At 39.6% G+C, this 72,089-nt stretch overlaps 1 protein-coding gene and 1 non-coding gene across 2 annotated transcripts; one reads left to right on the forward strand and one right to left on the reverse strand.

Annotated features, from left to right (window-relative positions):
* Nucleotides 1-8,762: 8,762 nt before the first annotated feature.
* On the reverse strand, nt 8,763-54,646 carry FRG1 (FSHD region gene 1). Its single transcript, XM_049772404.1, has 9 exons — nt 54,523-54,646; nt 50,545-50,615; nt 34,135-34,260; nt 32,975-33,032; nt 30,962-31,076; nt 29,711-29,815; nt 27,170-27,261; nt 26,403-26,513; nt 8,763-8,941 (listed from the first exon to the last, which is right to left on the reverse strand). The coding sequence occupies exons 1-9, from the start codon at nt 54,582-54,584 to the stop codon at nt 8,905-8,907; spliced, it is 777 nt and encodes a 258-aa protein (XP_049628361.1). The 5' UTR covers nt 54,585-54,646; the 3' UTR covers nt 8,763-8,904.
* Nucleotides 45,200-45,304, forward strand: LOC126008449 (U6 spliceosomal RNA). Its single transcript, XR_007495779.1, has one exon. It is a non-coding gene; the product is annotated as a U6 spliceosomal RNA (small nuclear RNA).
* Nucleotides 54,647-72,089: the final 17,443 nt, after the last annotated feature.

Consider the following 72,089-nt stretch of genomic DNA (forward strand, 5'->3'; position numbering starts at 1 on the left):
AAGCTGATGATTCTAATTATAGGTTTTTTTTTGGTGTGTGTGTGTGTATGTGTGTGTGTGTGTGAAAGTTGGGCCACAGCCAGGTGTGTGTGTGTGTGTGTGTGTGTGCGTGTGTGTGAAAGTTGGGCCACAGCCAGTGGTGCTCAGGGTTCATTGCTGTCTCTGTGCTCAGGATCATTCTTGTGTGCTTCCTGTAATATCACTCCATTCCTACTACTTCTGATGGTGTTCAGGGGACTATATGTGATGCCAGGAATTGAAACTGGATTAATTGCATGCAACACAAATACTATTGTACTATTCCTCTGGACCCCAGCAGAAGTATTTTTAAATAAAAAAAAATGAGACCATTAGTAATTTCTTATTTGTTATTTGTTAAGTCCAGATACTTTAGTCCATTTTTCTTTGTGGGAAGAGCACACTGATGTGGGCATGAAGAAAAACTAGTACTTGGGAGAAGTGGAAAAGGGTAAAGAGGTGGTGATAAAGTGTGTGTGTGTGTGTGTGTGTGTGTGTGTGTGTGTGTAAACAAGTGCCCATTAAACATGATAATTTGTTAAGAAAAAGTTTGGGATTTTTTTTAAAATAAAAATGGTGTTTTTGGTTATTTTGGGCTATGACTTTGCAGCACTCAGAACTTATTCCTGAAAAAAAAAAAAAAAAAGGTCTTTTAGGAAGGAGTTCTGGACTCAACTGAAGAACAAGAGAACATATCAGAGACTCTTTTTATCAGGTGATGCTCAGGGGTTATACCTGGCTCTATACTCAGGAATTACTCCTGGGGGCTCAAACACATGGAATGTCAGGGATCAAACCAAGGTTTTCTGTGTGAGAGAGACTCTTTCTGAAGGCAAATGAGAAAATAATTTTCCTAAACAAGTTATTTTTGTTTTTGTGATTTAAAATAGATACATATATATAGGATTTATGAGCTGTAGAAATCAGATTTATGAGCTGTTTTGCCTGAGTTTCATTAGCCATTTGCAAACAATGAAGGGTCATCATTTTTTAGAAAGTTATTTTTACAGGTCTGAACATGAAGCATTAGATTATAAGAAAGCTGGTGATCTGATAATTACTCTCTTAATTTTAAATTCTCCTGAACTCTGGGTCTTTTCTAGTACAAGTTAAAAAAAAGCCTTGGGAGAATATATTTAGTAATACAATAAGAAAATTGGATGGACTTCTACAAGCATTATAGCAAAGTAAGATGAAAAGGACATTAGAAGTATAAAAAGTGTCACAAAATTTTCTAATTAGGGGCTGAGTGATAGCACAGCAGTAGGGTGTTTGCCTTGCACGTGGGTGACCTAGGATGAACCTCGGTTTGGTCCCTAGTAGCCCCATATAATCCCCCAAAGCCGGGGTGATTTCTGAGCACATAGCCAAGATTAATCCCTGAGTGTCCCTGGGTGTGGCTCAAAAAACAAAAACAAAAAAATTATTAAAAACTTTTCTATTTAACTAACAATTTCCATACAACTAAATTTTGTCAGGTGGCAATCAGGGAACAGAGGTTAGTTATGACTTGAAACCTTACCTTGGAGTACTGCTGCGTTTAAGTATTTATCTTTCTAAAGACATGAAAGGGATCTGCTCTGTTCTCTGCTCTTCTCTGCCTTACAGTTCTACTTGGTATCTATGGACTAGAGTTAGGAATTTGTATAATGGAAAAATAAACACGACCAAGGAGTGTTACACCCTTTTTACTCTATGAGTAGCACTCCTAATAGGCTTACAAAACCTCATTAGATTTGCAAAACAAAAAAATAAACACCTGAAGATTTAATTTCTAAATCTCCACTTCACACTCCAAAACAAACCTATTTTTTCTAAAATGCAGAGACAGTGTTGGAATAGAAGGCTCAATGGAGAGAAGGCATTTTATTTCTCTATAACAGAAAATAAACCACATCACACTTAAAGAAAAATAGCCACTGCAGACAGTAAGATGGGTAGGACACTTGTTTTGCATGCAATTGACTTGGGTTTAATTCCTAGCATTCCATATGGTCTTCAGAGCTCCACCAGAGGTGATTCCTAAGTACAGAACCAGCAGTAAGTTCTGAGCACTACTGAGTATAACTCCCAAAGAAAAACAAAAAAAAAGAACATATCAAATAGTGTCAAAAGAGATTTTTCTGAATACAGTAGACAAGAAGCAATCATGACTGAACAGAACATTTTCTGGCACCCTAAAGAAAGATCTTGGGGTTTGACAATGAATAGTTAAGTTTGACAATGTTAAGTTTGGGGTTTGACAATGAATAGCTGATAGGTAAGTGGGTTGAGGACATCCTTTGCATGTAGGAAGCCCCCTGATATAATTCTTCTCGAAAGGTCAGGAGTAGTTTCTGGGCACTGTTAAGTGTGGCCCTAAACACCGCTCCCAATAGTCCCTCAAATAACCCAAACTAAAAGCTAAACCTGCATTAAGATAAAGTTTTCTTTATAAAATATTCTTTAAATGGAAGTGTAAACTTAAAAAATATGCTTTACATATTTGAACCCTGGCTTCAATTCCTGACACCACTCAGTCCTCCAGCACTACCAGGAGTAAACCTGATTAATGAGCAGTACAAGCATTGCTGGATTTACTCTCCTAAACAAAAAGGTATAAACTAATAGGTGTGTCAAAGAAAGGTCTGGGATGATTCCTTATCTCATTTTATTTTTACTCTTTTTATTAAGTATATTTCAAAATGCTGAGAAAACTATAACAGAGCCTATTGCACTAAGTTCCTCTAAATCAGATTGATGAAAAGAATACCACAAAAGAGCATCATGAAAGCCATTTGTTATGTTTTTTTAATCTAAATTATGAAAACTATCTTGCTAGAATAATTTGGTAATCAAGCTTGATAATCAAAGGTTGACAATCAAAGTATAAAGCTAGCATTTTTTAATATGCTCATTTAAAATGTCCCAAGAGCTTAGAATAACAAAGTAAATACAGTTCCTATGACTGGATAAACCATGGGTTGGCTACTGTCTACATTAGGACTAGATATGCTAGCAACTTTAGCATACCTGGGTGACGCTGAGTCATCTAGTTTGATGAGTCAATTTTAGGAATTCAGGCCTATTTGAAGATGTGTGGAGATTTTCTTTTCCTTTTTGTTTTGTGGACTCACCTAGTAGTGCTCAGGGATCACTCCTGGCAGGGCTTGGGACTGCTCCTTTTTTGGGGGGGGCACACCCGATGATGCTCAGGGGTTACTCTTGGCTATGTGCTCAGAAATTACTCCTGGCTTGGGGGACCATATGGGACGCCAAGGGATCAAATTGCGGTCCATCCTAGGTTAGCATGTGCAAGGCAAATGCCTTACCATTTGTGCCGCTGCTCCAACATTAAGGGTTAGAGTTGTACTAGTCACCTTTAACATGTTTTCTTGTTTGCTTTTGGTCCATACCCAATGTCTCTCGGGTGACTCCTGGCTCTGTGCTCAGAAATCACTCCTGGCAGGCTTGGAGGACATATTCCCATATGCCAAACATTGAGCCCTGGTCCACCATATGCAAGGCAAATGCTCTTCCCGCTGTGCTATTGCTTTGGCCCTGCTAAATGCTTTCTGTATAATGTAAGTTTTATATCTGTGTCTTGGAAAGCTTTGATAAGACTGTAGTTTAGGAAGGAGAGAATAAGAAATCAAGAAGTATATGAGTGGTCACTGTGGAGTAGTTTGTGATAGACCAAAGATTCTTAAACTAATTTCGCCTATTGCTCCATTTTCAGGGAAAGAAAAAAGAACTACAATCCCTGAAAAATTCTTTTTTTAAATTAAAAAAAATATTTTTATTTGTTTTTTGGGGCCACATCCAGTGATCCTTAGGGGTTACTTCTGGCTCTGCTTTCACTCCTGGTGGGCTCAGGGGATCATATGGGATGCCGATAATTAAATCTGGGTTGGCCTCAGGCAAGGCAAACACCCTACCTGCTGCATCCTACCTCCAGTTTTTATTGGGATTGTCGTCGTAGTTGTTTTGGGGGGCACGACTGTGGTGTTCATCATTTACTCTGGGCTCAGTTTTCAGGGATCATGCCTGCAGTGCACTTGGTGCTTGCAAAGCAAGTGTATTTCCAGTTGGACCATCTCTCTTGACCCTGAAAATCTCCCTTCACTAAGAAAAGAGAAAGTGCCACTCACAAGGCTCCTACTCCACACTCCTATGGATGGTAACTACACTTCGGGAAATACTGTAAGACAAATCCAGATACATTCCAAAGTTAAACTCTGAATAGGTATTAAAAAGTATGTATAGGTAATAGTGAGCGACCAAAAGAATGTCAAAACTTGTATGACAATAACTCCAAAAAGGACAAAATTGTATTTTTAACTTCTTTGTATCTTAGGGCAGGCACAGGTAATGTCACTAAAGGTAATTTATATATGTATGTATGTATATACTTTTTAGTTTATGGGCCACACCCAGCAGCACACAGGCATTACTCCTGGCCCTGCACTCAGAAATTGCTCCTGGCAGGCACAGGGGACCAAATAGGATCTGGCATTGAACACAGGTCTGTCCCGGGTCGGCTGTGTGCAAGGCAAACACCCTACCATTGTGCTATCACTCAGGCCACAGTAATTTATATTTTTATTAAGCTTCAAATATTCTTATTGGTTGTGGATCAAGACCAAAGTTCAGAGTGAACAAAGCAGCTGAAGACAGAAGGAAATCCTGAAATGTTATCATGTAGATTAATCACACCACCCAAAGCTCTGATCCTTGAAATATGCATACTTGGAGCAAACTTTTAGCAGCCAGTTAAAAGAAATTAAAAAAAAATTAAAAAGGGGGCCAGAGAGATAGCACAGCAGCATTTGCCTTGCAAGCAGCCAATCCAGAACCTAAGGTGGTTGGTTCGAAGCCCGGTGTCCCATATGGTCCCCCATGCCTACCAGGAGCTATTTCTGAGCAGATAGCCAGGAGTAACCCGTGAGGACAGCCGGATGTGGCCCAAAAAACCAAAAATAAATAAATAAATAAATAAAATAAAAATAAAAACAAAAATAAACCCTGAAGATTCCAGCCTTTACCCACTGAAGGGGAGATACATTATGTAGCATAACATCAACCTTGCCTATTAAGCAATAACAAAATTCTTCCTAGGGACAAGACAGAATCTTGTTGCTATAAGATATTATTCATAATGTCCAGAAACCTATTCAAAAGAAAAAGCTATCAGTGGAGAACAACCTCAAGAGAATCCAAATGTTGGAATTAATAGACAAGGATTTTTTTTGGAGGGGGTCACATCTAGCAGAGATCTAAGGTATTACTCCTGGCTCTGCACTCAGGAATCAGTCCTGGTGGGTTTGGGGATCATAAGGTATACCCAAATTGAACCTGGGTTGGTTGCATGCAAGACAAATGCCCTACCCACTGTACTATCGCTCCTGCCCCAAACAAGGATTTTTTTTAAAGGTGTCTAGTACAACTCTAACCTTCAATACAAAAAGCACCAAAGACTAAATAGACAGGAAATTTCAGGAGGGGGAAAATTACAACAAAATAATTCGAAATGGAAATACTTCTAGGTGGCTTTAATAACAGTTGAAGAGGGTGAGTGTTAGTGAGCTTGATGATAGAAGCACTGGAGTTCTCTATTTTGAAAATTATGAATGGCCAGATTTTGGTATACAGAGGTTTTTGTTTACTTAATTCTTTTGCTGTATATGACTTTTTTTATTTGTCAAATCAGAGGAATGGTTAGGCAGTATCTCTCTTGATTCTGATAGATAGGCTTTTTACTTATTACTTATGGCTATACCCAGTGGTGCTCAAGACCCTACTTCTAGTTCTGGCACTCAAGGATTACTCCCTGGGCTTGGGGGATCAAATGGGGTGTCAAGGATAGAACCTAGGTTGGCCACTTGCTGTACTATCACTCCTACCCCTCTGATATAACCTAAACAACTATTCTCATACTATCACATGTATAAGATAAAAACGTATAAATTAAATAACAATATTTAGATGTAGTTATTTCTCCTCTGCCATTTCCTAGGCTGATTTGTGCTCTAATGCAGCCTTGAGAAACAGCAACTAAACAGGGAAGTAGCACTTACCTCTTACCTGCACTCTTTTATTTGTTGTGTTTCTTCACTAGCACATGAACTCTGAGAGCAGCAATGTAGTAATGTAGTTTGAGTCTTTCTTCCTGAGAACTGGACTCAGTTCTGTTCACTACAATGGGGTAGGGGTACAGGAAAGCGGTGCCTAAGCATGGTGGTCAGGAATCTTGTATTTTCATATATTCAAGCAGATAAAATGTTTGTTTCATGGAATTAGCCAGTTGGCGGTGGTTTCAAGCATAAAACTAGTATCAAAGGAAAACTTCAGTCTCTTGAGGATTGTCTCTCTAATGGTGGCTGATGTGACTCATTCAGAACGATTTGCAATGCTTGCTATAAGGTCAATTTTGAAGCAGAGAGATAGTTCAACAGGTAAAGTGATTGCCTCATATGCAGCTAACCAGGGTTAGATCCCTAGCACTGCCTATGGCCTGAGTCCTGAGCACAGAGCCAAGAGAAAGCTCTGCACACCAGTGGATGTGAATCAGAAACAATACAAAGAGGTCAATTTTGGGTTCCACTCCTAGATTCCTAACTCTATGTTTCTAAAGAGTAATCTTGAAAGTCTTAAGTGATTTGTTAGCATATAAATATAAAATAGCTTATTTTTAGGAGTTGTGGAGCTGGCAAAAGAAAGGAATAAATTAAGTCCTATAGTAGTTTTCTCAACCTTAGAACAATTGGCATTTGGGCTAAATAACTCTTCATCTCTGAATAACATTTACCTTTCACCTTAAATTTAGCAGTTTTTTTTTTTTTATCAAATTATCTCCTTTTTTCTGGGTGGGGTTGGGGGCTTCCTAAGCAATGCTTAGGGGCTTAGATTCTCAGCCTGGCTATGGGGGCCTGAAGGTTCAATCTTGACTCAGTGTTGTGGTGCTATAGTGGTGCTATGGGCCACCAGGTCTACATCCAGCAGTGTTTGGGGAATCTTGTGGTGCTGAGAATCCAACCTGTCATCTATATCTAAGGTAGGCTATTACATTCTTGTTATTTTTTTTTTGGGGGGGGGGATAAATAACTGTGCTTACTCTAGGCTTACTCCTGTTCTGTACTGTGCTCAGAGATCACTCTTGGTGATACTCAGAAAAAATACACAATGACTGGGATTGAAATTGGATTGTCTGCATGGTTTAGCACAAATCTACTGTAGTTAAACTTTTGCTTTTCTTTTTTTCTTTTTTCTTCCTTTTTATTTTTTGTGTCATACCCAGCGGCACTCAGAGGTTACTCCTGACTCTGTGCTCAGAAATCACTGTGGCAGGCTTGGGGGACTTTATGGGATGCTTGGGATTGAACTTGGGTTGGCTGCATACAAGCAAAGCCTCACTGTGCTATCTCTCCATATGTGGCTAACTTTCTTTAGCAATTTTTTTCCAATTTTATTCTCTTCTCTGTTCTGAGCCTACTTGCTCCTATGTAATCCTTCCTGTCCTCAACCTGTTCCTAATGTTTATTTTCTATTTCTCAGCCTTGTCTGATTATTCTAATATTTGCATTTTGTGGGGTTTGTTTGCAGTGCTCTCAGTCAATGCTAGAACTCATGTATGCTAGGCATGTATGAGGCTGCAAAACTATATCCCTTGCATTGATATTTGCTTGGATTGCCATGAGGTGGAAAATGCAAAACATGCAAAAATATTTAAAAATCAAAGCCTTGTTGAATTCAGTTGGAAGTTTTTAGCTTTTAAGCATGCTGATTAAGCAAGCAACTCTAACAAGTAAAATAACAGTGCAAGACAAAAGATAATACAAGCTATAAAAACAGTTTTCTAGAATATTGCCTCAATCTTCGAAATCCAGGGGGAAAAATATTCTCTGGTACTTGAAGTGTGAAATGTTTTACTTGCAGTTGAAATATTACAGCCTACTAAAAAGTACACCGTGGGTACATTCTCTATCTTGGGAGATTTGTCCACATATCAAACTGAGATATATCTTCTTTTTTTTTTTTTGGTTTTTTGGTTTTTTGGGCCACACCCGGCGGTGCTCAGGGGTTACTCCTGGCTGTCTGCTCAGAAATAGCTCATGGCAGGCACGGGGGACCATATGGGACACCGGGTTTCGAACCAACCACCTTTGGTCCTGGATCGGCTGCTTGCAAGGCAAACGCCGCTGTGCTATCTCCCCGGGCCCGAGATATATCTTCTTGAGAAGCAGCCCATATTTTCTTCTCTGGAGAAGTATGTATTCTCACCTGAACACTCTTCTCTATTCAAATTTCTCTAAATGAAACTTTTATCTCACTAAAAATAAAAACAATACTCAAGATGCCAGTTCTTAACTTCAGAATTTAAGAATGTCAGAGAAGGAAAGAAATCAAGGTGGGAAGGAAAATGATGAGAAAGTAAAGTAATGAGGGAACAGAGGTTAGGGCTTCCATTATACTGGTGATGTGGGAGAGTGGTATAACTATAAACCCAAAGCACAGACTCAACAGCACTGAAAACATAAGACCTAAGCTGAAATTGCTGAACTTTATAATATACTGTTAAGGTGGTTGGCAGGGGGTGGTATGGGTGGGGGGAATGGCATATTAAGGGAACTGACACTGGTGGTGAAACTGGTGTTGAAATATATGCTTATAATACAACAGTCAGTAACAAAGTAAGGTGCCAATAGAGTACGTGCAGTGTGGTCCAACCCCTCTCTTGCACCAAAAGAAAAAATGTACAACATGGATAATTTAGATTAATTTGATTTATCTGTATTAAGTAGGTTATTTCAGCAGGAATTCCTTAACAACCAGAAACTCTTTAAAGACACGTATTTCATTGATTACTTTATTCAGAAAATAAAACAAAGAGAAAAACAAAAATCGTGGTTATTTGCAGTATCTATCAGCTTTCAATTTCGCTCTCCTGTTTAAATAAAGACAGATAATATAATTAATCGATGTGAAACATATCATATAAAGTCAACTGCTACTAAATATATACTCTATATACTCTATGGAAACTAAATTATCAATTCTTGGTTATTATAATGGCACTCATACTAAACATTTTTTTTTTTTTTTGATTTTCTGGGCCACACCTGGTGACACTCAGGGGTTACTTCTGGCCATACGCTCAGAAATCACTCCTGCCTTGGGAGACCATATGAGATGCCGGGGGATCAAACTGATGTCCCTCCTAGGCTAACGCTGGCAAGTCAGACACTTTATTACTCTGTACCACTGCTCTGGCCCCTCATACTAAAATATTTTAACTAAAATTTTACTTTTCAATTTTATGCTTCACATTTAGACTCTATTCATATAAAAGCATTTTTCTACTATTTAACAAATGTGTCTAAGGGTTCTTTCAATTCATAACAGCAAGTTTAACTATATTTGGTAAGCATACCCTAAACTTTCTATTCAATTGGAAAGCAATGTGATATTTTCATGGGAACTCAAAGTTATGGGCAGAACATCTTATTTATTTGAGTTCACCTCTGAATTATATTTTATATCGCATTTAACATTTATTATAATTAATATGCTCTGCTGAAAAAACTTGCATTATTTATTTACATTTATTTAGGCTTAATTTACAACCCTATCAAATAATTTATTTGTTTGCATTTATTTATTTAGGCTTAATTTACAGCTCTATCAAATAATTAATATATAAATAATATAGGGGCCGGCGAGGTGGCGGTAAGGTGTCTGCCTTGCAAGCGCTAGCCAAGGAAGGACCGCAGTTCGATCCCCCAGCGTCCCATATGGTCCCCCAAGCCAGGGGCAATTTCGGAGTCCTTAACCAGGAGTAACCCCTGAGCATCAAACGGCTGTTGCCTGAAAAACCAAAAAAAAAAAAAAACAAAAAAAACAAAAAAAAACAACCCTATATATATATATATATAAATAATATAAAACATGTCTAAGTTAATATAAACATGACTAAGTATTGCCTTTATTAAGTAATGTATATACATGCAAATTTCAAGCTATAAAACAATAGAGACATAGTTGTATTGGACCAAAAAGCATTCAAACTGAAGGCAGTAATAAGAGATAGGGATGGATATTACATACGAGTTAAGGGAATAATATGTCAAGAGGACTTAAATAACAATTACACACAATGAAAGGGGAGGCAAAGTTCAGAAAGCAATTACTTATAGATATGAGGAAATCTACCAGAGCAAAACAAAAGTAGTGGGAGGGAAACTTTACCTTCCATGTGAATAAAGGTTTTAACATTAATTTTGCAACATAGAATTTGAATGAATGGCAATTCTCTTTCAATATGCATTTACAAAAGATTACAGTTAGCAAGCTCACAACTAAACTTCTCTAACTCATTTTTTAAAATGTTATAATTCTAGGATCATAATCACCTAGTTTTTATAAAATGTAATTTACATAACGACCTAGTTTTGTAAAATGTAAAATACTAAGATGACATTCTGTTCACTTCTGAATCCACCTTAAAAAGTGTTTTAATTAGAGCCCCAGGGACCCCCGACCTGACTCCAGGCAGGGTGAGTGCGCCCGCCACCCGGCCACCTCCCCACATGGGCGCCCGACCCCCGCGTTCCACAGCAGCCCCGTGCCAGACCCCAGGAACCCCCGACTCAACTCCAGGCAGGGTGAGTGAGCCTGCCACCCGGCCACCTCCCCACGTGGGCACCAGAACCCCGCGCTCTGCAGCAGCCCTGCACCTGAATTCAGGGACCCCCAACCCGACTGCAGACAGGGCGAGTGTGCCACCCGGCCACCTCCCCACATGGGCACCCAGAGAACCCTGCGCCTGACCCACTCTGTGCCGCTAGGGAAGGGCTAGACTAGAGCTTATAGACCGGGTGAGCTTTAGTCTACTCCCCGGACCTTGGGGTATTCTAGAGCAGCCTGCCCTGAGCCCCGGAGTGGACCTGGGACCCCCAGGGGCAAAGAGAGAATGCCAGGTGGGTTTGACTGAGTAAATTTCCTCAGCTGAGGCTCTGAGGGGGTGGAGCTCCGCTGACTCCCAGGGAAAGAAGGGAGGACAGGGAGCTAGGCTCAACAGCGCCCTCCAACATTGTGGCCAGGAGTGGAAATGCACTAGCTGCCAACAAAAGGAAAAAACAAATCAGGCCCTCTACTAGAGAGCATAGGAGGAGCCAAATCTCAGCGAGCTCACCCAACAGACCCCTCTAGAACCACGCTCAGGGAGGGGACCCACCCCCATGCCACGGAGGCAAAAACAGGCTGAACTCGAAAGGCACTGCACTCCAAGCCACACCAATAAATGCAAAGAAATATGGGTAAATTAAAGAGAACACTAACATCTGGAGATATGGAAAGAAACCCTAGCAAGTTTCCAAGTCCACCAAAATGCACAGATCCATTGGAAGGAGACTTAAAAGCAGCCATGAAGAACAAAATGGAAGCCTTGATTAACGAAATGAAGGAAACGCTAGCCACAGAATATAAGAAATCCATGGAGGAACAAATCAGCCAAATTAAAGAAGAACTGTCAAAGAATATGAGAGACTCCATACAAAGGACATAAAGGAGTTAAAAAATGACATAACAAGCCATTTAAGCAGGATCACACAGTTGGAGAAGCACATTGAAGAACTCAAAGGAAAACTGCAAACAAAAAATGACCAAGAAACCAGCAAGGAAATAAAAGGCAAAGCACTGGAGGGAAAAGTCCAGTATCTAATGAACAAGGACAAAAAAAATAACCTAAGAACTGTGGGTATACCAGAAGGAAAGGAAATAGGAAAAGGGGAAGAACAAGTAGTCAGGGAAATATTAACAGAAAACTTTTCCACCCTCTGAAAAAAAGATTCAGTGCAAATCCAGGAAGTGAAGAGAGTCCCTAATAAAATAGACCCTAATAAACCAACACCAAGACATATAGTAATCCAAATGGCAAAAAAAAACAAAAAGAAAGATGATCTCCTTAAAGCAATAAGGGAGAAAAAAACCCTCAAATACAAAGGAAGGGACATAAAAATCAAACCAGATCTCCCATTTGAAATAATTCAAGCAAGAAGACAGTGGAATGACATATTTAAATGCCTGAATGAAAGAAACTTCCAACCTAGGGTCCAATATCCAGCGAAACTCTCATTCATATGGGAGGGCAGAATAAAAATATTCTCAAACAAAAACGAGCTTGCATTATTTGTGCAAACAAAACCACTCCTAAACGACCTACTCAGAGATGAATTACACAATCCAAACCCCCGATTATAACAACAACCACCCTACACAACTGCACAACAGTCCTCTCAGTCAATAATTTCCCTAAATGTTAACAGACTAAACTCTCTCATTAAGAGACACATAGTAGAGAACTGGATTAGAAAACATAAACCAGACTTCTGCTGCCTGCAAGAAACACACCTACACCTGCGTCCCGCCACCGCCACTGCGCGCAACGCGCGCACCGCACTCTCTCCAGGGTGGCCCTGCGCCCACATACCGCACCGGTTTGTGGGTCCCACCAGAGGCAGCCTGCCTCTGACATGCTTTCTACAGCCTGTTACTGACTGGCGGAAGCTGCAATCGTATTCACTCCTTTTCAGAGGCTGCATTGTGAGTGTGGCTAAGTGGACTTGGTTTGCAGTTGGCCCAGTGCTGCCTGGGTGGGTCTCCAGAACGTGAAAACCGGCGGGCTTTCGCAGAAGCCAGCTGCCCTGTTTGGGACATCAGGCAGGGAAAAGCCACGAATCTGCGCCCGCCCAGTGGAGCCCAACTGTGAGTGCTCCTTGTAAATGTTTCTCTACTGTCCTCTTGTGTGAAACTCTTGGGAGTGGGGCAAAAGAGGCTCCAGAAATCTGCTCTCCCAGACGCCATTTCCAGGGCGGGTCTCCAGAACGTGAAAACCGGCGGGCTTTCGCAGAAGCCAGCTACCCTGTTTGGGACATCAGGCAGGGAAAAGCCACGAATCTGCGCCCGCCCAGTGGAGCCCAACTGTGAGTGCTCCTTGTAAATGTTTCTCTACTGTCCTCTTGCGTGAAACTCTTGGGAGTGGGGCAAAAGAGGCTCCAGAAATCTGCTCTCCCAGACGCCATTTCCAGGGCGGGTCTCCAGAACGTGAAAACCGGCGGGCTTTCGCAGAAGCCAGCTGCCCTGTTTGGGACATCAGGCAGGGAAAAGCCACGAATCTGCGCCCGCCCAGTGGAGCCCAACTGTGAGTGCTCCTTGTAAATGTTTCTCTACTGTCCGCTTGCGTGAAACTCTTGGGAGTGGGGCAAAAGAGGCTCCAGCAGAGCACGGCCGCTCCGCTTCGCTACGCAGCGGTGCGCTCTTTCTAAGAAAAGAACACCATCATAACAAGAAGAAAAAATCACACTAAGAACTGAGCTATAACACAGAAGCAAGGATTCCTCCTCGGACTTTCTTCTCCGTTGAATGCTTGGGCCTAAGATTTGATCCAGTGTGAGGCTTCACCCACGGAGGACTCCCCTCCCCTAGAGACAAGTCAGCCCATCCAGAAAGGGCGGAGCCAGAGAAGTGTGCTGCCTACACCATATAGCCAATGAATACCACCACAACACGTAGAAAAACCCAAAATACAAGTGTGACAATGGGGAAACAACGCAGGCCAGCATCAGACATAGAGAATGAAGAGGACAATTCTGATGACCAGATAATGGCCAACCAACTAATCAACCTCTCAGATAAGGACTTTAGACTAGCAATATGGAATATGTTCAAAGAACTCAAAGAAACCATGAATCGAGTTGAACAGAACACTAATAAGAACCAAGAAAATATGAAGACAGAAATCACAAAACTCCAAACTGAAATAACATGTCAACTAACAGGACTGAAAAAGTCAGTAAACGAAGTAAATGAAAAAATGGATAAGCTCTGGGACAGGGTATCAGAAGCTGAGAATAGACTTGGTGCTGTGGAAGATGAGATACATAACAATTCCATACAGCAGGAGAGATTGGACAAAAAACTTAAAGCAAATGAGCAGACAATGGAAAAATTAGTCAAAGAATGGGAACAGATGAAAATAGAAGTCTATGATAAGATCAACAGAAACAACTTAAGAATCATTGGAGTCCCAGAGACCCAGGAAGAAAATTCCCAGGAAGAATCAATGGTCAAGAACATCATTAAAGAGAAACTTCCAGAGCTAAAGAATATAGGTGAGGGCCCGGAGAGATAGCCCAGCGGCGTTTGCCTTGCAAGCAGCCGATCCAGGACCAAAGGTGGTTGGTTCGAATCCCGGTGTCCCATATGGTCCCCCGTGCCTGCCAGGAGCTATTTCTGAGCAGACAGCCAGGAGTATCCACAGAGCACCGCCGGGTGTGGCTCAAAAACCAAAAAAAAAAAAAAAAAAAAGAATATAGGTGATCAAATCCTACATGCTCGAAGAGTACCAACCAAAAGAGACCCCAGAAAAAACACCCCAAGACACATCCTAGTCACAATGACAAATCCCACAGATAGAGACAGAATTCTGAAAACAGCAAGATCAAAAGGGGAAATTACATTCAAGCAAGCTTCCCTGAGATTTACAGCAGACCTGGCACCAGAAACACTCAATGCCAGAAAGCAGTGGTGGGATATTGTGACAAGACTGAATGAAATGAATGCTTCACCCAGAATACTATACCCAGCAAAACTCACTTTCCGGTTTGACGGAAGAATACATGGTTTCACAGACAAAAAACAGCTCAGAAACTTCACAGACACAAAACCAGTCTTAAGAGAAAAACTGAAAGACCCAATCTAAGACAAGACTACCCAAAAGACACATCAAATTTTGAAATAAAGATGGCGTTAAATCCCAGGACAATTCTTTCTCTCAACGTCAATGGACTAAATGCACCAGTTAAGAGACACAGAGTGGCAAATGGATCAAAAAACTCAATCCAACCTTCTGCTGCCTACAAGAAACGCACCTGAATAGTCAGAACAAACATAGACTCAAAATAAAAGGCTGGAGAAAAATTATCCAAGCAAACAACACCCATAAAAAAGCTGCAGTGGCCATACTAATATCAGATAATGCAAACTTTATACTCAGGAAGGTTGTAAGGGACAAAGATGGACATTTTATATTAATCAAGGGGTATGTAGAGCAGGAAGAAATAACTCTCCTAAACATATATGCACCGAATGAGGGGCCAGCAAAATATTTAATACAACTGTTGACAAATCTGAAAATTAATATCAATAACAACACAATAATTGTGGGGGACCTTAACACGGCTTTGTCAACACTGGATAGGTCAACCAGACTGAAACCCAACAAGAATATACTAGACCTGAGGAGAGAAATGGAAGAAAGAGGCTTAGTGGATATATATAGGACACTCCACCCCCAGAAACCTGGATACACATTCTTCTCCAATGTACATGGGACATTCTCCAGGATAGACTACATGATGGCACATAAAACATACCTCCATAAGATCAAGAGGATAGAAATTTTGCAGACTGCCTTTGCTGACCACAAGGCTCTGAAATTATTTGTGAATTCCAAAGGGACTCAGAAGAAAAACCTTAACACCTGGAAGTTAAAAAGCCACATACTCAATAACCAGTGGGTCCGAGATGAAATCAAGGAGGAAATCAAAAGGTTCCTGGAAACAAATGACAATAAAGACACAAACTATCAGAACTTATGGGACACAGCAAAAGCAGTACTGAGAGGAAAATTTATAGCTTTGCAAGCACACATCAGGAAGGAAGAAGGAGCTTACCTGAGTAGCCTAATGACACAGCTAATAGAACTAGAAAATGCTCAACAAAAGGACCCAAAAATAGGAAGACAGAAGGAAATAACAAAGCTGAGAGCAGAAATCAATGAAGTGGAAACCCAAAAAACAATCCGAAAGATCAACGAAAGCAGAAGTTGGTTCTTTGAAAAAATAAACAAGATTGATAGACCACTGGCAAACCTAACAAAGAAAGAGAGAGAGAGAAACTTGATAACTCGTATTAGGAATGAAAAAGGAGAGATCACTACTGACATGAGAGAGATTCAAAGGGTAATCAGAAACTACTTTGAGAAACTCTACGCCACTAAAAATGAGAACCTGGAAGAAATGGATAAATTCTTGGACTCTTATAATCTTCCACGGTTGAAGGAAGAGGATGTAGCATATCTAAACACCCCCATCACCATTGATGAAATTAGAATGGTAATCAAAGGTCTGCCGAAAAACAAAAGCTCAGGCCCAGATGGATTCACTAATGAATTCTTTCAAACTTTCCAAGAGGAACTACTACCAATCCTGGCAAGACTCTTTCATGAAATTGAACAAACAGAAACACTTCCAAATAGCTTTTATGAAGCCATCACCTTGATACCTAAACCAGACAGAGATGCTACAAAAAAAGAAAATTACAGACCAATATCGCTGATGAATGCAGATGCAAAGATCCTCAACAAAATCCTGGCAAATAGGATTCAATGCCTCATTAAGAAGATCATCGACTATGATCAAGTAGGTTTCATCCCAGGAATGCAAGGCTGGTTTAACATCCGTAAATCTATCAACATCATACACAACATCAATAACAAGAAAAATAAAAACCACATGATCATATCAATAGATGCAGAGAAAGCATTTGATAAGTTCCAACACCCATTCTTGATCAAAACTCTCAGCAAGATGGGAATGGAAGGAACCTTTCTCAATCTAGTTGAAGCCATCTACCACAAGCCAACGGCAAATATTATCCTCAACGGAGAAAAACTAAAAGCCTTCCCTCTAAATTCTGGTACAAGACAAGGCTGTCCTCTCTCACCACTCCTATTCAACATGCACTGGAAGTACTGGCTATAGCGATTAGGCAAGAAAACGATATCAAGGGAATCCAGATAGGAAAGGAAGAAGTCAAGCTCTCACTGTTTGCACATGACATGATACTCTACTTAGAAAACCCTAAAGACTCTACCAAAAAGCTTCTAGAAACAATAGACTCATATAGCAAGGTGGCAGGCTACAAAATTAACACATAAAAATCAATGGCCTTTCTATACACCAACAGTAATAAGGAAGAAATGGACATTAAGAAAACAACCCCATTCACAATAGTGCCACACAAACTCAAATATCTTGGAATCAACTTGACTAAAAATGTGAAGGACCTATACAGAGAAAACTATAAAACTCTGCTCCAAGAAATAAGAGAGGACACGCGGAAATGGAAATGCATACCCTGCTCGTGGATTGGCAGGATTAACATCATCAAAATGGCAATACTCCCCAAGGCATTATACAGATTTAATTCTATCCCTCTAAAGATACCCATGACATTCTTCAAAGAAGTGGATCAGACACTTTTGAAATTCATTTGGAACAATAAACACCCTAGAATAGCCAAAGCAATCATTGGGAAAAAGAATATGGGAGGAATTACTTTCCCCAACTTTAAACTGTACTACAAAGCAATAGTTATCAAAACAGCATGGTATTGGAATAAGGACAGGCCCTCCGATCAGTGGAATAGGCTTGAATACTCAGAAAATGTTCCCCGGACATACAATCACCTAATTTTTGATAAAGGAGCAAGAAATCCTAAATGGAGCAAAGAAAGCCTCTTCAACAAGTGGTGTCGGCACAATTGGATAGCTGCTTGCAAAAAATTGAACTTAGACCCCCAGCTATCATCATGTACGAAGGTAAAATCCAAATGGATTAAAGACCTCGATATCAGCCCCAAAACCATAAGATATATAGAACAGCACATAGGCAAGACACTACAGGACATTACAGGCATCTTCAAGGAGGAAACTGCACTCTCCAAGCAAGTGAAAGCAGAGATTAACAGATGGGAATATATTAAGCTGAGAAGCTTCTGCACCTCAAAGGAAATAGTGCCCAGGATACAAGAGACACCCACTGAGTGGGAGAAACTATTCACCCAATACCCATCAGATAAGGGGCTAATCTCCAAAATATACAAGGCACTGACAGAACTTTACAAGAAAAAAACATCTAATCCCATCAAAAAATGGGGAGAAGAAATGAACAGACACTTTGACAAAAAAGAAATACAAATGGCCAAAAGACACATGAAAAAGTGCTCCACATCACTAATCATCAGGGAGATGCAAATCAAAACAACGATGAGATACCACCTCACACCACAGAGAATGGCACACATCACAAAGAATGAGAATAAACAGTGTTGGCGGGGATGTGGAGAGAAAGGAACTCTTATCCACTGCTGGTGGGAATGCTGTCTAGTTCAACCTTTATGGAAAGCGATATGGAGATTCCTCCAAAAACTTGAAATCGAGCTCCCATATGATCCAGCTATACCACTCCTAGGAATATACCCTAAGAACACAAAAATACAGTACAAAAACCCCTTCCTTACACCCATATTCATTGCAGCACTTTTTACCATAGCAAGACTCTGGAAACAACCAAGATGCCCTTCAACAGATGAATGGCTAAAGAAACTGTGGTACATATACACAATGGAATATTATGCAGCTGTCAGGAGAGATGAAGTCATGAAATTTTCCTATACATGGATGTACACGGAATCTATTATGCTGAGTGAAATAAGTCAGAGAGAGAGAGAGAAAAACGCAGAATGGTCTCACTCATCTATGGGTTTTAAGAAAAATGAAAGACATTCTTGCAATAATAATTTTCAGACACAAAAGAGAAAAGAGCTGGAAGTTCCAGCTCACCTCAGGAAGCTCACCACAAAGAGTGATGAGTTTAGTTAGAGAAATAACTACATTCTGAACTTTCCTAATAATGAGAATGTATGAGGGAAATGGAGAGCCTGTTTAGAATACACGCAGGGGTTAGGTGGGGAGGAGGGAGACTTGGGACATTGGTGGTGGGAATGTTGCACTGGTGATGGGTGGCGTTCTTTACGTGACTGAAACCCAAACACAATCATGTATGTAATCAAGGTGTTTAAATAAAAAAAAAAAACACACCTACAACTACAGGACAAGCACAGGCTTAGAATAAAAGGATGGAAATTAATTATTCAGGCTAATAGAAAACAAAAAAGAGCAGGGACAGCCATTCTTATATCAGACCAAATTCCATTCAACCTCAAAAAAGTGATCAGGGACAAAGAGGGACACTACTTACTGATCAGGGGAACACTAGATCAAGAAGAACTAACCCTGGTGAATATTTATGCACCTAATGTAGAGCCAGCAAAATATGTGAGGCAACTGCTTGCAAACCTGGAGAAACACATGAAGGGAAATGTGATAATTGTAGGAGATCTCAATACTCCACTATCACCACTGGACAGATCCACCAAACAGAAAAACAGCAAAGAAATAAGAGCCCTAAATGAAAAAATTAGAAGATCTAGCGCTAATAGACTTTTATAGGATCCTCCATCCCCAGAAAACAGAATACACATTCTTCTCAAGCCCACATGGAACCTTCTCCAGAACAGATCATGTTCTAGGATACAAATCAAACCTATATAAGATCACAAATGTAAGGATCATTAGAAGCACCCTATCAGATCACTATGCAACAGAGGTCAAAATTGACTTCAAGAAGAAGCAATGGAGAAAAACTAATACCTGGAGATTAAATAACATGCTGCTCAACAACAGCTGGATCAAAGAGCAAATCAAGGAAGAAATAAAAAGATTCCTTGAGACAAATGATAATGAAGAGACAATCTGTCAAAATCTGTGGGACACAGCAAAAACAGTAATTAGGGGGGAATCTCATAGCAATACAGTCCTATGCCAAGGAACAGGAAAATAACAAAGCCAACAGTTTAAAAGATCACCTCAAGGAATTGGAACAACAGCAGCAAAGAAATCCAACCACAACCAGAAGGCAAGAAATAATAAAAACCAGAGCAGAAATAAACAACATAGAAACTAAGAAAACAATACAAAAAAAAATCAATGAGACCAGGAGTTGGTTTTTTGAAAAAATAAACAAGATAGACAAACCACTGGCAAAATTCACCAAAAAAAAAAAAAAAAAAAAAAAAAGAGGGAAAACACCCAAAACAGTAGGATCACAAATGAAAGGGGAGAGATTACAACAGAACCCCAAGAAATACAACATATCATGAGATCATATTATGAACAACTATACTCATAGGCTAAAGAACTCAGTAGAAATTGACAGATTCCTGGAAAAATACCATCTTCCGAGACTGGATATGGAAGACCGAGAAAGCTTAAACAGACCAATCACTTCATAGGAAATTGAAGAGGTAATTAAGAAACTCCCTAAGAACAAAAGTCCAGGTCCAGATGGATTTACAGGCGAATTCTATCGAACATTTCGAGAAGACTTACTACCACTTTCCACAGGCTCTTCCAAACCATCGAAGAAACAGGAATCCTCCCCAACTCCTTTTATGAGGCTAATATCATGCTCATTCCCAAAGATGGCAAAGACACCACCAAGAAAGAAAACTACAGACCTATCTCACTAATGAACATAGATGCAAAGATCCAAAACAAAATTTTAGCAAACTGAATCCAGCACTTTATCAAAAAGATCATACATCATGACCAAGTGGGTTTCATCCCAGGAATGCAAGGTTGGTTCAACATACGTAAATCAATCAACATCATACATCACATCAACAACAAGAAGGACAAAAACCACATGATCATATCAGTCGATGCAGAGAAGGCATTTGACAAAATCCAACACCCTTTTATGTTGAAAACACTCAGCAAAATAGGGTTAGAGGGAACCTTCATAAAGATAGTTACAGCTATCTATGAAAAGCCCACAGCCAACATTATCCTTAATGGTGAAAAACTAGAAGCTTTTCCACTAAACTCAGGAACTAGGCAAGGCTGTCCACTCTCTCCACTCTTATTCAATATAATTTTAGAAGTCCTAGCAATAGCAATCCGACAAGAGACGGGAATCAAAGGAATCCAAATTGGGAAAGAGGAACTCAAACTATCTCTTTTTGCAGATGATATGATGATATACATAGAAAACCCTAAAGAGTCCACAGTAAAACTCCTAGAAACAATTAACCAATACAGCAAAGTGTCTGGCTACAAAGTCAATACACAAAAGACAGTAGCATTTCTCTACACAAATAATGAAGTTGAGGATTGAGAGATCAAAAATACAACTCCATTTAAAATAGTATAAAAAAATATAAGGTACCTATGAATCAACCTTACAAGGGAAGTGAAGGACCTATACCAGAGAAACTTCAAAACACTCCAGAAAGAAATTGAAGAGGATCTAAGGAAATGGAAGAACATCCCATGCTCATGGGTAGGTAGAATCAACATAGTCAAAATGACTATCCTACCAAAACTACTATTATAGATTCAATGCAATCCCAATCCAAATTCAGACATCATTCTTTAAAGAATTAGAACAATAAATCAGGCCCGGAGAGATAGCACAGCGGTGTTTGCCCTGCAAGCAGCCAATCCAGGACCAAAGGTGGTTGGTTCAAATCCCCGGTGTCCCATATGGTCCCCCGTGCCTGCCAGGAGCTATTTCTGAGCAGACAGCCAGGAGTAACCCCTGAGCAACACCAGGTGTGGCCCAAAAAACCAAAAAACAAACAAACAAACAAAAAAATAAATCATAAAATTCATCTGGAACCACAAAAAACTCAGGATAGCCAAACGTATACTAAAAAACAAGTAGCTGGGTGGCATCTCACTACCTAACCTGAAGCTATACTAAAAAGCCATAGTGATCAAAACAGCATGGTATTGGTACAAGGGCAGAGCCTCAGACCAGTGGATTAGAACAGACTTTCCAGACATAAACCCCCAGATATACAGTCAACTAATATTTGACAAAAGAGCCAAGAACTTGAAATGGAACAAAGAAAGTCTTTTCAACAAATGGTGTTGGTACAATTGGAAAACCACATGTAAGAAATTCAAAATTGACCCATACCTCACTCCTTATACAAAAATCAACTCAAAATGGATCAAAGCTCTCGAAATTAGACCGAATCTATAAAATTTATAGAGAATAAAATAGGTAGAACACTCGAAGACCTATATATATCAAAAAGGTCTTCAAGGATGGAGCACCAATGGCAAGAACTTTAGCATCAAACATAAACAAATGGGACTACATCAAACTAAAAAGCTTCTGCATGGCAAAAGAAACCCTACATAACACAAGAAGACAATTAACTGACTGGGAAAAAAATCTTTTCAACCAACATATCAGATAAAGGGCTTATATCCAGAATATACAAACCACTCAGAAAGCTGAGCCCCCCAAAACCAAATAAAACCATAAAAAAATGGGAAGACGAAATGAATAGACATTTCTTGGAGGAAGACCGAAAGATAGCCAAGAAATACATGAAAACATGATCACTTCACTTATCATCAGGGAAATCCAAATCAAAACAACAATGAGGTACCACCTTACACCAGTGAGAATGGCTCACATAAAAAGTAATGGGAACAGCCTCTGCTGGTGGGGATGTGGTATGAAAGGTACTCTCATCCACTGCTGGTGGGAATGCCCCCTAGTCCAACCCATATGGAGAACAGTCTGGAGAGTGCTCAAGGAACTCAGAATTGAGCTACCATTTGACCCAGCAATTGCTCTCCTAGGTATCTACCCCCAAGTCGGAAGGACATTCATCTCAAAGTATGTGTGCACCCCACTATTTATCGCAGCACTCAGTATAATAGCCAAGTCTTGAAACCAACCTCAATGACCAACAACAGACGAGTGGATCATTAAGATGTGGTATCTATACACAATGGAATACTACATGGCAGTCAGAAATGATACAATCATGGACTTTGCAGCAACGTGGATGGACCTAGAATATATTATGTTAAACGAAGTAAGCCAGGAGACAAAAGATAAACACAAAATGATAGCACTATTCTGAAGCACTTAGAACATACACCCTATATACAACTAATACTCAATAATCAAATAACAGGGTTTAACAGGGTAGAAACTCCAAACACTGTAACAGTCAACACACACCAGGGAGCAGTGCCCAAAACACATGAAAGAAGAACAACACAAACTCTTGACTACACATTACACCACAAAGAAACCAGCAACAGCAGAAGCAACAGCACAGAGAGAACAGGCATTTAATCAGCCTTCTACTACAAAGGCCCATAATAATCCCTTAGGGATCTTATACAGGATTACAGGTAAAGAATACCATGGGAAATCACTGACTCCAAGGGGAACATCCCATAACACTATATTTTAATGCCTTAATCTTACTATATTTAAAATAACCTCTCAGCTTTTCTATCCATAGGCATTCTTGGATACAAAGGGTGGACAAACTAAGATGGCATCTCGGGGCCCAGTCACACGAGATACCATACCCAGCTTGCACAACAAGAATGTCCCGAGAAAACTCTTTAACATACACTTTATCTCTAGGTTATACCTTCTTTTAGGACTTGAAGCACGGGACCAGCCAGAACACCGAAGCAGCAACTGTGACCTACAGACTTATTTTACAGGCCCTACTCATCGAACATATTCAAGCAAACTAGCATTCCCTTGCCTTTTTCTCCTTTCTTCTTGCTACTTTATTTTTTCTTTTCTTTTTCTTCTTTCTCTTCTTCGCTTTTTTTAAATGTATTTTCTCTTCTCTTCTTTCCTGTCCCTTCCATATACTTTCCCCTTTCCCCCCTTTGGAAATCCGACTATCCCTTCACCCCTCAATCCCATCCAGATTTCCCACTTTATTAAAACTCTTCACCCTCAGTTCTTAATCTATTAGGCATCAAAACTGACCTCCTACCCCAACAAACCAGTACCCAGAACCCAAGTGAAGGGGCACCAAGTTAAATCCACACCTCGTCCCCGGCAAGAAAAGGCAACCAACTCCCCTGCTGACTCATGCTGCGTGGCCCTCCTTACCAACTCTTCCTAATGTGAACTGTTACTTGAAACCATACTTAGCTCTAAAATTATCCCCAAAGCAAGAACTCTTCCCAAGACCTCCCTGCCGCAAAGCTTTTGCCAATCTCAAGAAGGTCAGGGTGTGTGATGTAAAGGCACCCGGGAACCACATACCACCAGAAAATCTCAAAAGACAATGGGGAAACCTATAGTTCCATCATAAGTATAAGACCTGTATTGCACTACCTCTTTACCTGATATTCCCCAAATGTAAGATAGTCTCTTGCACCATTTTGTTCCTTTAATTACTTTGTTATTTCATTTTTTAAAATCTTTGTTCCTTTTATGTGTGTGTGTGTGTGTGTGTGTGTGTGTGTGTGAGAGAGCACATATATTTTTTCCTATTTTTATCTTTTTTGGGTGTGTGACCTGTTTCCGTTTTCTTCTTTTTCCACCCCCAAATGCATCGGCAATATAATGTAGCACCATTCCCCCCTGCAAAGACACACTAATAAAAGGGGAAATCTTATATGTAAAAATGAGCTCTTATCTAATAGGGATAAAAACTCATACTTGTTTACAATACAGGGACATCTCCCACCTTGAAAATATGTCATGTGGACCCAACTTAGACCCCAGGTGATTAGACACCATCCGTCCAGCCTTGAACCTTGGATCCCAGACATAGAAACGACACAGTTCTTCATGACAGCTACAGGAAACAAATCCCAACCGGGACATCCTCAATACTGCTTGGACACCAACAAATGCCAGCTCTAATATGATATCCTGACAACGAGAAAAATGGGAACAACCTGACCTAAGAGCAGGTTATCCTACCCCTCCAGTTGACAATAAGACAAAATCAGAAGACTTGTCACCCTTTGGTCAGTCCAAAAGCCAAGAGCGTGATTTACAGATGACTGGCTGATAGAACCATGACCGGACTGTATGTATCCTGTGACCAATAAAAAAGCCCTAGACTAGGGTTTGAGCTAAGACTTGCACAACAACCATGATCTCCAGTTCCAAAGGTCTGTCTGAGACAATTACAACAGAATGGGTCTTCTGGAAACACAACGAAAGAAGCTATCCTAGGCTCCATCCTAAGATCAGCACAAAGACCAAGACCACCAAACACAGAAGATGGATTAAAATGACACTGAGGGAACAGAACTTCTAGAACCACAAAGAAAAGCTTCATCATAAGTTCCACCTCTTGACCTGTGCAGACACCGAGATCTCTAGATACAGAGATCTGATCTTATCACCCAGGACGAAGCAGAAGTCTTCCAAACACCAAGATAGCTCCAAGGGGAGAGTAAATGAACCTGAACGGAGTCTATAGTTAATCCCATGACAATATACTTCAAGGGTGGAGAAACCCCGTATCTCTTAGGCCAAGGGAATTCCTTTTCGAAGGACCCAAATATTTACTGTTCCCCAAGCTGAGGGAAAAGAAAAAATAAAAGCACAATACAATTTTTTTTTTATATCTATCTAGGTTTTGTCGATTTCTTCGTTTTGGTATGGTTACTCAAGTTGTTGTCTCCATTTATATTTATTTATTTATTTATTTATTTATTTATTTTCTTCTTTTCTTTTTCTTTAGGTGCTATGCCATGTTTTTTATCTCAAGACCATGGCTTTTATGTGGTGCTTATCTTTATTGTTGGAGTGCTCACTGGATATTTTATTTGACACTTCTTTTTGTACTGTTGAAGTGTTTCACCTTCTTTTTCCCCTTCGTGTCTCAAACCGATGATGAGAGTCTCTAGAAGGACTCCACCCATTTTCGATGTATTTGAATTTTACCCCAGTTTATCACTTTTCTCTTCTTCAAACAAAACCACATAACTGGAACTATCTAGTACTGCCTCCCAGTTAGAGGAGGAAACAAGAGAGGTACACCAAGACCAAAAACAGGTGTAGGACCACTAAGTAGTAAGCTAGGCTCAGCAGGACCATGTATTCTAGCAGCCCCAGGGGTGAGGGAGGAGGATATGGGAGGTAGGATGGGAACAGAGGTGTAGGGAAGATAATTCGGTGATGGGAATCCCCCTGATATTATGTTAATATGTAACTAAAATATTATTGTCAACAATATGTAAGCCACTATGATCAAATAAAAATTATATTAAAAAAGTGTTTTAATTTAGTGTTATAATTTAAATGGATCATTTTTATCATCTTTTACATAATCTGTACTATTAAGTAATCTGTACCATTTGATTGTAGTAACAGAATTTACTGAGTTAAAGCCTACTAAAACTAACCCTTAGTTTTACTTGTTATAAAAAAAGAAAAAACTTAGTTTATAAATTAGTTTCAGTTAAACCTGAATTTCTTGAAATAAGTTTATAAATAATAGAAACTGAGTTTTATTTTTAAAAATATTACTTCATGGCAATCTTCACAAACTTTGATGTTCTTTAAAAATAATATTGCACAATCACAAATTAGAAATAGTGATATAATTGAAAATATAATACTTAAAATGGGTAGTACTAGTTTTACACATGATACTTTATAGTCTACTTAAAATAGTTGAAATAGTAATGAAATACTGACCTATCCAGAAGCGTTTCATGCAAAAATCCATCTTTCCGGGCCTTTTTAAGAATTTTACTATCTTCTTTACTTATTTTAAGTTTATGGTCTTGGAAACTCTGAAATTTCTTTCTGTTAAAAAAATATATTTGTTAATAAAGATCACAAATTTTGGCTATCCCTGTTTACTGATGACCTTATAAATATATAACATTTTTTAGGTACTTAAAGAATCTATTTGTATTTCCTTAATGACCTACAGTTTTTTTCAACTACAAAGATTAATTTAGTGCTCTACCATCATCAACAAGGTAGGTGTATGAGCTGCTCTCAAAAGTCCTACTTCTGCTAGGAAATGTTGACTGAAGTTGATTTCCCCCCCCCCCCCCCCCCATGAAATAAATAGCATTTGATTGGCATTATGTATTGGCAAGTTAAACCATTTTATTATGGAACAGGGACAATTAGGAAAAAAACAAAAGAGGAGCATTAGCTCAGAGCTTTGTCCTAAAGTCTACCAACAATGTCCAACGAGGGGTTATAGGGTTATTTGTGGGCACTCAGAATTTTCAAAGAGGAAAAAGTGAAAAAAGGAAAAGGCACTACATGACTACTAGGGTGCCAACTGATAGGACAGTGAGATCAGAGGAAGGAGCAAGAAGGAAAGGAAGTGGTTGAAAAACACTGATCTAGATTAGGTTTCCTCTTATTGACCTTCAAGTATTTTATTTTGGTACCATGAGAAGCACTTCAATGGCAGCTCTATATGTAAAGGAAAGGATACATACACATAATTGATTTCACACTGCTTAACATTTCCTTTATCTTCTTCAGGAATATCATCTTTTTTCTTAATTTCTCTTTCAGCACAGGATCTAATCTGCAAGTTGGAAATTAAAAGTTTATTGATTAGGGGCCAGAGAGATAGCATGGAGATAGGGCATTTGCCTCGCATGCAGAAGAAGGTGGTTCGAATCCGGCATCCTACATGGTCCCCCGAGCAAGCAATTTCTGAGTGTAGAGCCAGGAGTGACCCCTGAGCGCTGCTGGGTGTGACCCCAAAACAAAAAACAAAACAAAACAAAAAAAACCCCAAAGTTTATTGATTATACATTTATCTTTTCCCTTCACACTTTTCCATAACAAAATCCTAGGTCATTTCCTGTTTTGAAGGAGGCTGAGGGGGATTTCATAAGCAGTGCTCAGGGTGATCAGGGGCCTCGTCCAGTGATTCTTGGCTGGTCAAGCTGGTGGTTTAGTGTTACAGTCTGAGGATGCCATGCTGCTCTGGCCCAAGGCTGGGAGCTACCCAGACTACCTGGCACTGCTCACACCAGTAGTGTGAACTCCAAGGCTACACTGGTGAAGCTCAAGGAACTCTGGGATACCAGGGACTGAATTTTAGAAGTTCTGCTCTGAGTCTATAAATGTATATAGTAACTAGTATTATACTCATAACAACCTAGTCAGCTTCTCGTAGATGTTTGTGGGAATGTAAGTTTACCCCTACAGTTTCCAATTACAGTTGGTAATTTGGCAGTATCTAACAAAATTACAAATGTATATACTCTTGTATTTCATTTTCAAAATTTATCTTCAGATGTACCTATGTACCTACAAAGTGATATGTATTCAAAGTTATGTGATGAAGTATTTTAGAGCAAAAACTAGAAATAACATAAATTTCCATCTATAAGTAATTAATAAAATAAAGAATGGAGCATCGTTGGGGCCAGACAGAAGGCACAGCGGCAGGGCATTTGCCTTGCATGCAGGAGGAACCTGGTTCGGTTTCTGGCATCCCGTGTGGTCCTCCAGCCTGCCAGAATTGATTTCTGAGTGCAGAGCCAGCATTGGCCCGAGTGCCGCTGGATGTGGCCCAGAAACCAATCAATCAATCAATCAATCAGTAAATAAATAAAGTTAAAAAAAAAAAAAGAATGGTGCATCCTTTTTTTTTTTTGTGGTTTTTGGGTCACACCCGGCAATGCTCAGGGGTTTTTCCTGGCTCCGTGCTCAGAAATCGCTCCTGGCATGCACGGGGGACCATATGGGACACCGGGATTCGAACCGATGACCTTCTGCATGAAAGGTAAATGCCTTACCTCCATGCTATCTCTCCGGCCCCAGAATGGTGCATCCTTAATTTGGAATGCTGGGTAAACTTTTAAGAAAAAGAAAAGTGGGGCCAGAGAGATAGCACAGTGGTAAGGTGTTTGCCTTAGATGCAGAATGACAGTGGTTCAAATCCCCGCGTCCCATATGGTCCCCCGAGACTGCCAGGAGCGATTTCTGAGCATAGAGCCAGGAGTAACCCCTGAGCAGTGCTGGGTGTGACCCAATACCCCTCCCCCCCCCAAAAAAAGGAAAAAAAAGTGAAAATTTTTCTATATACAGATAAGGGAAAATCTTCAAGATATATGTTAGGAGAAAAATCAAAGTTGAAGATTTTATAGGATGCCATTTTGATAAAAGAAAATCACATTCCTATTTTTACAAACTTCAGAAGGCTAAAGAAGAGGCCATACCTGGTGTTGCCAGGGTAGGTTATTCTAGCCCTGTACTCATGAATCATTCCTGGCAGGTTTAGGAAACCATATGTGGGATGCTGGGGATCAAACCTGGGTTGGCAGTGTGCAAAAAACTTGCTGTACTTTCTCAATCTCTGCATATATTTTTTTTAAAAGTTTAAAATATGAACTTATCTATTAAAATTTTCAATGAGGGAAAAGGAAACAAAGACCTAAAAAATGTGAAACTATTCAGAAAAAGACACATATACATGGAAATAACAAGTATCACTTAAAGGCCAACTTGCTGTGCATGCAACCAACCTGGGTTCAATCCCTGGACCCTACCACAAATGATCTCTGAGCTCAAAGTCAGCAGTAATCCCTGAGCACAGCTGGGGGTGGCCCAAAAACCAACTAGAAATTTGTAGCTTTATAGGAATTCTCTGCCATATGGTACAAACTAGTCATTTGTTATGGGGCTTATTTAAAAATAAAGCTTATTTGAAATATAGAATAAAAAACCAGGAAGAAGCTATGCTCAGTTAAGGTGTTTATTTTTTCTGGGGGGTGGGGCACACCCAGCATCACTCAGGGGTTACTTCTGGCTCTGCATTCAGAAATTACTCCTGCAGGCTCGGAGGATCATATGGGATGCCGGGGGATTGAATCCGGGTCCATCCTGGGGCTGCCACAAAACACCCTACCACTGTACTATCACTCTGTCTCCCCCAGTTAATATTTCAATGTGATGTAGTCCGATTATATGACATGTATTAGTGTACAAAAATTATTACTTTTAATTTTAATCACTATTACCTTTATCATTTCTTCTTCTCCTGCGGTTTTACTTTTTGCTTCTATATCTCCTGCTTCATTGCATCTAATAAAGCAGCTATTTGAGGCCAGTAAAGCCATTTTCCCCTAAATAAAATCAAATAAAAAGTTATGAGAATATCTAAAAAGAATTCTTAAATCTTGTGACTACATATATTTTCCATTTGATTCTAAAGGTAATCGAAATAAAGAATTTGAATAAAACCTAGAAAGTAAAGACTTAAGAAAAAAATCCATAGTCTGATTCAAGAAATAACCACCACAATATATAATTTTAATATATTCTATCAGCACTACTTAGCTTAAGTGAAGCTGGACTGATTTTTTTGGCTAAAAGATGTGCTGAATAGAGGCTGGGAAGATAGCACAGTAGCTAGGGAGTGCTGTCAAGGACCACTTACCCTGGTGCATTACAGGGTATACCTGGAGTACCTGAGTATTGCTAGGAAGGTCTTGGTGGTCCCTCGCACCACAGGGCCTGAGCAGTGCCTCATTCTGAGACTATGGCATTGAACTCTCCTGACAAGTATCATTGGTAGTGATACTTAAGCACTTGGGAGTTTAGCAAGTTCACCTGGGGATTTTGGGTGACACCTGATATTGTGTAGGGGTTATTCCTGGCTCTGCACTCAGGAATCAGTCCTGGCAAGCTCACAAGACCATATGGCATTCTGGGATTGAATCCAGGTCAGCTGCAGGCAAGACCAATGCCTATCAACTAAACTATTGCTCCACATCTGCCAACAGGGACTTTTAAGTCTGATTTTCATTAAATTTAAATTTATATAACTTAGTCTCTCAAAAAAGTTAACATTCCTAATGTTCTCTCATCATCCTGGCTTTATGATATATTGACTTTCCTGTTGGCATAATTATTATAAATATTAGGATCATGTAAAAGGGCTTAAGAGATGCACAGAAATGACAGCAGATAAAGCTACTGCTGCTCTAGATATTTTTTTGGGGGGGGGGTTTGGCCACACCCAGTGATGCTCAGGGGTTACTGTGGCTATGTACTCAGAAATCCCTCCTGGCTTGGGAACCATATGGTACATCGGAGATCGAACCGAGGTCCGTCCTGGATTAGTCGTGTGCAAGGCAAACACCCTACCACTGCGTTATCGCTCTAGTCTAGCCCATGTTGCTCTAGATTTTTATGTTTATTAGAACATCTGTTCTCATTGACTGGTAAGAGATTTTTCTCTGACAGTGACAAGAAGCAACAGCACTTACGTCTTGAAAGACTGGTTCCCACTGCTCTCTTGGTCCAATTGCATCTGAACGTCCGACAACTAGTCCATCTGAATTTATACCAAGGTATTTTCCATAGCCAGACTTCAGAGCAATTCTTCAGAAAGAGATATGTTAAACAATAACGTTGAAGAAGAAAGGACATTTGTGTAAACATGTATGTATGTTGTGTGTATAAAGTCAGTCAACTGTTCAAAAACTAGTGGCTAGTGTTTTAAATAGTATAGTTTTCTACACACAACCTTGTACTGTTTTAATTAATTTATTTATTTTGGGGATGTTTACACAAGATGCTGCTAGGGGCTATCCCTGTCTGATTGCTCTGGATTTGCTCCAGACTGTTCAGATAACTAGGTGATGTCTCGTGGGAAACATGCACTCAGTGCTTTAAGCTAACCAGCGATGATTAACTTCAAGCTCCCATTACAAGGTTCCAGCGGAAAAAAATGTATCTATTTATTTTCGCACCCAAATTAAACAAAAATGACACCCCTCAATCAGAACTCTCCTGTCATGCCTTTAAAAATATTTAGAAAACCAAATATAGAAAAATAGAATTTAATTTAATTTTCACTTATTATTGTATATGACATTTATATTCATTTTCTTTTTAGTTTCTTAATTTTTGTCCACATGGGGTCTTTTATTTCTCTAAGTGTTAAAATACTATATAACACAGGAAAGAGAGAACTCACTATTTAGGCTTCTGCAAATATTTTTAGTTGAATATTAATTATGTTTATTTTTTTTATTTCAAAAGTAAACTTTATACTGATTTATTTTCCTCTGCTTTAACTCTTTAAAATTCTCTAATGACACGCAGTAGTGTCTAGAGAAGCTAACACAGTGCACAAAATACTTTGGAGACCTTAACAGTATTTAAATTATCTTAAATTCTCCACAATAATAAATATAGAAAACTCTTTAAACCATACCTATTAGATATTATAAGAAAGAATGGAAATCATCTTCATCTGATTTCTTTTTTTTTTTTTTAATTCTTTAAGTGGTGGTGGTGGGTTCATCTGATTTCTTAAGGAAAAAAAATAGGATTTCTAATTTTTAGTTCACCAATTTCCAGTGATGCCGGAATTGACTTTATACACGTCATTATGTTGATATAAATGACTGCCAGAGTACTAAAATTCAACTTTTGCATTTTCCAACTAAAGTATCAATTTGTACTTTTTCAATGTAAGAGTAAAACAGATCAGCTTATAAAATTGTAAAAGTAGTGAGTAAAGGGTCAGAAAGATTGTATAGATGGCAAGGTACTTGCCTTGCACTTTACCTGGGCACCTGTGTTCTCCCTACCCCTAATGCCAGGAGTAATCCCTGAGCACTGCAGAGTCTATCCCCAAAACAAAACAAAACAAAATATATAAGTGAGTAAAATATATGTTTGATTTCTATAACTCAATAATTACATAATATTCCTGGTTTCAAAAATAATCTTTTTTATTATATTGATCTTGGATCCTAGTCAGTGTGGTTCTGTTATAGCAAATCAGGTCAGTTTTTGTTACATTTTCTTCACGTGATCTGCTAGTCTGTGACATTATTAATCTTCATTTTCTATTTATTTAAATATTCTTTAAAGGTTCGATTATTGTGAATATAATTTAATAGTATCTAAATATCTATAGAATAGACAATGATATAACTATTTAGTGGTGGGTATTCTGGAGTTACTCCTGGTGCTCAGGGGTTAGTCCTGGCTCTATGCTCAAAAATTACTGCTGGCAGGCTCGGGAACCATGTTGGATGCTGGGGATCAAACCTGGTCAGCTGTGTGCAAGGCAAATGACCTATGCTCCATGCTATTGCTCTAACCCTGATAAAATATTTTAAAGATGTCATAAAATTTATTTTTCAAAAGAATTTTATTTTGCTTCTTGAATCATAAGTATTTTGTGAGCTAATTATACAAGGATAATTTTCAGTGAATTAAATTAACTTAAAAACAAAGATTATTTTCACTCAAATCATGCTTACCTGGAATCAGACAATTTGACAGCTGTAAACTGCTCTGGAGGACTTGGACCCTCATCAACTGTGAATAAAAATATTTTAAAATAAATTTGACATATTTTACAAATACATGCATATCTAATATTTGGCTCTGAAATCTTTCCTTCTAAAATTGCATATAAATTCTATAATAATCTGATAAAACTGAGTACAGTGGGGCCAGAGAGACAGCTCAATAGGCTGAGCACCCAGATTGTTGCAATGTAAGAGGCCTAGGATCACACCACAGTCCCACAGTACCACTGGATCAACCCCTGAAAGCCAAGCAGAGAGCAGTCCTGACTTTTTGGCCATGGCCCTAAAAATGAGACAAAATTTTAGCACTGAGGGACTGGAGTGATAGCACTGTGGGTAGGGCATTTGCCTTGCACATGACAGACCCGGATTTGATCCCCAGCATTCCATATGATCTCGAACCTGTCAGGAGTAATTTCTGAACATAGAGCCAGAAATAACCCCGAGAACGGGTGTGGCCTCAAATCAATCCCCCGCCCCCGCAAAAAAAAATTATAGCATAGAGCTGGAAATAGTACAGTGAGTAAGGCACCTGCCTTGAGCTCAAGTGACGAGGGTTTAATCCCCAGCACCACATACAGTTCTCCAAAAGAACAGCCATAAATGAAACCTGATCACAGAGCCAAAAGTAAGCCCTAGGTGGTGTCTACTTTCCCATCCCTCCACCAACAGAAAGCATAGACAAATAAGCAGTTGTTACTACTTTTAAAAGCTAAAAGATTATTTAAAGAGTAGATATCCAGATCAAATGATCTCTTCTAATTATTTTTATACAAGCAGCACTTCCTCTGATAGGCTCAAAGGGAGTAAGAAAACTTCCAATCATTATATTTATATTTCAATTAGTTAAGGGGCTGAACAATACTTCAAATCTATGACAATTAGATTTTCTTTGTCTTTCCACTTTCTGTTTCTTGACTCTCTGGAACTAAAGAGAAATTTTTCAAATACTTATAGTGGAAAGGCAATATGCTAAGTGGTGAGGAAAAGAAAAATAGAATTGTTGAACTTTTTTGGCATATACTTGAGTCTAGCTAGAAATTAGCAAAGTGTTATAAAATACATACTCTAAGTAGTTTCCCCTTCCACTTCTTCTACCGGATACAAACCTTCTTTATGTGGAGCTCCCAGTGTAAAAAGTCCATTGTCAAGTGCATGTATGTAGGTTCCTTTATCCATTTCAATTGCTATTGTTCCTGAAATTTCACCGAAGTTTGTTACTGTCCACCAGGTTCCTAAAAATGAAATAATTATTTTACACAAGGTTGTTATGTTGATGTTTTTGTTAAACTTTTAAAATTTGCAGCCAGGGAGATGGTTCAAAAGGCTGCATTTGGGAGTCCCAGGTTCTATTCCCAGTATCATATGGCTCCCCCAGAACACCAGAGGAAGTGGTCCAATAACCAAAACAACTTACAAACAAAAATATGAGTAATTAAAAAAACCTTCTTAATTTTATAATTCTAAGCAGTAACACAGCAAGATCTCATATCCCTTTACTCAATTTTCTTCATTTGTATATATAACCAGAGTTATACAAATATCAAAACCAGGAAATTGACATTGATACAATACATAAACCTCAGTTGGATTTCATTAAAGATGCACTCATTTGTATACTGCTATGTGTGCATACAAGTATAGATTAAGATAATGAAAGAAATGATAGAAGACCAGAGGGAAGTTATAAGAGGTGGGGGGCTGGAGGGCGGGATGATAATACAGCAGGTAAGGAGCTTGCATATGGTCAACTTTTGTTCAATCCCCAGCATCCCATATGGTCTCCTGAGCACTGCCAGGAATAATTCCTGAGTGTAGAGCCAGGAGTAACCACTGAGTATCTTTAGGTGTGGCTCAAAATCAAAAACAAAAGTGAGATGGGGAGGGGAATAAGGGTGTTAAAGAGATGCCAGGCGAAAAACCGGCAAAGCTTTGCAAAAGCTGGCTCCCTGTGTGTGACACCAGGCGGGGAAAATCCGCGAAAGTTCACCGGCCCAGTGGGGCCCAACTGTGAAAAACTGTGAGTGTGACCTGTCTATGTCTGTCTACTGTCCTCTTGCGTGAAACTCTTGCGAGTGGGGCAAAAAGAGGCTCCAGTGGAGCACGACCGCTCCGCTTTGCTACGCGGCCGTGCACTCTTTCTAAGGAAAAAACTCCATTGCAACAAGAAGGAAAAATCACACTAAGAACGGCGCTATATCACAGAAGCAAACATTTCTCTCCGGACTGTCTTCTCTGTTGCATGCTCGGGCCTAAGATTTGACTCAGTGTGAGGCTTCATCCACGGAGGACTCCCCTCCCTTAGAGGCAAGTCAGCCCATCCAGAAAGGGAGGAGCCAGAGGCGTGTGCTGCCTGCATCATATAGACAATGAATACCACCACAACACGTAGAAAAACCCACAATACAAGTGTGACAATGGGGAAACAACGCAGGCCAGCATCAGACATAGAGAATGAAGATGACAATTCTGAGGACCAGATAATGACCAACCAACTAATCAACCTCTCAGATAAGGACTTTAGACTAGCAATATGGAAGATGCTCAACGGACTCCAAAAAACCATGGATCGAGTTGAACAGAACACTAATAAGAACCAAGAAAATATGAAGACAGAAATCACAAAACTCCAAACTGAAATAACATGTCAACTAACAGGACTGAAAAAGTCAGTAAACGAAGTGAATGACAAAATGGATAAGCTCTGGGACAGGGTATCAGAAGCTGAGAATAGACTTGGTGCTGTGGAAGATGAGATACATAACAATTCCATACAGCAGGAGAGATTGGACAAAAAACTTAAAGCAAATGAGCAGACAATGGAAAAATTAGTCAAAGAATGGGAACAGATGAAAATAGAAGTCTATGATAAGATCAACAGAAACAACTTAAGAATCATTGGAGTCCCAGAGACCCAGGAAGAAAATTTCCAGGAAGAATCAACGGTCAAGAACATCATTAAAGAGAAACTTCCAGAGCTAAAGAATATATGTGATCAAATCCTGCATGCCCGAAGAGTACCAACCAAAAGAGACCCCAGAAAAACCACCCCAAGACACATCCTAGTCACAATGACAAATCCCACAGATAGAGACAGAATTCTGAAAACAGCAAGATCAAAAGGGGAAATCACGTTCAAGCAAGCTTCCCTGAGATTTACAGAAGACCTGGCACCAGAAACACTCAATGCCAGAAAGCAGTGGTGGGATATTGTGACAAGACTGAATGAAATGAATGCTTCACCCAGAATACTATACCCAGCAAAACTCACTTTCTGGTTTGACGGAAGAATACATGGTTTCACAGACAAAAAACAGCTCAGAAACTTCACAGACACAAAACCAGTCTTAAGAGAAAAACTGAAAGACCCAATCTAAGACAAGACTACCCAAAAGACACACCAAATTTTGAAATAAAGATGGCGTTAAATCCCAGGACAATTCTTTCTCTCAACGTCAACGGACTAAATGCACCAGTTAAGAGACACAGAGTGGCTAAATGGATCAAAAAACTCAATCCAACCTTCTGCTGCCTACAAGAAACGCACCTGAATAGTCAGAACAAACATAGACTCAAAATAAAAGGCTGGAGAAAAATTATCCAAGCAAACAACACCCATAAAAAAGCTGGAGTGGCCATACTAATATCAGATAATGCAAACTTTATACTCAGGAAGGTTGTAAGGGACAAAGATGGACATTTTATATTAATCAAGGGGTACGTAGAGCAGGAAGAATTCACTCTCCTAAAAATATATGCACCGAATGAGGGGCCAGCAAAATATTTAATGCAACTGTTGACATATCTGAAAAATAATATCAACAACAACACAATAATTGTGGGGGACCTTAACACGGCTTTGTCAACACTGGATAGGTCAACCAGACTGAAACCCAACAAGAATATACTAGACCTGAGGAGAGAAATGGAAGAAAGAGGCCTAGTGGATATATATAGGACACTCCATCCCCAGAAACCTGGATACACATTCTTCTCCAATGTACATGGGACATTCTCCAGGATAGACTACATGATGGCACATAAAACATACCTCCATAAGATCAAGAGGATAGAAATTTTGCAGACTACCTTCGCTGACCACAAGGCTCTGAAATTATTTGTGAACTCCAAAGGGACTCAGAAGAAATACTATAACACCTGGAAGTTAAACAGCCTCATGCTCAATAACCAGTGGGTCCGAGATGAAATCAAGGAGGAAATCAAAAGGTTCCTGGAAACAAATGACAATAAAGACACAAACTATCAGAACTTATGGGACACAGCAAAAGCAGTACTGAGAGGAAAATTTATAGCTTTGCAAGCACACATCAGGAAGGAAGAAGGAGCTTACCTGAGTAGCTTAATGACACAGATAATAGAACTAGAAAATGCTCAACAAAAAGACCCAAGAATAGGAAGACAGAAGGAAATAACAAAGCTGAGAGCAGAAATCAACGAAGTGTAAACTCAAAAAACAATCCGAAAGATCAACGAAGGCAGAAGTTGGTTCTTTGAAAAAATAAACAAGATTGATAGACCACTGGCAAACCTAACAAAGAAAGAGAGAGAGAGAAACTTGATAACTCGTATCAGGAATGAAAAAGGAGAGATCACTACTGATATGACAGAGATTCAAAGGGTAATCAGAAACTACTTTGAAAAACTCTATGCCACTAAAAATGAGAACCTGGAAGAAATGGATAAATTCTTGGACTCTTATAATCTTCCACGGTTGAAGGAAGAGGATGTAGCATATCTAAACACCCCCATCACCATTGATGAAATTAAAACAGTAATCAAATGTCTGCCGAAAAACAAAAGCCCAGGTCCAGATGGATTCACTAATGAATTCTATCAAACTTTCCAAGAGGAACTACTGCCAATCTTGGCAAGACTCATGAAATTGAACAAACAGAAACACTTCAAAATAGCTTTTATGAAGCCAACATCACCTTGATACCTAAACCAGACAGAGATGCTACCAAAAAAGAAAATTACAGACCAATATCACTAATGAATGCAGATGCAAAGATCCTCAACAAAATCCTGGCAAATAGGATTCAATGCCTCGTTAAAAAGATCATCCACTACGATCAAGTAGGTTTCATCCCAGGAATGCAAGGCTGGTTTAACATCCGTAAATCTATCAACATAATATACAACATCAATAACAAGAAAAATAAAAACCACATGATCATATCAATAGATGCAGAGAAAGCATTTGATAAGGTCCAACACCCATTCTTGATCAAAACTCTCAGCAAGATGGGAATGGAGGGAACCTTTCTCAATATAGTGAAGGCCATCTACCACAAGCCAGTGGCAAATATTATCTTCAATGGAGAAAAACTGAAAGCCTTCCCTCTAAATTCTGGCACAAGACAAGGCTGTCCTCTCTCACCACTCCTATTCAACATAGCACTGGTAGTACTTGCTATAGCGATTAGGCAAGAAAAGGATATCAAGGGAATCCAGATAGGAAAGGAAGAAGTCAAGCTCTCACTGTTTGCACATGACATGATACTCTACTTAGAAAACCCTAAAGACTCTATCAAAAAGCTTCTAGAAACAATAGACTCATAGAGCAAGGTGGCAGGCTACAAAATTAACACACAAAAATCAATGGCCTTTCTATACACCAATAGTAATAAGGATGAAATGGACATTAAGAAAACAACCCCATTCACAATAGTGCCACACAAACTCAAATATCTTGGAATCAACTTGACTAAATATGTGAAGGACCTATACAAGGAAAACTATAAAAGTCTGCTCCAAGAAATAAGAGAGGACACACGGAAATGAAAACGCATACCCTGCTCATGGATTGGCAGGATTAACATCATCAAAATGGCAATACTCCCCAAGGCATTATACAGATTTAATGCCATCCCTCTAAAGATACCCATGACATTCTTCAAAGAAGTGGATCAGACACTTTTGAAATTCATTTGGAACAATAAACACCCTCGAATAGCTAAAGCAATCATTGGGAAAAAGAATATGGGAGGAATTACTTTCCCCAACTTTAAACTGTACTACAAAGCAACAGTTATCAAAACAGCATGGTATTGGAATAAGGATAGGTCCTCAGATCAGTGGAATAGGCTTGAATACTCAGAAAATGCTCCCCAGACATACAGCCACCTAATTTTTGATAAAGGAACAGGAAATCCTAAATGGAGCAGGGAAAGCCTCTTCAACAAGTGGTGTTGGTACAATTGGATAGCCACTTGCAAAAAATTGAACTTAGACCCCCAGCTAACATCATGTACGAAGGTAAAATCCAAATGGATTAAAGACCTCGATATCAGCCCCCAAACCATAAGATATATAGAACAGCACATAGGCAAAACACTCCAGGACATTGCAGGCATCTTCAAGGAGGAAACTGCACTCTCCAAGCAAGTGAAAGCAGAGATTAACAGATGGGAATATATTAAGCTGAGGAGCTTCTGCACCTCAAAGGAAATAGTGCCCAGGATACAAGAGCCACCCACTGAGTGGGAAAAACTATTCACCCTATACCCATCAGATAAGGGGCTAATCTCCAAAATATACAAGGCACTGACAGAACTTTACAAGAAAAAAACATCTAACCCCATCAAAAAATGGGGAGAAGAAATGAACAGACACTTTGACAAAGAAGAAATACACATGGCCAAAAGACACATGAAAAAATGTTCCACATCACTAATCATCAGGGAGATGCAAATCAAAACAATGATGAGATACCACCTCACACCCCAGAGAATGGCACACATCACAAAGAATGAGAATAAACAGTGTTGGCGGGGATGTGGAGAGAAAGGAACTCTTAGCCACTGCTGGTGGGAATGTCGTCTAGTTCAACCTTTATGGAAAGCGATATGGAGATTCCTCCAAAAACTGGAAATCGAGCTCCCATACGATCCAGCTATACCACTCCTAGGAATATACCCTAAGAACACAAAAACACAATACAAAAACCCCTTCCTTACACCTATATTCATTGCAGCACTATTTACCATAGCAAGACTCTGGAAACAATCAAGATGCCCTTCAACAGACGAATGGCTAAAGAAACTGTGGTACATATACACAATGGAATATTATGCAGCTGTCAGGAGAGATGAAGTCATGAAATTTTCCTATACATGGATGTACACGGAATCTATTATGCTGAGTGAAATAAGTCAGAGAGAGAGAGAGAAAAACGCAGAATGGTCTCACTCATCTATGGGTTTTAAGAAAAATGAAAGACACCCTTGTAAGAATAATTTTCAGACACAAAAGAGAAAAGAGGTGAAAGTTCCAGCTCACCTCAGGAAGCTCACCACAAAGAGTGATGAGTTTAGTTAGGGAAATAACTACATTTTGAACTGTATGAGGAAAATGGAGAGCCTCTCTAGAGTACAGGCGGGGGTCGGGTGGGGCGAAGGGAGACTTGGGACATTGGTGATGGGAATGTTGCACTGGTGATGGGTGGTGTTCTTTACATGACTGAAACCCAAACACAATCATGTATGTAATTAAGGTGTTTAAATAAATTAAAAAAAAAGTAATTAAAGGGAAAAAAAAAGAGGTGCCAGGGAAGATGGAAGAGAATCCCATAAAGTAAAGCAAAAAGCTGGGATGTGGGCCCTCCACAATGGAATGTAACAACATTAGGTTCTTTTTAAAATACAAAATAGCAATACTTGTAAAGGCATATAATGATATATAAAGTTTTTCTCATTTTAGTCCCATCCATCCATTACTGCTTTTATAAATATTTTACACTATAATATTTTTAACTACAACTTTAGAGACAAAATGAGTAAATGCATGTTTATGTATACTAACACAGACCAGCAACAGAAATGTTAAGCTCTAATAGTTTTTTTTTTGGTTTTTGGGTCACACCCGGCAGTGCTCAGGGGTACCTCCTGGCTCTATGTTCAGAAATCGTTCCTGGCATGCACAGGGGACCATATGGGATGCCAGGATTCGAACCACTGTCCTTCTGCATGAAAGACAAACACTATACCTCCATGCTATCTCTCCGGCCCCAAGCTTTAATAATTTAAAGTTGTAGGAAACACTAATATATTAGTGGAAAAGTATTTTAACCTTTTCCTAAGTAGCAATTTCGCTAGAATAAAAATGTGCCGGGGCCAGAGAGATAGCATGGAGGTAAGGCATTTGCCTTGCATGCAGAATGACAGTAGTTCGAATCCCAGCATCCTATATGGTCTCCCGAGCCTGCCGGGAATGATTCCAGGAATGATTTCTGAGCATATAGAGTCAGGAGTAACCCCTGAACGCTGCCGGGTGTGACCCAAAAACCAAACAAAAAAAATGTGCCAATTGGGGCTGGAGTGATAGTGTAACAGGTCGGGCATTTGCCTTGCACCAATTGTCTTCCAAGCCTGCCAGGAATGATTGCTGAGCACAGAGCCAGGAGTAATCCCTGAGCACTGCTGGGTGTGGCCCATAAAACAAACAAACAAAAAAATGTGCCAATCACTAACAGAATACTAAATGACAGTAGAAATTTGTGTTATTGTTGTTAGACCTGATACTAATAAAGTATTTGTCTTGAAAGAGAAACAGGGGTCAGAGAGAAGAGCATAGTGGGTAGAGAGCATTGCCTTATACGCTGCCAACCCAGGTTTGATCAGCATTATACCATATGGTCCCCTGAGTCTGCCAGGAGTAATTTCTGAGCACATAGCCTGGACTAATCCCTGAGTACAGGCAGGCCTGGCCCAAAAACCAAACCAAAACAAAAGAAGCAAAATAAATATTAAGCTTATAAAAATATACATTTATAGGTATTAAAAGGGACATAATGACGGTGATGAACTTTAAGAATTTCAGTAAAAATTAGCATGGGCAGTGTGTAAATGAAACAAAAGTAGTGAGGTATTAGGGAGGGGAGGGGAAACTAGAAGGTATTGAATTAGTCATGCTGCAGATACAGATAACTGGGGTATTCATTATATACTTCTCTCTACATATTTAATTTTAAAATTTTCATGACATATATGGAATCACACTGCATAAAACTTCATATTCACTTAAACAGATTAGGTTTTTAATAATAAGAAAGCAGTCAAATTTTAGTTTTTAAGAAACTAGGATCCATAGACCAGAAGGATAACACAGTGGTTAGGGTCCTTGTCTTGCCTATGGTTGACTCAGGTTCAATCCCTGGTATCCCATATGGACCCCTGAGCACTACCAAGAGTAATTCTTGAGTGTAGAACCAGGAATAACCCCTGAGCATCACTGGGTGTACCAAAACAGGAAAACAAACAATCCTGACTGGATCCATATTTAACAAACATGTAAAATGACTTCACAGTTGATCATCGTGGATCAAAAGTATAAATGTAAAGCTAAAACTAAAAAATTATTTTTTCTTTTTCTTTTCTTTTTTTTTTGTAAAGAACACCACCCATCACCAGTGCAACATTCCCATCACCAATGTCCCAAATCTCCCTCCTCCCCACAAAATTATTTTTTCTAACTTTAGTTAAATACTGTAGCTTACAAATAACTATTTGTATTACAAATAATATAAATATTTTGGGCATTCAATGTTTTAACACCAATCCCACCACCAGTGTGATCTTCTCTCTCCTGCTGCCTGGAGTTTCCCACCCCTACCCCAAGCCTACCACAATAATGTTTTTATATTGCTTGTTACAACAAAATGCAAACTCAATTATCAAAAAATATAAAACTATAAAATTCTTAAAAGAAAACATATATGCTTCAAAAATATTGAATTTAGCAATCATTTCAATTTCTTAGTTATGACATAAAGGTAAAACAAACAAAAAAGTGGCCAAACGGATCAAAATTGTGATCAAAGCACACCATTAATAGAGAACAAGACAATCCAGAGAATGATAGAAAACATTTATATATCATATCTGATAAGGGGTTAATATTCAGAATAAGACAAAGAATTCTTTAAACTTAAACACAAAAATATAAAAAACCCAGTTTAAAAAAACAGGCTAGAGACTTGAAGAGGCATTTCCTCAAAGATATAAAAAAGGCCATGTAATCTGAAAAGATGCTCAATATCACTCACTCTTAAATTAACCCAAACCTCATTGAGCTACCATTTCACACCAATTAGAATAGCCATTGTAATGGTAGCTTACTCACATCAGAAAATAAAGGTTATTTTTTTTTCCCCTTCAAACAAAACCACATAAACCATCTTGTTGTGTCTCATAAAATGAGGGGGAAATAATGGAGGGTACCAAGACCAAACAGTCATATGAACATTGAGTAGAACTAAAAAATGATCAGACTTAAAACCCAAATCCAAAGCCAATGACAACAGAATTGACACCCAATCTACAAAATGCTAGACACAGAGGGGGCGTTTTATACTAGCAAACCGGGGTGGGGTTGGGGGTTAAAGGAGTGGGATATGGGATGCATGCTGGGAACAGGGGTGGAGGGAGGACAACATTGGTGGTGGGAATGCCCCTGATTCAATGTCACTATGTACCTAAAATATTATTGTGAAAGATTTGTAATCCACTTTGGCCAAAAGAAAAATTATTAAAGAAAAGAAAAGAAAGGTTGATGAGAAAGTGAGAAACTACAACTCTTGATGCTCTATTGGTGAGAATCTGAAATTTTAAGATAATAAACAAGAGTACAGTGGATCTCGCAGAATTAGAATTTGTTTTCTTTTGGGCCACACATGTCAGTGTGCGGCTTACTCTTGGCTCTATGCTCAGGGATCACTCCTTGTAGGCTGGAGGGACTTTATGTGGTGCTGAGAATAGAACCTGGGTTGACCACGTGCTAAGGTAAGGTCCTACTTGTACTATTGCTATGACACCCCCCCCCAATAGAATTATTACATAACCTGGCAATTCATTTTCTGGATATATATACTGCCCTCTCTCCCCACACCCAGTTGAAGCAGGGTCTCCAAGAGACTTTTTCCCCCATGGTTATGGGAAGCAGAATTATTCACATTAGCTATAAGGTGGAAGCAACCGTACAGTTACTGAAAGACAAATAAATAAACTACATTAGATATACAAATATAATAGAATACTGTTTGAAACTTCTCAATCTTACAAGGGAAATTAACATGAATGAAGATTATACTCTAAGTGAAATAAGCCAGATTCTAACAGGCATATAGAGTCTTAGATCATATATATAATTATATTCTAATATATACAGTGTATATTATTTCATCTTGTAAAGCTTTGGAGGTGCTGGAGCAATTCACAGTGTGTAGGGCATTAGCTTTGCACATAGATGACCTCCAACCTGGGTTCGACCCCAGCACCCTGAGCCTGCCAGAAGCGATTTCTGAGAGCAGAATCAGTAATGCCTGAGCGGTGCTGGGTGTGGCCCCCAAACAGAACAAAACCAAACAAAAAATTATAAAGCTTTGTACAGCTGTGCTTTCATATTGGTCCCAAATGGACAAACTTTTTTTTTTTTTTTTTTGTTTTTGGGCCACACCCTGTGACGCTCAGGGGTTACTCCTGGCTATGCGCTCAGAAGTTGCTCCTGGCTTCTTGGGGGACCATATGGGACGCCAGGGGATCGAACCTCGGTCCGTCCTAGGCTAGCGCAGGCAAGGCAGGCACCTTACCTCCAGCGCCACCGCCCGGCCCCATGGACAAACTTTTTAAAAATTTCACACTAGGGCCAGAGGGAAAGCTCAAGGGGTTGAGTATATGTAAAGCATGACTTGAATGTGGGATTGATCCTTGGCATCACATGGTCCCCCAAGTAATGCTGGGAGCCACCCCAGCACAGAGCAGGGAATAGCCTCCAGCATTGCTGGGTGAGGACCTCAAACCACAAAATTTCACACACTGAAAAACTGAAGGATATAATAAAATCACAAAGTAATCCTTTGCTATTCACAGCAAATGGAAAGATCTTGAAAGGACTAAGTGAAGCAAAGTAAGTCAGAAGGAAAAAAGTAAGTATTGGAGGATTTCACCTATGTGTGCAATAAAATAATATAAAATTATGAACAGAGGCAAGAAAATAAAACAAGCTACTGAATATTGATAACAGAACTGAGGTTACTAAGGTAAAGAGAGTGGGTGTGGAGGTAAAAGATGACTAGAGTTTAAAAATGAAGTTGAGTAGGGTGGTACTCAGCCTTTTCTTTCATAGTAAAACAATCATTAAGAATTAGATGTGCATGCTCACTTCGGCAGGACATATACTAAAATTGGAATGATACGGAGAAGATTAGCATGGCCCCTGCACAAGGATGACACACAAATTTGTGAAGTGTTCCATATTTTAAAAAAAATTAGATGTGCACTAGTCTGTCACTATTGTCCATAAATGACCTACACTCAGAACTCAGAAGAATGCTTCCATGTTTAATGATTAAAGGAGAATATCCAAATTCTTGCCCGTACCTCACTAGGGGTTTTCCTGTAAAAGAAGCAGTGAAGACTGAGAAAAGCAGAAATTGAGGTTGCTAACTTCTACATAAAATTATGGCCTAAACTTTTTTTTTTTTAATCAGGCTGCAAACTGAAGCTGAACTGGAGAATCTATTCTAAATCATTATCTGGGAATAAAAACCAAAACAAAACAAAATGCAAGTATACTTCAAGATATTTCTTCCCCAAACCCTCTGCAGACTGTTAGGTATTCCTGCTATGGAATGTGAGAAACAGATCTATTTTGTTTTCTGATATCTGACAAAGAAGGTAATTGAGTACATTCTAATTATTGAAGGGTGAGTGTCCTAGTTGATAAAAGTTTGTCATGGTACCCACCTTTGTTATTGTGGCTATTATAGACACAGAGGAAGGAAGAACCTGTATTTTGAAAGGTCTTTGTGCTTAATCATCTTCCAGTACTACCTACAACCTCTTATGGATACCCACACACCAGTGTCAGAAGGTGATAAGAGATTACGGTTTTGTATGGGGTGGTTTATCAGACTCCTGACTGAACTCAGGCCCAAACAATGATCTGTGCTAAAGGCTTCCTTAAATCTATGTATTTTGGCACAAAGAAACCAAATTATCTATGCTTTGGAAATGGAGCTTCCTTTCCCTACAGTTCTAGTCTTTGGGGGGGGGGAGGTTGGGGCAACATCTGGTGGTGCTCTGGTTTTACTGGCTGTGCTCAGGGATCACTCTTGGGAGCCCAAAAGGTATGCTGGGGATCTAACCCAGGTTGGCTGTTTGCAAGACAAGCACCCTACCTGCTGTACTATCTTGTTGGCCCATAGTTCTATGGTCTTAAGCACCTGCAGTAGGTTGACACAGCTGATATGGCTTTAATCCCTAGAAAAGTAAAGTAATAGGTGATTTCACAAACTGTGCTATTATAAATTCAGCTACTCTGAAACCTAGTAAAGTTCACTAAGATTACTTTCTTACAGCTTTATCCCTGCACTTTATATTTCCTACGTGAAAGGAATAATTTCCTTTATCCTACTTACCAATCTACTTAGGCTTAGAGTTTACCTTCAGATCCTTATAAAAAATGATCAAACAACTTGAAAGAAAAAAGTGCCAGCCCTCTCAGCCCCCACAGAAAAAATTGAACTATAAAAAAAAGTAGGAGGACAAAAGAAAAAAGAGTGACTTTCTCTTCTAGCCCAGATAGAAGACTCTTTCCTGAACCAGCCTTCCAAATATGATTAGGAAACTGGCCAGAATATATGAGAAAACTGATTCAGGTTCTTGGAAGTTTTCTCAATTGGATATGGAACCCAATGCCTGTCAGTTTAGAGGTTTGGTGTTCAGAAGTGAGATGGATTCAAAGTCCGGTACTAAGAAGGAACTCACAAAAGTGAGGCCCCTCTATCTCATTGTGTGATTGTGAGTTAGAGCTGCAAGAACAGGAGATACTGGGGACACCAGAGAGGGAGGGTTCACTGAGGAGCCTGGGTATATGGCCGGGGCCAAATGAAGATGGCTTCTTAGAGTAAGGGTCACACTTTAGGTCTAAGGAAACAACCAAAACAGGCCTAATAAGAAAAGACAAAAACCAAAATAAATTATTTTAACTGGATTTCAAGATAAAGACTTACAGACATTTTTTTGGGCTACACAAAAAAATGACAAATATAGTATAGAAAGAGATATACTATAAAAAGAGATCCATATAAAATATAAAATCATGGGGGCCGGGCGGTGGCGCTGGAGGTAAGGTGCCTGCCTTGCCTGCGCTAGCCTAGGACGGACCGCGGTTCGATCCCCCGGCGTCCCATATGGTCCCCCAAGAAGCCAGGAGCAACTTCTGAGCGCATAGCCAGGAGTAACCCCTGAGCGTCACAGGGTGTGGCCCAAAAACCAATATATATAAAATCATTAGATTTTATGTTAAGATGTGAAGGTAGCTTATCTGGGAAAGAAAAGTCTACCCATAGGCGGGGAGGCAGAGAAACAGCTAAGTAAAAGAGTGCTTTCTTTGCAGTTATAAGGTTGAGAGTCCAATTGCTGGCACCAACCCACATGCTTAAAGTGATCTGGGCACCACTGGGAATCCCCAGAGCCTTAACAAAGTGCATGTGATCTCTGGGGTACTATAATCAAAGTGTGTAAACAACTGTGACCAATAGTGTAAAGTTCATCTGGAATGGATCTAATTCAAACATAAAAGTAGCTTACTTTACTATATATTCCTGCATTTTCCTATAAAACAAAGAAAGGATCAAAGAAAGGCTGGGGGCCAGGGGCCAAGTGGTCTTGGATGCACTGATGAGAAAATAAATAAGGACAGAACTAAATATCCAAGCCAAAGTCAACAATAATGGAATCAAGGGATCTAAACTTAAACACTCTAAACTTACAGGGGCCTGTTATACTGGCAGGCCAGGGGGCATAGGGTGTTGGTACAGGATGCATTATGGATCCTTTGGTGGAGAGAGGTTGACACTGGTGGTGGGAAGGGGCTTACTCATTGTATATCTCAAATTCAACTATGAAGGATTCTGTTGATCGTAATTGTTTCAATAAAATGAAATAAAGAAGTTGTTAGGAAACCGAGATGTGCTGCTAGAGGTAAGACGTCTGCCTTGCAAGCTCTAGCCTAGGACACCACGGTTAGATCCCCCCGCATCCCATATGGTCCCCCAAGCCAGGAGCTATTTCTGAGCACTTAGCCACGAGTAACCCCTGAGCATCAATGGGTGTGGCCCAAAAAACAAACAAAAATAAAAACAGTAAAAAAAAAAAACAGAAGTTGTTAAAAAAACACTTCTAAAATATATTTTCAGTACATGGTATTAGTTATCAGTTATCACTAAAGTCAGTTATCACCAAAGTCTTTTTTATCACTAAAGTCAGTTATCACTAAAGTCTTTTCTTGCTGATTTTCAGTTTGTATACATTAAAATTATTGATAATAATGTAAACATTTCATAATAATCTCAAAAATTGCATATACACTGACCTGCCTTAAATGAAGTAACATTCACCTACAATTTGAATTTAAATATATTTAAATCCTGTATTTAGTTATTTTATTTATAATTTTTATTGAGACCGATGTGAAGTACAAGACTTTCACAGCTGTATTTCAGCTACATAGTGACAGTGAATTAAAGCCATTCCCACCACTAGTGTTGACCTCCCTCCACCATAGTTCCCAGCATGCCTACATACTTAGCCTCCTGAACTGCTAGTGTAACAGGTCCCTTTTGTTATAGTTTGGGTTTCTTGATTTTATTGTCATTGACTTTGGTTTGGGTATTTAGGTTTGAACACTTTTTTTGGGGGGGGGCGGTCACACCTGGCAGTGCTCAGGGGCTACTCCTGGCTCCATGCTCAGAAATCACTCCTGGTAGGCTCGGGCGACCATATGGGATGCCGGGATTTGAAACAATGACCTTCTGCATGAAAGGCAAACGCCTTACCTCCATGCTATCTCTCCGGCCCCTGGTTTCAACACTTTTATTTCCACTTAATGCTCCAGAGACCACTTGGCCCCTGAGTCCCATCCACTTTTTTTTTTTTTTCTGTTTGTAGGAAGACATAAATATGTGGCAGAACAAAATGATTCATGTTCTATGGTTCTGTAAAAAAAAAAAAATCAAGTGGAGACCCTGTCTAGAGGCTATAAATATAAATTAAAGAAGAAAGGAAGGGGCTGGAGCAGTGGCACAAGTGGTGGGGCATTTGCCTTGCACGTGCTAACCTAGGATGGACTGTAGTTCGATCCCCCCCACATCCCATATAGTCCCCCAAGCCAGGAGCAATTTCTGAGTGCGTAGCCAGGAGTAACCCCTGAGCGTCAACAGGTGTGGCCCAAAAAGCAAAAAAGAAAAAGAAGAAAAAAAATGGATGGAAGATGTGGTAAGTTGTTTATTTTTTCCTTTTATTTATTTATTTTTGCATAGGCACAGTAAATATTGGGGAAATTAGAAAGTAAATTCCCTTGGCCTAAGAGATACAGGTTGTCTTTACCCTTGAAGCATACTGTAATAAGATCGACTACAGGTTTCGAACATATTAGTTGTCAAACCCCAAGGTCTTTCTTTAGGGTGCCAGGAAATGTTCTGATCAGTTGTGGTTGTCAAAGTCAGTCCTCTGTAATTAAAGATCTTGGTTTTTGCACAGATCCTAGGATGAAGCCTAGGATAGAGTCTTTCTTCATGGTCCCAGAAAAAGTTCTGCTCAGTTGTGGTTGTTGTAGTCAGTCTTCTGTAATTAGTGATCTTAGTTTTTGCACAGATCCTAAGACAGAGAGTCTTCTGATTTTATCTTACCTTTAGGTGATGAGGTAGGGCAACCTGCCTGTAGAGCAAGATTATTGCTGTTTCCTCTTCATCAGGGTGTCATCGGAACCTACCCTGGCTCAAGTTGGTGCCAGAGCAGTATTAGGGCCTCCCCTCAAGGGGGAGGGAGGATTTGATTCCTGGTGCTGGTGCGGAGAACTGTGCCACTTCTAAGATTGCGATCTGTGATTTGAGGCTGGATGTTTGATGTCCGAACATTTGAGGTCTAAGTCAAGTCTTTATGACAAATGTTGAGGGTGGAAAGCACCCCTGTATTATAAAATTTATGGGTTCTTATCCCTAATAATAATAACTTGTTTCTATACATAAGATTTTCCCATTTAAAAAAAAAAAAAAAGAAGAAAAACTAAAAAAATAAAATGGAAGAAAAAAGAAAAAAAAAAAAAGATTCCCCCATTTTAATGTACTTACGCAAAAAGGAATGATGCCATATCATATTATTAGTGCTTTTGGGGGTAAAAATGACAAACTATACAATCTCTATGCCCTACTATTGACTTGAGTTCTTATCCCAAGCAAGATTTTTTTTTTACTAAAATTTCTTACTAAGCAGAACCAAAACAAGTCAAAAAGAAAAAAAAAAAGGATGAAGGAGGCTACCTCTACATATGGAAATAAACACACTAAGAGTTATAACTATTAAAGAAATAAATATACAAAGCCCCACCAGGAGTAATTCCTGAGCGCCAGAGCCCGAAGTAACCACTGAACACAGTAGGATGTGGCCCAAAAACCAAAAGAAAAACAAAGACACAAAAGAAAAAACAAAGACACTTACCAACAATATCAAGTTGGGTTTCTTCATCCTCTTCTCTCTTTCTCTTTTTTTCTTTGTTCTTTTTTTTCTTACTATGATACGGAAAATAAATTTATAGATGAGTTTAGATATATTAATTTGCATATTAAAGATCAAGACATGATTTCAGAAGATTTTGTTTGACCTCCTTATCAGTGGGGTGCTAGAGAGGCCTTGAACCCAGAGCTCTATGCATACAAGCATGTCCTCTATTGTTTTGTGAAACTTTGAAGTCAACAGGGATGGGGCTGGAGTGATAGCACAATGGGTAGGGTATTTGCCTCCCACGAAGTTGATCTGGGTTTGATCTCCAGCATCCCATATGGTACCCCAAGCACTGTCAGAATGATTCCTGCATGCAGAGGCAGGAGTAACCCGAGGGCTGGTGGGTGTGGCTCAAACTAAAACCAAAATAAGAGAGTCAACAGGTGATTTCACATTTTGTTGTGAAGGAATGAAATGGTACAATCATTTTGAAAATATTTCTCAAAAAATCAAACAAATATGGGGCCAGAGAGATAGCATGGAGGTAAGATATTTGCCTTGCATGCAGAAGGTCAGTGGGTCGAACCCTGGCATCCCATATGGCCCCCTAAGCCTGCCAGGAGCTATTTCTGAGCAGAGAGCTAGGAGTATCCCCTGAATGCTGCTGGGTGTGACCCAAAAACAAAAACAAAAAACAAACAAATTTATACTCCTAAGAGGTAAGAAAACATATTTATACAAGAGCATGCATAAAAATATTCATGTTATTTATAATAGCCCCAAAGCAAACTAGCCAAATTTCCATCAATATATTAATACATATTTTCCAAATTGTGCTGTTTTTCATGTAATAGAATAGTATCTATTATTTTATTAATTTTATTATTTATATTATTTTATTATATTATTTAATATTGTTATTATAGTCATAAAGAAATGAGAAGTCATACTTGCTCTAAGATGAGGGATCCTTCAAATGTTATACTAAGGGGGCCGGAGCAACAGCACAGTGAAGGTGTTTGCCTTGCATGTGGCCAACACAGGACAGACCCTGGTTCAAATCCCAGCATCTCATATGGTCCCCAGAGGCTGCCAGGAGCAACTTCTGAGTACAGAGCCAGGAGTAATCCTTGAGCACTGTCAGGTGTGACCCCCCCAAAAAAAAGAATGTTGTACTAAGTAAAACATGTAAGATACAACAGGCTAAATGTTGTAGGACTCCATTTATATAACATACTCATATACTCAGAACTGGGAAATTCACGCTGATAGAAAGCTGTGGTTTTAGAGATTGGAGGATGCCAAATATTGAATAACACCTCAATCGGCAAAGGGTTACCTTTTGAGGTGATAAAAATGGTTGGCAATTATTTTTATTTTATAATGTTTTTGGGCCACAAACAGTGATGCTCTGGAACTATTCTGGATTCAGAATTTGAGGAATGCTCCCAGCACCATGTGGCTTATCATCTTTCCCATGTAGCCGTGGTCCCCTGAGCATTGCCTGGGAGACAGCCTCTATCCTCAAAAATCTAATATACAAGGCCACAAAGAGGGCATGTGTTAGGATCCCTTGTTAAGATAATAATCAGATCCACTTATCTAGAATTTTCATCAGAAAGTAACCTTTCAGAAGCAAACTCCTTCCTCCTGTAAATTCAGACAATAAATCAGGTTTATTATTATTATTAAAGTTACCTATTAGGAATAATTACCTTAAGGATAATTAAGGATAATTACCTATTAAAAATAATTTCTCTCTAATGACAGAACCCTAGATAGAGTTCATCAAGATTAGTTCACTCCCTGACACTTCCATTCCTAAAAGTACCAAAACCCTTATCATTGAGACCTGGATGAAATACTGGCATGACCCGTTACCCTCCAGCAGACCTACAAGTTAAAAAAATGGTGGATGGGGGCCAGTGAGATAGCACAGCGGTAGGGCCTTTGCCTTGCAAGCTGCCAACCCAGGACCGAAGTTGGTTTGAATCCTGGCATCCTATACGGCCCCCCATTCCTTCCAGGAGTAATTTCTGAGCACAGAGCCAAGAGAGCCACCTGTGTGACTATACCACCCCCCCCCCCCGAAAAAGAGATGGAGGGGGCCCAATCAATAGCACAGCTGGTAGGGCCATGTAGGGCATTTGACTTGCATGCAGCCAACACAGGTTTGACCTTTTGCTTCTCATATGGTCTCCTAAACTTGCCAGGAGTAATTTCTGAGCACTGAGACAGGAGTAACCCGCCTGGGTGTGCCCCCCCAACAACAACAACAACAAGAGTTAAAAGGTAAGGGAGATAGCTTAATGGACTGAAAACATACTTTGCATACAGACGGCTCACATTGGATCCGGGCCCTCCAAACACAGAATCCCAGGAGTGGCACCTGAGAACTGCCCGCATGTGGCCTCAAAACAGAACCAAAAGATTCGAAACTATGAATAAGCAAATGAGAATGAAGTTTTTCCTTTAAAAACAAAATCTAATTAACATTTACTCTTATAACCTCCTCCTTACATTTGGTTCTACTTAAAAGCGAATATATCATCCTTTTGAGGTATTATTCATTCATCTTAATAGTTAATAATAAAATTGCCAGGATGTTAAATAATTTGTCACAAATCACAAACTTAGTAACTGCTTGATCCATAATGAGTTAATATCCCCAGAGGATGGGCCCGGAGAGATAGCACAGTGGCGTTTGCCTTGCAAGCAGCCGATCCAGGACCAAAGGTGGTTGGTTTGAATCCCGGTGTCCCATATGGTCCCCTGTGCCTGCCAGGAGCTATTTCTGAGCAGACAGCCAGGAGTAAGCCCTGAGCATTGCCGGGTGTGGCCCAAAAACAAAACAAACAAAAAATCCCCAGAGGATGTCATATCTGTGACTCTGCTCCATCCTGCTATGCTAAAAAAGATCGGGAAAACTATGGAGGTGAGGAGTGGTGTGGGGAGAGGGGATGACGGGGAACTAGTTACAGCTAGTAAAGGAGTCTGTTATGCTGAGTGAAATAAGTCAGAGGGAGAGAGATAGACACAGAATAGTCTCACTCATCTATGGGTTTTAAGAAAAATTAGAGACATTATTGTAATAAGGCCCAGAAACAATAGAGTTAATGGCTGGAAGGGCCAGAAGGGATGGCTCACAATTTGAAGCTCATCACAAAGACTGGTGATGCTGTTAGGGAAACTAACACTAACAACTAGCATGACAAAGTTAATGAATGAGAGAAGTACAATGCCTGTCTTGAATACAGGCAGAGGTGGGGAGGAGGGAGAGTGGCATTGGTGGTGGGAATGTTACACTGGTGAAGGGGGAGGTATTCTGCTTATGATTAAAAACCAACTACAATCATCCTTGTAATCATGGTGCTTAAATAAAATTATATATTTTTATATTAAAAAAGTAGGGTGAGAAAAACTGGGGCTATTGTTGGCAAGAAATGTCACTGGTGAAGGAATGGGTACTGAACATTGTAGGTCTGAAACAACTGACAGCAACATTGTATCTCTATATCACAGTGGTTCAATTTTTAAAAAGTTATTTAAACTTCTGGGGGTGGGGAGGAGGGACACTTGGGACATTGGTGATGGGAATGTTGCACTGGTGAAGGGTCTAAAAAAAGTTATGTAAAAAATTCAAAATTAAAAAAACAAACAAAAAAGGTGTCTGTTGTTGTAGCCTGCACAATCAGATTATGGCCCTACGTAAGGAGGTTTGGAAAGGGCTTCAGGGGGGACGTGTACTTGCAGCTCGGGTCTCAATGGACTGTTTTTTGGGGGTGCACCCTAGAGAGCGCACTTCCAGACCCTGAATTTATTTGGAATGGTGCGGGATCTAGAGTCTCATCATCTGCTCAACTAGGGATGGAGCCAGGCCCCAGGTTGGGGAGTCTATGACGCTCCCTACAGAACCCCACGAGGGAGCGGAGAGTGAGTTTATCAGAAAAGAACGAAGGAGCCTCCCGACCTTACCTTTTCGCCTTGGTTCCCTTAAGAACGAGTTTGGTCGATTTGACACACAAGTATTCCGCCATGACAAACTCTTAAAATCTTAACTTCCTGTTTCCGCCGGAAACTACGGCGTCCGCAGTAGGCCTAACTTAGTCACCTTTGCGTTTGCTTAAGGCACTTCCAGATAGCGTGTGAGAGATGCGACCTCTGGTGGGCAAAAAAGGTCTAACAGCCCGACATAGTCTCCGGTCACTCAAGATAATCTCGCGAGATCTGATGAGGTTGCGACTTATGGGGTCAGGGTCCGTCCCTGATAGACGGCCGTGCTAGCGACTTTTAAATACGACCTTTCAGTTCCGGAAGCTTTTGCTATATAACATTTTTATTCTAGGGAGTTTTGAATAAGGTGCAGTAAACACCGAGGGAATAAAATAAAAGCCATTGGAATGCCAGGTTTGCCCTCTCGGCATCTCCCAAATGTGTCGGAGTTTGGGTGGAGTTGGAATGAGAGGGTGTGAGGTAAACTGAGGTAATCAAAGATGCCTTTTTGTACTCTGAAGCAGCTTTGCCTTGTGAATGCAAACTAATTCGTTTACTGAGTCATTCTGTTTCAGAACTTGTGAAGGAAACCATTTTCTAGAACCAGAACCAGCAGGATGCTGATATTTTTGCTGATGGTCCAAACCCCATGTGCTGAACATGTACAGAATCTATTAGCAAGGCAAGTTTAGGCTTACTATTGGAAGGGTAACCATTCACGACTCAAAGAGTCAAAGGCTGACATGTTACTTGGTTAGAGATGATCTAGCTGAGCTAGACAGCATCCAGACTATTACAGAGAAGATCTGTAAGGAAGATCAGGTAAAGCTGAAGATGGAACTCAAGTTCTTGCATAGGCAAGGCATATGCCAAACTCCTTTAATGTTTACTTAACCTCCAATTAATGTTTTTATGGTGCCACTCTTGTGGTGTCAGGGTTTATGAAGGTTTGTAGCCACCAAGGCTCAAACTAAAGAGTTTAAACACTAACTGATCCAAAAACCTCTACAAACCAAAGGTACTGAAATAGTACTATAACTTTAATTATAGTTATCTTATTTTTGCCCCCATCCGATTTATTTAAACTCAGTCATCTACAAACAACTTCATCAATTTGATGGAGACAAAGTTTTTTTGCAAAGTGAATACACTCATCTACAGTTTTACATAGTATAACTGAAATAGAGCTGGGTTTGCTCACCCAGAATCTTTATTTTAAAACAAATTTTTCTGAAACCATTGTGAATTACAGGTTCTTCATAGTTGGATTTCAGGCATACAGTGACAGTGAATTAGGGTCATTACCACCATCAGTGTTGATCTGCCTCCATCGAAGTTCCCAGCATGCATTCTATACCTTTATTCTTAGCCCCCTGGCCTGCCAGTGTATCAGGCCCATTTTAAGTATAGATTGTGTCAGGTGAATGTGATAACCACTACACTGGAAACGCTGGTCCATTTTAAGTATAGATTTTTATAGTTTGTATCTCTTGATTCGATTGTTGTTGACTTTGGCTTGGGTTTTTAGTTCTGTCCATTTTTATTTTCACCAATGCACCTGAGACCACTTGGCCCTTGGCCCCATCTTCTTTTGTTCTCCCTCAGTTTTGTAGAAAAATCCAGAAATATTAGGTAAAACAAAGTAATTCATGTCCCAAGGTTCTATGAGAAATGCAGGAGCCCCTATCCAGAAGATACAAACAAAATTTAAGGAAAAAAAAAAAAAAGAGGGGTGGTGGCAGGTTTTTTTTTTTTTAATAGGTGTAGCAAATGTGGGGAAATTAGAAAGAAAATATTCTTGGGGGCCGGGTAGGTGGCGCTGGAGGTAAGGTGTCTGCCTTGCAAGCGCTAGCCAAGGAAGGACCTCGGTTCGATCCCCCGGCGTCCCATATGGTCCACCCAAGCCAGGGGCGATTTCTGAGCACAGCCAGGAGTAACCCCTGAGCGTCAAACGGGTGTGGCCCAAAAACCAAAAAAAAAAAAAAAAAAAAGAAAATATTCTTGGTCAAAAATCATGGAGTCCCTACCCATAAGCATTCTGTCATAAGACCAACTACAGGCCCTGGGCATACTAATAGTCTAACACTAAGGTCTTTCTTCATGATCCCAAGAAAAGTTCTCCTGAACCGTGATTGTCAGTCAGGCTTTTGTAATTAGAGATCTTGGTTTTTGCATGGACCCTATGTCAAAGCCAGGTGTCATGTAGTGTCTTCTGATTTCATCTCACTGTTAGGCAGTGAGGCAGGGAAACCTGTTCTGAAAGCAAGTTGTTGCTGTTTCCTAGTCACCAGGGTTACATATGAACCCACCCTGGAGCAAGTCAGTGCCAGGGCTACCATAGGGCCTCTCCTGGTGGAAATTTGATTTTTGGTGCTGGTGCTGAAAACCATGCCTGGTCCCAAGATGGGATCCAAAGCTCATGGTTGGACAGTTGGTGTTCGATCAACTGAGGCCTAAGTCAAGTAACTATGACAAATGTTCAGGGTGAAAGGCACTCCTGAACTATAAATTTTATTTGTTTGTTTTTGGGCCACACCTGGCAGTGGTCCTGGTTCTATGCTCAGAAATCGCTCCTGGCAGGCTCAGGGGACCATATGGGGATGCCAGGATTTGAACCAATGTTGTTCTGCATGCAAGGCAAACACCCTATCTCCATGCTATTTCTCTGGCCTCCTTCACTATAAAATTTACAAGTTCTTATACCTATTAGATAAGAACTTTTTTCTATATGTCAGATTTCCCCATTTTAATGCAACATGATACTAATGATGTGTAAAATCACCCCATGCACTGTATCTCCAAGCCCAGATGAATGAGTCTAAATTAGGGTTGCACAAGAAATAATCCAGATCAGGCTGAGGATGAAACGCATGTAGTCTGGCAGTCTTATACCTTGTATGGAGATCTTCCTGCATCCCAGAACTATCTTTTTTTTTTTTTGAGTACAGGGACCACCCCTGGGTGGGGCAGTAAACTGACCCAGGTTTACAAGTAAGACAATCTTTGTTTGGGGGTAAATCCAAGTTGTAAACAAACATACAAAGAAACCAGGGATGATCTTTGTTTTGGGTAAAATAAGTTGCATCCCAACACTGGTGCATATGGGAGTAAAAACAACAAGCTCAACAATCCCTAAATCCTGGTTCTAACCTGAACTCAGATCTCAAGAGAAACTTATCTACTAGAGTTTCCTCCTAATCAGATCCAAAAAATGGATGATGGAAAGCTACCTCTACATAAGGAAATACATACTAAGAATTATAATTATTAAGGAAATACATATAAAAATATACAAAGGAAATATACATATCCCCTTTAAGTCTTTTGAAATAGTCTGGGGGATGTGTAAAATCTAGAGCACAGTTTTAACTTGTGGCATGGTCTTCTGGAGCCTGAAAAATGGTTCAGAGAAGTCAGGGATCAGGTAGTGTTCTTGAGCTGAGGGTATCTTTGGAGCTGAATCCAGTGGTGAGCAATGGTACTCGGTAAAGGAAGGTGGAAGGAAAGGGGTTCCATAGAGTGAATCAGCAAGAGCAATGGTAGCAGTTTTTCTGGGGCCAAGGCAAAGCATATCTTAGACTCTTCAGTAATTGAACTTAACTGTTGTTTCAGTTGACCTGAAGATACCTGTAAGAATAGTTATGGAATACACAGAAATTACATGTACACTAATAAATCTCCTGTATGTCAAGTAATAAGAGTAAAACCAGAAGTCTCTGTGTCTTTCTAGCTTATGTGTATGGGTTCTGTTGACTAATATTTTTGTTCATGCAAAAATTTTTATGTCTGGAGGTGTTCCTCTTAGGCATGCCTAGATGTTCCTAGAGGCTTGCCTGAATCTTCACAGGAATATGTGTTCTCCAGCTTTCTCCCAGTCTCTGTCTTTTGAAACCCCAGCTGGAAGTTCCTCATCATCTTCATTGCTATGTGGCATTTAATGAGTAGGTTACTCTCTAAGTCAAGGGAATTGTTTCTTGGAGCTTTCAAGTTGACATTTTAAAGGGCCAGAACAATGTTTCTGATAGGAAAAGAAACTTTTCTCAGCTCTGGCACATTTTTTGCCGCCGCCTCCTTCTCCTCCTCTACCTCCTCCTCCTCCTCCTCCTCCTCCTCTTTCTCCTCCTCCCCCTCTCCTCCTCCTCCTCCTTCTTTTCCTCCTCCTCCTCTTCTTCTCTCCTTTTCATCTTCATCTTCCTCCTTTCTTTTTCTTCTTCCTTCTTGTTCTTCTTCCTTCTTCCTCCTTCTTTCTTTCTTCTTCCTTCTTCCTCCTCCTCCTCCTCCTCTTCTCTTCTTTTTCTTCTCTCCTTTTCATCTTCATCTTCCTCCTTTCCTTTTCTTCTTCCTTCTTTTTGTTCTTCTTCTTCCTTCTTCCTCCTCCTCCTTTCTTTCTTCTTCCTTCTTCTTCTTCCTCCTCCCTCCTCCTCCTCCTCCTCTTCTTGTTTGTTTTTGGCCCAGACCCAGTTCTTAGTATTTACTCCTGGATCTGTGCTCAGGGATCATTCCTGGTTGTGCTTAGAGAACCAGATGGGGTGCTAAGGATCGACTCCTGACTGGCTGCTTGTAAGTCAACAGTCTACCCACAGTACTATTGCTCTGACTACTTGCTACATTTTTCTGAATCACAAAATCACTCTTTGAACTCAGAGTGAACTTTCTTCTAAAGCATTTTTGGTTAGGGACTCATTCATCTTTTTAATTCATACTCTAACATTTGAGTAACTAGATGGTTTTTATTTTTGGTTTAGTTTTATTGAGGTGACATAGCTTACCGTAGTAGTAATATAAATATTTTAGGAATACGATACTTCTGTACTACACCTACCTCCAAAGTTTCAGGGTCCCTCCAATGCTACTCTAGATCCCTCCTCTATAACTCCATCTCTCGACCCTGCTGGTAAACACAGTTCTTTTGGCAGACTCTCGAGTTTGTTTCATTGGTCGCTATTTTTTTTATTTTTTATTTTATTTTAATTATGACAACAAAGATGCAAAGAAATAGGACAGGGTAAAGTTACAGTGGAAGCCCAATCACCCATAAACAGGATTCTCGGTAGTCCCATCGATAATATCCCAGCCTTGAACTTTCAGCCAAAGAACATTAAGAAAAACAAAACTGAACCCATGTACAATACAATTACATTGTCCCTCAAATCCCCAGTTGTAGTACATATTATTTCTTAGCAGCACACCATATAATCTAAAGACATTAGACTTATGTAACTCCTTAAACATTGAGGGCAAAGTACATTTATCTAGTTCCATGCACATGCTTACTAGTTTAAGTTAACCTCAAAAGTTTTAGTGGGTTGTTTTTCTTAAGGGTTGGAGTCAAGGGAATATAGTAAAAAACGGTATTAAAGTGGCATTTGTTTGCATAGGCCCACCAAAACATAAGGGACATGGAAAGAAAAATTATGGTCTAAATACAAGGAGACCCTACCCCTGAAGTTTCCTGGCACAGGACTGGCTCTAGGCTCCAGGCAAACTAGTTTGTCCAATTCAAGTCATCGTCTGTAGTGGCAATACATCTCCATTCCTCACATAGTCTCTGTTGTTGGTATCATGCTTCTGTATTAAAGATCCTGGTGTCTGCATATCCCATATTGCAGTCAGGATGGTGCAGAGCATCCTCTCGTTTCACCTCACACTTAAGGGGCAATAGAGAGAACCATGTCCTGTAGAGCAGGTCATTGTTGTTGTCACGTCTTCTCAGTGTAAACGGAAGTCTCTTTTTAGGAGGTCGATGTCAGACCCTTGGTAGTGACTTTTCTGGTAGAGGACTGCTTTCATTTGTTGCTATAAAAGACCTTGGATGTTTCGTAGATAGCTTGCCTGGTTCTGGCGTGAATGGAGGATGCCCATTCATCTGAGGCCTGTGCCAGGTCATTATATCAATGTTCAGGGTGTAAGGTACATTGTACTGAGATTTATTAGATAAGAACTTATCTGTATGTATAGTGTTTTCCCATTTTAATGTGTCTATGCAAACAAGGATCAATGCCATGAAGCGTTATTGGTGCATCTGGAGGCAATAGGAACAAGACCAGCAATTTCCATGACATAGTTCAATCATAGGCATCAAACCGAGGGACAGTTCCACCAACAATCCTTACTTAACAGCTTACAAAGAAAAGACAAGATGAAAAGTGGATAGAAACATCATGGTAGAAGAATATATAGAGAGTTACAGCAGTTAAAGAAAATACCCATAAAATATTCAAAAGATATATGTGTTCAATTTGTGTCCTTCTAAAGAGTTCTGGGATTTGTTAGATCTACTGTATGTCTTTGGTCAGAGATTAGAACTATGTGTTACTGAAGTTAAGAAGGGTAAATCTGGGGTACTGATGATTAGGAGGAGCATATGTTCGTGCGGGGGCTAGAGCCCCCGCGCGGTTTTCAAAATGTAGACTGGTATGAAATTGCCAGTGACAGCCTGTGTATAGCTGAGCAGTTATCGCCACACCCCCAAATCAAACTCCACCCCCTAAGCCAACCTCTGGAGCCGGCCTGGGAGTGGGGAAAACCCAGGGTGCCCCATCAGCTCCTCCCAGAAACCCACCTGGAGATCCGGAGGAAAGGGGGAGAGGGGGGTCAGGTGACCCAGGTCCGGGCCCCCCTACCCTAGGCCAGGCCAAGAGGCCGCTGGCACATGCGGAGGTCTGCCAGCTGCCCACCCGTGCCGGCTAAAAATCCTGCTCCAGGAAGGGAGAGAGACCCTCCCAAGCCCAAAGGACAGGGATTTAAGCCCAACCCTAGGCCCGTCTCAGGACCCAGCCTGGGAGTGGGGAAAACCCAGGGTGCCCCATCAGCTCCTCCCAGAAACCCACCTGGAGATCTGGAGGAAAGGGGGAGAGGGGGTTGGGTGACCCAGGTCCGGGCCCCCCTACCCTAGGCCAGGCCAAGAGGCTGCTGGCACATGCGGAGGTCTGCCAGCTGCCCGCCCGTGCTGGCTAAAAATCCTGCTCCAGGCTCATTGGTCGCTATTAACCTGTCTTTTATTTTCTATAAGAAATTAGAATTAGCTCATCTAGTGTTTTTTTCTCCTTCTCCCTTATTTTGTCTAACAAGATAGTGTCTACTTCCATCAAGTTATAGAAAAAGGCAAGAATATATCTTGCCTTATAGCCGAGACATACCTAATTAGGGTGTTCTTGGTTATAGTAGTTAAGTAGAAACACCGACAAATGAAAAATGAAGGGCTGTTTTCAAAACGGGCTTCTAAACATTCAGGAGTTAGAGGGCCAGGAGGGGGCACTTCAGGCTCCTGTCCCAGCTGCTGGGTTTAGGCGCTTGGAGAGCCTCAGGTCTTCAAGCTTAATGGTGTGTCGTCCCTAGGTGACCAGCCCGAATATTGAAGCCTGCCTACAGTAGTCTTCTGTTACAAACCACTGCAGGTGACCTCACAGTGGTTTGTTCTGTAGGCGTGTGCTTGGTTTCCAGATAGAACTCTTATTCGTTCTTTTGTTACCTTTTCAGTTCTTAGCTGTGGCCTTAACGGTCAGGTGACCTTGTACCATGGAGGGCTATAGGACGATGCCCTCTATATGTCCATTCCGGAGATGCTCTAAAGCTTTATAGCTGTCTTGTTTGAAGACAGGAAACCAGATCCTACACTGGAGGTATGCATAGCTCTTTTTGGAATTTTTTTTTCTTGTTTTCATTGTAGAGAAGTTTAAAGTCTCTCTTAAAAGAAATAGAAAACTTCTTTTATAATTTCCTTTAGTAAAGAATGAAAAAGGTCAACTGTAAAACCTAAGCTGTTTTGAAAAGCATCATGAAGACATAGAGGCATCTTTAAAGGTTGTCCAACTTTGAGAGGGAGCCAATCTGAAAGTTTGAAGGCAACCTAAAAAGAACTACAGAGATCCCAATCTAAATTTAAGAGTGTACTTTGCTTTAGACAGAGTGTTAAAACTAAGTACATCTTCCAAATGAGGTGATTTGGAGGTAGAAATACCTAAATTATAATGTTCCTAGAACAGGAGTCCCCAAACTACAGCCTGCATAGACCGCTGAGGACATTTATTCAGTTTTTGCTGCCACTGCCTGTCCTCTTTAACAACTTACTGTCCTGGGCCACAGTATACATGTGTGGAATGTGCCCCACACACTGTCTGACTCCTCCTCCTCTGTCTCTCGACTCCTCACAGTCTCAGGTGTGGGTCCTCAAATGAAAAGCAGTCTTGGGTAGGGGTCAAACCATAGTTCTCATTGGTAAGTTTGGTTAATTTAACTATTTATTCTTTATTTTAAACATTGTCTTTGTTAAATTTTTTACTTCAAAATAAGATATGTGCACCATGCATAGGAATTTGTTCATAGTATTTTTTTAAGTTATACTCTGGTCCTCCAGTGGTTTAAGGGACTGCCCCCCTATTTAAAAAGTTTGAAGATCCCTACCCTGAAGATACAAGTCCTCCAATAGCAGGTACCTGAACCAAAACAACATTAAAATTGCTTCAAATGTCAAAATAAAGATTATTATATAAAAAAAAGAAAACCAACAAATGAGGGAGGGGGAAAATAGGGGACATTGGTGGCAGAAATTTGCACCGGTGAAGGGAAGTGTACATTTTATGACTAAAATCGAACTTTGAACATAATTGTAACCATGTGCTTAAATAAAAAACTATTAAAAACAAAAAAATTGCTTCAAATTAAGAAGATCATCAAATATGTGATAAAATATGTGATGATACTGATAATAATCAGTATCAGAAAGGTCAGAAATAGCTTTTACATGAAGCTGAAGAGTGGAAAGAATAGGTGAGTGAACTGAATAAGCAGAAAGTAAAATGTAAACACCTCAAAAATTATAAAATAAAATTTCAATGCTAATCAGATAATGTCTCTGAATGGATACTTGCTGATTGTGCAAGATTGGATGCTAACGGATTAGGATCTACTGGAACTGGAAATGAGTGAATCAGGAAAGGATAACCAAACAAAAAGAACTTTGGGGAAACTGATTCATGCCTCTATGTTAGGATCTACTGGAACTGGAAATGAGTGAATCAGGAAATGATAACCAAACAAAAAGAACTTTGGGGAAACTGATTCATGCCTCTATGTTAAACACTATTTTAGAAATCCTGCAGAGAGAAAGAAATAAATATGTTCTCAATTATCAGAAGTAGATGAAATAAATTATGAAGTTACATCTCAGGTTGAAAATCTCTAAGAGGAATAAGCAAGATAACAAGAGAAATAAAAGAGAAAAAATCTCTCCCAAATGGAAACCAAGGCCAAAAATCTTGAAGAATTGGAGAGCTTTAATTGTTTTTATCAAGAGGAAATTAATTCCCAGAAGATAAAATAAGTTCATAATTATTTTGTAATTCAGATTGCTGGAAATACTTTCATAGTTGGAACAGGGGTCCTCAGACTTTTTAAACAGGAGATCATTGGAGGGCCTCAGACCCTAAGACCATTGGAGGGCCAAAATATAGTCCAAAAACACTATGAAAAAATTTTGTATACACACTACACATATCTTATTTTGAAGTTAAAAACAAAACAAAATGGAAACAAATACAATATTAAAAATGGAGAACAAGGTAAAGTTAAATCAAGCTTACCAGTACTTCTTTGTGTGTGTATGTGTGTGTGTGAAGGAATAAGGGGATGGTAATTTACAAAGTGTGAGGGTAGTTCTGAAATGCCTACAGAACTTTCTTGGTTTATCCCCTGGCTTGATGGGAGTCTTAGAATCAGAATAGTCAACTTAAGAAGAGTTTATAGTACAGATTTAATGCACTTCCTCTAAGAATACCCATGACATTCTTCAAAGAAGTGGATCAAAAACTCCTGAAATTCATTTGGAACAATAAACACCCATGAATAGCTAAAGCAACCTTAGGAAAAGATGTTGGGAAGCATCACCTTCTCAACTTTAAATTGTACTAAAAAGCAATAGTCATTATAACAGCATGGTATTGGAATAAAGACAGACCCTCAGATAAATGGAATATACTTGAGTATTCAGAAAATGTTCCCCAGACATACAACCAATTAATCTTTAATAAAGGGGCAAGAAATGCAAAATGGAGCAAGGAAAGCCTCTTCAACAAGTGGTTCTGGGACAACTGGTCAGACACATGTAAAAAAGCAAACCTGGACCCCTATCTAACACCAGGCACAAAGATCAAATCCAAATAAATTAAAGACCTTGGTATCAGACCCAGAACCATAAGGTATATAGAACACCACATAGGTAAAACACTCCATGACATTGGGACTAAAAACATCTTTTTTTTTAAATATATAAAAATCTTTATTTAAGCACCATGATTATAAGCATGATTATAAGATTGTAATTGGGTTTCAGTTATAAACAGAACACCCCCTCTCACCAGTGCAGCATTCACACCACCAGTGCCCCCCTCCCTCCTTCCCAATCCTTGGCTATATTTGAGACAGGCATTCTACTTCTGTCACTCATTAAGATGGGCATAGTCATTAGTGTAGTTATTTCCCTCACTGCACCACTACTCTTTGCGGTGAGTTTCATATTGTGAGCCAGTCCTTATGGCCCTCATCTCTATTGCCTCTGGGGATTATTACAATAATGTTCTTAATTTTTCTTAAAACCCATAGATCAGTGAGACTATTCTGTGTCTATCTTTCTCCCTCTGACTTAGTTCACTCAGCATAATAGATTCCATGTACACGCACGTATTAAAGAAATCTTCAAGGAGAAAGCATCACTGTCCAATAAAGTGAAAGCAGAAAAAGCAGATGGGACTATATTAAGACTATATTAAAATTAGAAACTTCTGTACCTCAAAGGAAATAGTGATGAGGATATAAAGGCCACCCACAGAATAGGAGAAATTATTCACCCAATACCCATCAGATAAGGGACTAATATCTATGATATGCAAGGTCCTGACAGAACTTAACAAGAAAAAAAATCTAATCCCATTAAAAATAGGAAGAAGAAATGAACAATTTCTTAAAGAAGAAATACAATTACAAATGATCAAAAGGCACATGAAAAAGCTCCACATCACTAATCATTAGGAGATGATTTCTTTGTGTCCTTTTTTATTTCTTGAAGCAGTGTTTTGTAGTTCTCTTTATATAGCTCTTTCACCTCTTTAGTTAATTTGACTCCAATGTAACTTATTTTTTATTTTATTTTATTTTATTTTTTTGGTTTTTGGGCCACACCCGGCGTTGCTCAGGGGTTACTCCTGGCTGTCTGCTCAGAAATATCTCCTGGCAGGCACGGGGGACCATATGGGACACCGGGATTCGAACCAACCACCTTTGGTCCTGGATCAGCTGCTTGCAAGGCAAACGCTGCTGTTCTACCTCTCCGGGCCCCAATGTAACTTATTTTATGCGGCACAATTGTCAATGAAATTGTGGGTTTTTTTTTTTTGTTTGTTTGTTTTTCGGTCACACTCATTTGATGCTCAGGGGTTACTCCTGGCTAAGCGCTCAGAAATTGCCCCTGGCTTGGGGGGACCATATGGGACACTCGGGGATCGAAGATCCGCAGTCCTTCCTTGGCTAGCACTTGCAAGGCAGACATCTTACCTCTAGTGCCACCTCACCAGCCCCAGGGATTGGTTTTTTTTTTTTTTTTTTTTTGGTTTTTGGTTTTTGGTTTTTGGGCCACACCCGTTTGACACTCAGGGGTTACTCCTGGCTATGTGCTCAGAAATCGCCCCTGGCTTGGGGGGACCATATGGGACGCCGGGGGATCGAACCGCGGTCCTTCCTTGGCTAGCGCTTGCAAGGCAGACACCTTACCTCCAGCGCCACCTACCCGGCCCCCCAGGGATTGTTTTTTTTAATATATTTTCTTCCCTTTCATTATTTGTGTATAGAAAAGCCATGAATTTATGTGTATTGATTTTGTTGCCTCCTCTTTACTATAAGTTTGTTTCTAGAAGCTTTTTTTGTGGAGTCTAGGATTTTCTACATATAGCCGCATGTGTAAATTTTTTTTTTTTTTTTTTTTGCATCTGTAAACCAGCGCTTCCCTTCTTCCTTTCCTATCTGGATGCCCTTGGTATCTTTAACTTGCCAATTGTGATGACAAGTTCTTCCAGTACTATATTGAAAGAAGTAGTAAGAGTGGACAGTCTTGTCTTGTACCATATTTTAGTGGGAAGGCTTTTAGGTTTTCCCCTTTGAGTATAATGTTTGCAATAAGTTTGTGATAAATGGCTTTGACAATATTGAGGAAAATTTCTTCAATTTAATCTTACTGAGAGTTTTTATTTTATTATAAATGAATGCTGGACCTTGTCAAATGCTTTCTCAGTGCTATTGATATATTATTTTTTCCTTTTATTAATATGGTGTATTATGTTGTTTGACTTGCATATGTTAAACTACTCTTGTATTCCTGGAATGAATCCTGCCTGGTTGTCGTGTATAAGCTTCTTGATAAATTGTTGGATTCTGTTGGCTAGTATTTTGTTGAGAATCTTTGAATCCATGTGCATCAAGGATATGAATCTATACTTCTCTTTTTTTTTGTGGTATCTTTGTTTGCTTTAGGTATCAGGGTAATGTTGGCTTCATAGAAACTAATTGGGAATGTTTCTGTTCCTTCAATTTACTGAAAAACCTTGAAAAGAATTGGCTGTAGATCCTCTTTAAAGGTTTAAAAGAATTCACTAGTGAATACATCTGCTCAGACTTTTTAAACAGGAGATTATTGGAGGGCCAATTTCTTAAGCTGTGCCATTAAGTTATTTATGTAAGCAATTTCTTCTTTTCTGATGAATGCTTGTAAAGCTATAATTTTCCCTCTAAATACTACTTTTTTTGTGTCCCACACATTTTGATAATTTGTGTTTTCATTCTCATTTGCTTACAGCAATCTTTTGATTTTATCTCTGACCTACTAGTTGTTCAGCAGTGAATTTCCAGGTTCTAACATTGTTCTTTCATGTCTGTCTATAATTCACCTCTATTTTCAGTGCTTTATGGTCTGAGAAGATAGCAGAAACAATTTCTATCCTCTTGATTTTATGAAGGTATGTTTAATAAGACAGCATGTGGCCTATCTTGGAGAATATTTCATGTGCATTGGATACTAATGTGTATTCAGTTTTCTGGGGATTAAGAGATAAATATATATCCACTAAGCCACTCTACTATTTCTTCCTTCAGGGCCAGTATAACCTTGTTAAGTTTTAGCTGAGTTGTCCAATCAAAGAGTGGTAAGATGGTATGAATCCTCTCACTATTTTGTGTGATTACTGATGTCTTTCTTCAAATTTATCAGCATTTGTTTTAAGTACTTCACTGGCCCATCATTGACTGTACATATGTTTAGAAATATGATTTATTCTTGCTTTACATATACATTTATTAATAAAATGCCATCTCTGTGTCATAACTTTTAAGCCTAAATTCTGAGTTGATTGATTTTAGTATGCCAATATAGTCTTTTTAAGGGAGCTTTTCTTGAATGTTTGTTCTCAAGCCTTTTATTTTTCGTCTATATTTGCTCTGACTATTCAGGTGTGTGTTTCTTATAAGCAATAAAATGTTGGATTCAAAATTTTGATCCATTTTGCCGCACTATATATTTTAATTGGTGCATTTAGTTCATTGATGTCGAGAGAAATATTTGTCATGGGATTAGGTATCATCGTTCTGTAGGAGTTTGGTATGTTTGTTGGTTCTACCTTGCCTTAAAGTAGACCCTTAAGTTTTTCTTTTAAGGTTGGTTTTAAATCTGTAAAGTTTCTGAACTGTAGTTTATCCATGAAGCTGTGTATCTTTCCTTCAAACCTGACTGTAATTCTGGCTGGGTGAAGTATCTCATTTCATTGAGATTTGTCACTATATGCTACCACTGTCTTTGGCCCTGAGGGTTGTTTGTAAAAAATTTTCTGTAAATCTTAAGGATGCCCCTCCCCTTTTTTTTTGGTCACACCTGGCAATGCTCAGGGGTTACTCCTGGCTCTATACTCAGAAATTGCTCCTGGGAGGCTCAGGGGACCATATGGGATGCCAGGATTTGAACCACTATCCTTTTGCATGCAAGGCAAACACCCTGCATTCATGCTATCTCTCCAGCCCCATAATTTCCATTTTATGATCTTACTGATTTCAGTATTCTTTTTTTTTTGGGGGGGGCCACACCCAGCGGTGCTCAGGGGTTACTCCTGGCTGTCTGCTCAGAAATAGCTCCTGGCAGGCACGGGGGACCATATGGGACATCGGGATTCGAACCAACCACCTTTGGTCCTGGATCAGCTGCTTGCAAGGCAAACGCTGCTGTGCTATCTCTCCGGGCCCTGCTTTCAGTATTCTATCCCTTTATATAGTATTTGTAATTATGACTATGATGCGTCTTGGGATGCTTTTCTTTGGATATTTGAGTACTATATAGGTGGTTGGTGGTTGGTATTTTTGGGTCCTCATAATTGCCATCTTCATTTTCTAAATATGGTGAGGTCTGTGCTGTTTTCCCATTGTCACACTTACAGTTTTGTATTTTCCATGTGCTGTGCTGCTGTTTATTGACTAGGAGATATGTGTGGACATGGAGTGAAGCAGAGTGACCATGCTTCTCTGTCTCTGTGTCCCAGAATGGGGTCAGCTTACCTAGCTGGTGATGGTATTCTGTGCACAGGCAAAGGCAGGGGCCTTTTTCTGCTCTTCTCCCTCAGGGTGGGTCTAGCTCACCTAACTGGCAATAGGTACTATGCTCAAATGAAAGGCATGGCATTTTCTTCAGTCTTCTTCTTCAGGTACTTACCAGTATTTCAAAGGGAACTATAAACCTGCTTTAGGCTAATGATATAATCAAGGCTTAGTTCCAGATTTGTCACTGCTAGTTATAACAAATGATGCAAATTGCATCAGTTAGTCTAGATCTGGCTGGAGATGTCAGATGTTTTTTTCTGGAAAAAGTATTTTCATAGTTATAAATCTGCCAAAGATGGTTGCCATTTTGAAAGCATGGTTCCTGAGATTAGGATGTTTCAGAGGGGAGAGATGCATAGAAATTAGATCTGAGAAGAGGATTTGAGAATGAAGGAGGGGAATTGGAGAGTGCGGTATATATTTCACACATGCACACATGGGCCTGGGACGAGTCGGCTGCTAAACAGACACGCAGCATGACAAAACCACCCAGAGGGTTCAGATAAATGTCCTCAGTGGGTCACCTGTGGCCTGTGGGCTAACGTTTGGGGATCACTGATTTAGAAGAAGAAAATGTCCACATCAGACAAAAATTAACTGAGCCAGAGTTAAAATTCAAACTTCTGCAAAAAAGATTCTTATGCACTTGATTTACAAAATATATATTCTCATACAGAGCACTGCCTTCCATGATCTCTCAGCTTTAGGTTTCCCTATACCTGAAATAAGTTACTTTAGTCCTTATTCAGCAGATCTGGAAGAAGCAAGAGGCTCAGGAGACCCAGAGGATTAGCAATGAAGAATCAAGTTGTAATTGGTTACCTCAGAGATCACTTTGTGCCACTGGTCGCTTTTTGCTTCAAAGGAACAAGATCATAGGATGATGATTCCTTCTCCAAGCCAATCTCATTTTACCTCAGCTCTTCCACAATGGCAAGATTAGATTCATTCTAATCTTGATAGACTATCTGGAGTAGCAGAACTCAGAATTTTATGTATTATTTGTGTTTTTTATTGCCATATCTGGCAATAGTCAGGAGTTTCTCCTTGTTCTGCACTAGGAATCACTCCTAGCAGTGCCTGGGGATCATATGGGATGCTATTGAAAAAAATCTGGATTAGCTGCATGTAAGACAAAATCTCTATCCTCTATAATATTTCTCTGACCTTAGAATTAAGGGATTTTAATATGTAATCTTCTGATATAGTTGGGTCTACCTCTTCAGAAATATAATGCCAGATGCACCTTTTGCCATTCAAAAAGAATTAACTAGTGCAGGTTTTGTTTATTAGATCTTTCTTTAATAGATGATTCACTGTTGACAATGGACACAAGGAGCCTGTTCATGAGAAGAGGTCTCTATTTTCCTCCACATCCTCAGGAAAATATAAGTGGATTTTTTTTTATTACAGATTACTTTCCACCCAGCCTATCCTTACCACAATATCTAGTAGTGTCAGTAAGCAGTGTCTATTCCTTGGGATATTTTCCTCATTACCACTTTCCACCCAGCCTGTCCTTATTGCAATATCTAGTGGTGTCAGTGAGCAATGTCTATTCCTTGGGATATTTTCTTCATTATCTCTGTCCTAGAGATGGAGTTTATCCTCCCTCATCACTATATCCCCAGATAGAAGTCAAGCTCTATTTATGGGCAATTCTGCCTTTAAATAGCACATTAGTGGACTCCTAGAAACTCAAGAAGAACTTGAACATACTTGTGGTGTCTTTTCATGAGCAATTTAAATTTTATTATTATTATTTTTAAGCCAGTCAAATTGAGCAGTGGGGAAATTTTATTATTTTTAATTTAAGTAACTCTTAATATTTTATATGGTTATACTTTTGCTTAAATTGAAACTTAATGAAATTAGAGTTCTAAAATTAGTGCATAACAAAAATATAATTTTGAGGGGGAGGTACATACTTGTTTGTGTACAAGGATAACACTTGGCTCTGTACTCAGAAATTACTCCTGGTGAGTTTATGGACCACTTGGGACTTTGGGAATCAAATGTAGGTTGGTTTCATACAAGGCAAATGCCTTCCTCATTCTGCTACTGCTCTGGCACCAACACATAAGGATAATTTAAGTGTGAAAGTACTTCTAATTGATTGTCAAATGTCTTTTAAGAAAAGATTCTAAATTTAGGATTCTTTTAGTTTTGTTTTAATGCTTTAAATACAACTCAGGAACTCATAGATGCATACCATGTGCTTTCTTGCTGAACTACATATTTGTCTAGGCTATGCTAATAGGATGTAGTATAATAGAATTATAGAATAAATATATATCATGGATGTCCTGTAACATACGTATCATACATTAATGTATATACTTATGTAGATATAGATCTAAGTAGATAATCTCTCTCTTTTTTGTTTTTGGGCCACACCTGGCGGTGCTCAGGGGTTACTCCTGGTTCTACACTCAGAAATTGCTCCTGGTAGGCCCTGAAGACCATATGGGATTTCAGGGATCGAACCTGGGTCTGTCCTGGGTGGGCCACATGCAAGGCAAATGCCCTACCTTTATACTATCACTCCAGCCCTCTAAATAGATATCTTATTAGTTATTTTTCTCTGATTAATCTTAATCTACTTATCCTATCATTTTTCAGACAATCCAAAAGTATTTTGTTATAAGAACTCAAATAAAGAACTCCCAGAAACATCACCCACTTGCCAGATTGGCAAAACAGACATGGAGGAGCATTTTGTATACCCATAGAACAATATATTAGTTGTAGGTAACAATGTGTGAGAGAGAGTAGGTAGGTCAAGATATTGGTGTTAGTTTTAAGTAGGAGTCGAAAAAGGTGCTGCTTAGGAGATGCCTGTTGTGATGGTACTAACTCTAGTCATTACTATTGGCATATCTTCAAGAACATTCTTTCTACCACTACCCTTTTTACTTCTGCTA

This window comes from Suncus etruscus, chromosome 4 (assembly GCF_024139225.1).
Source record: "Suncus etruscus isolate mSunEtr1 chromosome 4, mSunEtr1.pri.cur, whole genome shotgun sequence".
NCBI lineage: Eukaryota > Metazoa > Chordata > Mammalia > Eulipotyphla > Soricidae > Suncus > Suncus etruscus.

Excerpts from the sequence above, each read along its gene's own strand:
- FRG1 (XM_049772404.1), bottom strand. The coding sequence starts at position 54,584 with ATGGCGGAATACTTGTGTGTCAAATCGACCAAACTCGTTCTTAAGGGA. Across the intron at positions 34,261-50,544 it reads AACCCAACTTGATATTGTTG|GAACCTGGTGGACAGTAACA; the intron begins GTAAGTGTCTTT and ends TTTCATTTTTAG. Across the intron at positions 26,514-27,169 it reads CAGTGTGAAATCAATTATGT|AAAGAAATTTCAGAGTTTCC; the intron begins GTATGTATCCTT and ends TTTTTTTAACAG.